Genomic DNA, 72089 nt, shown 5'->3' with positions numbered 1-72089 from the left:
TTTCTGAGTTATATATTTTGTTATCATATTTTACATGGGTATTCAAGTACTGTTGCATTTGCTCGTCATGAAATTCCAGTGAAAAAAAATTTTGATTGGGAAGGACATTGAGGACTTGGGTCGGATGAATGATTTCCACTAAAGCCACTTCCCAATAGGCTTCGTAATCTAATTGGATGGCCTGAGGTAATTTCGCCGTGTAACAGCACAAAGTGTTATTGGGAAACACCTCCATGGAACTGTCACTGGGTAAGGTTCAGTAAAATTGGTTAGAGTGACTCATAATAATTCCAGAGTTTTTTGGTTGTCCGAGGGATTACTGGAAGTCAGAGGAGTGTCTCTGCCCAAAATGGGGTTGTTATTGTTGTTGGAGTGGTGACTGACACTGGCACTAGACACAAGGTTCCCGTTCGAGGAGAATTTCAGGGAGGGATTGGGAAGCAGGTAACCGATGCAACTGCTTAATAAAATGGTCCACAATTGCTTGTTTCCTTGTTGCAAACTCAAATTGGCAATGGCTGCACCGATGACACAATACACCACAAAGATTTGGTAGAAAAAGACGATTTGCTTTTCAGGCACACGTTCTCCACACCACACCCACAAGGGTTGTTTCTGTAAATCTTGCTGAGAAGAACTGGGTGAAGGAGTGGTCGCTGAAGTGGTAGCAGTACCTGAGTCTATGTGAAAGGGCATGATGGTCACTTCTTTTTATAGTCGATGACTTGGGAAGCGTTGATCCAAGAATCAAAACTGGGTGGATATCCTTTCCAACGTACTTTGACTTCTTTGACACGTCGTTTGCCCACTTTACGGGTTCTGCGTTCGAGAATGCTTTCGATGTCGTACATGTCGTCTTCTTTTTTGGTGACACGTTGTAACTCGGGCAAATAAAACGTTCCTTTTAACACTTCTCCGTTCATGTCTTCCAATTTATAGACGGCAGGATCACGACTATGCACTCGTCCAGCGACACGAAACAATTCGGTGGTCCAGTTAGGTAAGTAACCTTTGTCGAAAGTGCGTTTGGTTTTGCCAATGCGCATCCAATCTCCTACGGTCAACACTCCACTTTTCTTGGGGACAGCCCCCGTCGGGGACGTACCAAACATGCGATCAGAAACCAGCACTTCGTTGTCGGGAGTCACCTCTTGTGGGGCACGTCCAACGCTTCGATGGTAAGATTGGTTGTACGCTTGCACCAGGTGCGGTAAGATGTCGATGTACTTCAGAGTGTGGTGATGCGTAAAATAATTCCACATGCGTTCTTTCAAAGAGCGTTGAAAACTTTCCACGATGCTAGCTTTGGTTTCAGGATTCTCAGTGGTAAAAAAATGAATGTCACGTTTCTTTAATTCTTTTTGGAAAGCTTGGTTCAGAAATTCTGTACCTTTGCCCGTTTGCCATCGAAGAGGGTGACGACCACTTTGTTTCAACACCCGTTACAGGGCTCGCACTCGTGGTTGGATTTGGAAGTCAATGGCACGACCCAGGTAAATTTGGAAAAGATGTCGATGACACAAAACAAATATTTGTAGCCACGATTGAAACTGGCCAAATGAGAAACGTCGGCTAAATCAGCTTGCCATTGATGATCGATGCCTTCCACTTGGGTGCGACTTCTGGCAAACTTGCGTCGAATGGGTTTGTGTAAAGTGTAGGTAGCTTGTTCTTGAAACCATCGTTGCACTTGAGGTAAACAGAGACTTTTCAGTCGAGTTTTGGCAGCACGATACAATTTTTGAACTCCTCAGTAACCTGCAGGATGGGACGGATCGTAGTAAATGCTGGCTAACACCTTTTCCATTTTTTTGTTTGTGAATAAGGCACCCACTCTTTGAGGATGCTACTCTTTTTCTCGTGGGGTATTTTCTTGGTTTGTAATCCTTTGTGTGTCCGGCCAGCGATCGGTGTCAAGGAGGATAATGTCTGAGCAGGGGATATCGGTTTTTGTTTCACTTCTGTCTTCATCTTCTTTTTCTCTTGTGATGAAGAAGGGGTGGTCATAATCTTTTAAGTCCATCCAATTCTGGAGGTAGGTGGTGTTGTTAACTTGTGTACTTTTTCTGGTGGAGTTTGAAACCCTTCTTCTTCTTCTTCTCCTTTCTCTGTCTTGGTCACTGGCAGTAGTAGTGGTGGTAGTGGCGATGGTGCTGGACTTTTCATCAATGTCTTAAAATCTTCCAGAGTGGGTAGAGCTGTTTCGTCTGAAGCTTTCTGGTGAAAGAGTTGCAGTCGTTGCAAGAGTTGACCGTACCTTTGCGCTTTTTCTGTTTCGGACAAATCTTGGCGATCCATCAAGGACTGCAATTCGTGTCGTAACTGGGACATCTCGGTCAAATGGGGATTGGGAGGTAAATGCGGGCTTCGCTGTTCTTGCCAACGATGGTATTCCATCCATCGTTTGTAAGGCACTAAAGCTAGTTTTCGTCCTTCCATTGGATGTCAAGGGTCAATTCTGAGATCTAGGGTCTCCAGAGGTCCTTTTTATCTTGCTCCCACGAGTCCTCCCAACATGGTTCCCAAGACTCCTTTCAGCAAAGGGCCTAAAAAGAGGGGTAAAATTCCTCCACGTTGGACCAACATCTTCTTCTTTTGACGAATGGGGATTTTCTTTTGAACCATTTGGCGAAGAACGTGACGATGTTTGCCTAAGCATTGTTTCTGGTGTTTGGACAAAGGGATCGTGCCTTTCAAAACGTTCAAACAACATTCGCACACGGTATCGATGACCTCTTTGGAGGCCGTTTGAATGAGTTTTTTCGCAGTGGTGGAGAAGCTTTGGACAGGACAGATAACATGTCCCCATGTTTGACTAAACGAGGAGGCAGTCCTTTCCTTTTCTTTCCTTGGGGTTTAGAAGAGGCGTGTTTTTTGGAGGGTGACATCTTTGAGTCTTCAGGAGCACAAAAACACTGATACCCCTACTTTGTCACAGACCCTTTTTATACTGGAACGCGTCGCCACTGATTGTCTTTACGTCGTATCAACTTGAGGACAGGCAACACACGTCGTGCAGGGATTCGCAACGGACTAAATCGAGCCAGTTCTTGCTTGGACAAATCCAGTAAACTCTGTAACATGCCCGATCTCTCTTGGACTTTGATTTTGGGAGCAGGTACTTTGTGAGTAGCTGCCACTGCCACTAAAGAGGAGGGTCCCGCCACTTAAGAAGTTCTTGGAGACATGGGCCTCCTTGGGGTCATCAACGGAGAAGTGGATGAACCTGAGGCTACCGGAGACGCAGTCACCGCCGTTGCAGGTCGTGGTTTGCGAGTGTAAGGTTGCGTCCTGGCTGAAGTGCGTCTCTTGCGACTAGTTTTCTGTGGGCTTTTCTTTTTCGGAGGACTTCTCTGTTTCTTTTTCTGTGGGCTTTTCTTTTTCCGGGATGGTGACCTGGTCTTGACTCCGTTGCTCTTTTTCTTCTTGGGGCTTCGTTTGACTTTTTTCTTGGGGAGAACTTTGGGAGCATTAGGATCCCATATTAAGAGGGAGCGAATGATGACACCTCCTAGAGTACCGCTTCCTCCAGGTTTCAAAATGATTTGTTTTTTTGGTTTAAGTGTCGATGCGGGGATCGGCCAGTTGGGTCAAAGCGACTTTGTTTCTATCAAAAAAGCGTTTGGTTTGATGAGGAATCTGAATGATACCTTGCAGTAATTGACGTGCTGTCACCGTAAACCATCGTAAGACTTCTTTGAGACTGGCTTCTAAGACACGAGCACGTATTTGTGGATTTTTCTCGCGACTGATGCCATACAAGGCACGAATCAATTTGACGGGAAGATGAGACTGAAGGGACGTCATGTTGAGACTGTGTGAGAGAGACGAAAAGTGTCCGAGGTTTTTATAGATTTTTTGGAGTAAGTCGAAGACGGAGACGTGTACAGGACAGGCCCTCCGTCTTGACACCAGTGGTGAAACAATTGGGTACGAAATCGCAAATAATCGGGGGTAGTAGGTTTCAGATCGATGAGTAAATAGGCGTGTGGAGTTTGAGTGGCATCGTCGTACGCCTGAGTGAGCCAAGGCGTTCCTAACTGTTTGGCTAAGACTTGCACTTGCGATTTATCTCTAGGACTTTAAAACAAGACCACGTAATGAGCATTGAGACTGATGGTGCGATGGGCTTTACTTTGTTAAAACAAATTTTGAGTGAAGTAAATGACACTGGCATTACGATGATGCCCTTTGCGCGTAAACCAAAGTTTAATTTCTTCTTCATCTTCTCCTAACATGTCGTCGAAAATAACCAAATAGGTTTGACGGGAGTGAGACACGATTCCGTCGTCTTTGCTAGGAATGCCTTCCACAAACACGATGGAATCGCCTTGACTTTCTCGCAAGAGGCTGTACGCCGATTGCCACTCTTTGTGACACCACACGATGCACGACCTAAGTGTTCGTCGATGACTTTGAAAGTGGAGGAAAAGGGAGCAGAGACAGTAGAGGTAGCCATAGTGTGAAGAAAGTCATTTGTGACACGCAAACAGACAATACAAGAGTTTTTATACTTTTTTCAGGACACGTTTATTGATGTTTTAAAAATGAACACGAAAGACAAAAATACATATAAGCCAAAGACTTGAGTACAGCGATAAAATGCACATGAAAACGATCAACGTGGAATAGAAACAAGTTTCTGTACAACATGTTTTGGGTAATGTTCTGACAAGTTCAACAGGGGGTAAGGTCACACAAGTGTCCTCCCGAAAGGGTCTTTCAGGAATGTCCACAACAGTCCTGTCCTGGGTGACGGGTTCTTCTGGTACTGTCACCAACACAGGTTGAAAAGTGACTTTTTTCTTTGGACGTTGAAAGGAAGGATCAGAACTCTCGAGCATACTGGGCCACTTCTTGGGTCCAAGCCCCAAAACCCCATTTTTTCCAGGCACGTACATCTGTCCAATGGGGGTGTAAGTCACAAGCTACACACACATCGTCATACACGTCTTCGGTAGCTAAAAGTTAACGAATCTTTTTTTCCCGTAGAGGTCGAGAAGTATCAAGATGAAAACGCAAGGCTTTGAGCAAAATGAGTCTCTCGTGAACATTTAAGGCCATTCGGGTGGTAAGTACTGTTCGTAAAGAGTCCACAAGGAATCGGCTGGTAAACGAAATCCCAGAAAACAAGTCACTAAGACACACATAACACGTCGACCCAAATTCAACGGAAACAATTCTTGTACTAAGTGATGGTAATCATCCACGGTTTGAATATGGTCATTGAGTTCCTTCCACGGAATCTGTTGAATCTGTTGTGATAAAAGCCTGGCATGGCAGCCTGTTTTTATACTCTTTTTTCGGTTGCAATAAATGTACTTTCTACCTTGAGTTATTCGTTTTCCAGTAGGGAATCTAAATACTCCATGCGCTAACCTACAGTCCAGAGTTCGTTCAGAAGTTTCCTCTTTCACTAAACAGATGTTGCATAAAAGATGTTTCTAATCCTTCAACTCATCTTCCTCAATTCGTTGCAGTAGGTCTATCTCGAAGTAACGAAAAACAAGATCATGTCGATCATTTGCGACCTCAAGGTGTTGAACAATGTCTGACCACTGGAACACTTTCTCATAAATCAGTCCTCTTATTGCACTCAGGTACCAGTGGTTCAAACACCGGTGACGTAACGGATGCAATTGTTCTTTACGTTTGACTTGAATTTTGACCAGTTCTCGTCAAATGCGTTCTCTCAACTCCACAGGCAAACCACGAATGTTCTCTTGTAAAGTATCCATGAATATGTCATACTAAATCCTCTTTTTTCGGAAGCAATAAATGTACTGTCTTCACAGACATGGTTTTACTCCAGTAGCGAATCTAAATGCTTTAGTCACTAATTTGCACATCAGAGTTCGTTCAGAAGTTTCCTCTTTAACTAAGTTGACATTGTGTAAAAGATTTTGGTAAACCTTTAACTCTTCCTCTGGAATTCGATGCAGTAAGTTTACATTGTAAGAAATGGAATCATCAATAACAAACCAATCCTTTGAACCAAGGGGTAGTTGATGAAGGTCTGACCAATGAAACACTTTCTCATGAATCAGTCCTCTTATAGCATTCATGTACCAGTGGTTCAAAGACCGGTGACGTAACGGATGCAATTGTTCTTTATGTTTGACTTGTATTTTGACCAGTTCTCGGTAAAAAATGCGTTCTCTCAACTCCACAGGCAAACCACGAATGTTCTCTTGTAAAGTATCCATTTAGGGATTACTGATATTGTCCTACTAAAGGTAAAGAGTGACAACTGGGAGACCATCGAGCATGTTCCAGGTAGGCTGAATCTTGTGGTTCCCAGTGGTGAAGTGACACACCGCAACTGAAGTACTTGACTTTATCCCCTTCCCCCAAGTAGAAAAATCCGGCTCTGGCTAATTCTTCAGGGGTTGGTCCTCCAAGATACTTAGGCCATTTTCCTTTGAACGATTGAAATCGATTTTCAAAGTTTCAGTATTCAGACAAACGCACAGGGAACGAATATTCGTCTTTCACAGGTTCGTTTCGATGAGGGTAGGGTGACATCGATAGGAGTTTGCTCAGGGCTGGATGACATCCGTAGGGTGGTAAACGTGAAGGTTGACATCCACATTTAAAATGAAACCCAGTAAAGTGTCCAAGAGGACGAGTGGCATCCCTTTCGCATCCATCAGGTTTGACACGTACAGCATCACTTTCCATGATAGGGGTTGTGGTAGTAGTAGTAGTGAGAACAAAGTTCCCATGATGCTTTACTGCATCACTGAGGTCACAGCGTACAGCATCGCTCACATCGCAAGGCTCAGCATCGCATTCCACTTCAGAGTCTCCAGATTTGAATTGTGCCTGTCTGAACTTATTTTGTGTTTCTCTGAAAGTATTCATCTTGTTCGCTTGGTCTTGGTAGTCACAATGAACTATCGATCTTGCCTATGGTCCATTTTTATATACAGGCCAATACCAACCTGTCCATACGGCAAAGTGAAGTGATTGGGAAGTCGCACTCGCTTCTGGTACACAATTTGATAGACTTTTTCCAAAGGTCGACTGACGATTTGGTGAGTGGGTAAACGTACAATCTTGTTAGGTTCACGGGTGGTCACTTTAAAGTTTTCATCTTCTCCAGACTGCAAGGCGTCTTTCTATAAGCCAAAGTTCACCACTCGACTGGTACGATAATTCAGAGCCAATCCTTTCACTTTACATTCCGTGTGCACTTCTACTTGTTTGTCCCGGTATTCGTAGCCGTAAATTTTGGGACCGCCACTCACGAAACTTAAAATATTGTCGTCGGGGTGTTCGTCTGTCCAGGCTCCTAAACGGTCTCCTTCGATGTCAGGGTGATGTTGACCCGGACACTCGATGTAAATGCAACTGTCCGTGTCAAAGTACAGGACGCGTTCCCCTAACAGCTCTAAAGCTTCGTACAATTTTAAGCGAGCATGAGCTGTCACGTAAGCCGCAATGATGATATTTCCAAATGCGTCGGCTTCTAAAAAGTCCAGATCTTCTTCGTAATTGACCAAGATCAAATCCTCACGAACGACGTCCACGTGTTTCATGTATTTGGTTTTGTCGTGAATCATCTGGAAGTAACGGGAAGACTCTGTCAAATATTCCGTCTTGGGTAAACACGGTCGTTGTGCCATTTTACCCCACAAGCAATTTAACATCACTTTGGCAAACGATCACCTGCCTTCGTTTTTCTCGATATGGTCTAAAGGGATGCCTTCTTGTTCCCAGTATTTGTCTTTGAATTTCTTTTGATCTTCGGGAGTGTGACACCAAGAAGGATAGCCACTGGCTTCTTGTTTCAGTTTAAAAAAGGCATCCACGTAGTCTGCGAAAATGCCTTTCTGACTTGGGTCACCCTTGTGGTATTTTTGTGTCTTGGGAAAGTGACAAATTTCGTACACTTCTAACAGTTGGTATCCCATGTCCAGAGCTTTGAACAATTCCACGCTAACCCACGTCCCCGTCAAGGCGCGTTCTTTCTGGGTGTGCTGACACGGTTGGTCTTGGTTACACGTTTCTGCACAAGAACGGCACAAGGGAAACATCAGCTTGCCTTGACAATGGTGAGGTAACACGGGATGGTACAAGTCCGTGGGAGGCAAAACTTTACATTTAATCAAACCTTCATATTGTCGAATGTTTTTCAGGTCGATGTGTTCCGTCAGCAACTGTGGGTGCCCTGCAGGAAAGTGACAATATTTGCTCACGTAGGGATACAGGGAACACACGTCCAAATATTTGATTTATTTTCCTTTCTCTTCGTCGACTTGGTACAACAAACAGGTGGCATTAGTCCTTCCTCCGTACAAACTATCCCTCGGGTTCAGGGGGTCTACCCACTGGTAACTTTCCACAATGCGTTTAAACTCGGGGTCGATTTTCAAACGGTGATCGTACTCGTGTTCCCACATTTCCACCACTTGGTATCCTTGCTGTTCTAACTTTAGGCGTCGCTGACAAGTGTCCTGGTACAAGTCTTCCATGGTTCATTGTAAAAACTGATTTTTAGTGTTACGGTCAGGGTAGCAGACGGGACATCCGTGAAATAAACAACCGTTAAACTGGTACACGATCTTGGGGTTTTCTAAGTCCCAGCCATCTACCGAATGCGTTCCGATGGTCTTTTCACCCCTTCCATTGCGGGCATGCTAATCCATTTGTCTTCCTTGTCGCACAAGTAATGTAACCAACGTAGGGCTTTGACCAAATACTGACGTTTGACAAAAGTTAGTCGTTTGAGGGCTAATGACAGCCAGAGTGTTTTCAGGCATGAAACTTTGCCGGTAGACTAAGGAACACGCTTTGGCAATGGTGCAAGCTTCTTTCAAAGGATCGATCCCTCCGTGTTCCATGAACAGTTCTCGAAATTTTCCACAGCAGCACCGTAAAATGTCCACGTCTGAACGACAATACTTTAACATTTCTTCTTGAAAGTCGAAAGGGTCAGAGACATGGGTCTGGTACCAAGCGTAGAAAGCTTCTCTTTGTTCGGTACGCATGTTGTCGGGGTCGTAGTCTTTAGCCTCAGGTAAATGGGGTAGAACAGCATGTTGATTGGCTTCGGTATTGAAAAAGTGTGGAAAATAACCTTTAGCCATTTCTGTCATTCCGAACGTTTTAGGTATTCGACTCAAAGGCATGGTCAAGCAACTCAATGAATCTTCAAACTGTACTTGTCCCACTTCCATGGAAATGATTTTGGCTGCGTTCAAAGTGACTTTAGGACGCCCGGTGCCTTGTTCCGTATAGTATCTGAGAAAAAACTGTCCATCGTATCCCGAGAATCTGTGGGCTATGACTGTGGCATGGCGATGACAATCTCTGTAACGTTCGATGTCTTCTTGGCTCCATGTTTCGTCGATGGGGTCTAAGATCCATTGGGCAAATTCGGCTAACATGTTCGGTCCCCGAAAGATTTTTTCACGTCCTCCAGGAATCTTGCTGCAGTGATGACAATGACTAGGTTCTTGAATGCACTTTTCGCACGCTCAATGAGCCACGCAGAAATTAGGAATGTGAATGCCGGTCTCTTGCATGCATTCGAAATCGAAAAAGATGAAACTGCCTTTCTTCTTGTGGTCCTCATTTTCCTCTTGTTGGGGTTGGTATTTATGCATGTAGCACTGATGTTCCAAGTTCACGATTTGGTGACAAATGTGACATTTTTTCTTTCCTGGACATACGTGTGCCTTTTCATTATTGGTACGTATGCCTTGTCTACACGTAGGGCACAATCTCAGCAGTTGACAAGCACATTTCTGCTGTGAACCTTGTGTCTTTAGATGTTGTTGGTAACAGGCAGGGCTGACAAACGAGCGCAGACAAGTAGGACAATGCACTCTTTCTTGTCCTTTGTCCAGAGAGGGTTGAGAGGCCAAACATTCTGAGCATTTCGATCCACAATGTTTGTGTTGCTCTCGATTGTTATAGCCATAGTCACATTTCTCACAGAAATAACTGTATCTCAGGAATGCGACGATACTGGTAATGATATCGAAATGTTCATCGTGATGATAGAGATGAATGTATTTTCCGTCCTTAAAGTCTTGGCCTCGAAACAACAGAGGTCCGCGCACTTCTTGAGGGTGCACTTTCAAGGTGTAGCATGGAGCTAGGGTATCTTGCAATTTTTGCATTTCAGGAATGCCACAGGGTGTGTCTTTGGACAGGCCAGCTTGTTGTAACAGGAGATCTGCTTCACTTCGTTGTTTGGCTCGGTCCGATTTTCGAATGTTCTCCCAGGCTCTTTTCCATTCTACCGTGTCGTTCTTGTTGGCATAGGTTCGTCCCACCACGATAGCCCTGGCTAAACACATCCGGTCTTGAGGGTTGTTAATTCCGACAAGGCTTGTTTTGGTGTTGCGAAGGTCATTCACCAATAACACCTTTTGCGTCCGGTCCCTTTGCGAGGAGAAACGTGGGTCATGAAGTGTCGCTTTTCCGTCGGTGATGTCAAATTGGTCATTGGATTGTTGCACGTGTTGTATCTTGTCCATGACTTTGGATGGGGTTAATTCTGCGGGACTGCTTAACTCGATCTAAACAGGGGATATCAAACCGTCGTGTTCTATGGAAAGTTTCAAGCGATCGTCTTCTTTGGCTTGACATTGTTGTTTCAGTGTGGTGAGGAAAGAATCGCACACCTCGGTAATGAAGCCCTCGGCTTTCTCTAACGGTAAGTCAGACTTGAAATCTTTAAACTTCACCCTGTAAGTGTAAGCCGTGGTTCTAAATTTTCTAGAGGAGCGCTTTTCCGTCTCTCGAATGTGATATTACTTTTCAGGGTTGACTAAGGGTGGTGAACTTTGGTTAGATGCAGACTCTCTGGGTCTGAATTCTGGTTCACTCATGTCATCTTCAAAATCACTGGCATAAATTTGTGCCAAGACTTCAGCGATGGTACGGGGCGATAGATCACGTTTCTGCCTCTTACTTTCTTCTTCTTCTTTCTTCTCGAATTGATTCGATCGTTTCATCTTGACTGCAAAAGTCAAATGACTACATGTGAAACACCATAGGTCACTTTATGTCTATGACAGACCAGTGTATATATAAAGGGTGTGTGAGTTGCCTTCCACTATTCATTTCACTCTCAAACTGATCAGAACGATGGAAGAACCTACACAGATCGAACTTTTCATCAGAGCTTTGCGAGGGGTTATCAGATAATTTTCTTCAGACAAGCCGACGGACTACTCACCCTCCTTTCGATATAAAAGTCAAGATACTTGCTATATCTGTAAGAATATAGGGCATTGGTCTTCAGAGTGTCCAGATCGTCAAAAAAAGCAAAACAGGGGTTAGAAGAGATTGGTCTCCAGATTACCCTAAGAAACAACATGAGCAAGAAGAAGAAGAGGGGAGTTATGGAGAGGAAGAAGAGGAAGAAAGCAGACAGGTGAAGAAACATAAACAGGAGAAAAAAAGAAGAAGGGAAGAAAGTGAGGATGAAGAGGAGGAAAAAGCTGTGAAAGTGAAGAAATTTAAAAAACAGAGAGAGAGTGAAGACAGACAAAGAAGAAGCCTATGAACGTTTTAAAGTGCTATGTTGTGAATTGGATTGTACAAATTTATACCAGAATAAACAGTCTATAAAATGTAAGTGTCTCTTGGTTTTGATTTTAAGAATAAAAATCTACACTCAGGCACTCATACTTGTACATACTCTTGACCAGGGTGAAAAAAGTATCATCTTTTCATGAAAACATTGACCGTATTGAGAAATCTGAACGAATAAAGACGTTCTTTTCAAAGTGATCTTATCGTGAAAAAGAAACAACGACAACTTTCTTCTTAAAAACATAAAACACAACTGAAAACCTTTATTCTATCAAACGTACAAATTATTGATATTAATATTACTTTTGTCTTATGAGCTTGCTTGACACTTTCGTCAGTGGGGAACGATAAAAATCCACTTAGATTAAAACACACACACACACACACACACACACACACACACACACAAAAGACGAAGAAAAAAAAAACAACAAAGTTTTATTGACATTAAGATGGATGATATATTAATATAATAAGTCAAATATTGAAACAATATTTCAACCAGTTTTCCATAAGGCAAAACATACAGGCAGTTGTATTAAATTATTTTGTATCACTGGAAGTAGAAGAAGAAAAAGAAGAGAGAGAGAGAGAGAGAGAGAGAGAGAGAGAGAGAGAGATTTAGTAGACCATATTGATTCAATAAGCCAAGGAAGATAAAGTGGTATGTTTTAAAGTCTATATCGTTTAAGTTGCTGTTTGCTGTCAAGTTTGGTTTTGGAAGAGTTTATACTGCCCGCATACGCTGAGTATTTTGTTAAGGTATTCCAATTTTAAACAACTCTTGAACCTCCACCCCACATATTACTAAAGATATCATTTCTTTCGCTTCTTACAATAATTGAAACATATTTGCATTTTTTTTCGTTTTTGGGGTGGTGGGGGGTAGTTAAAACGAAATGCTAGCAAAGTCTGAATCCCCTCTTGGGGCCCCATGCATGTCTTCCGATACGTTAACTTAAACATATATTTCAGATTGTCTATGATTTTCATGAATAGCTGCAGTTATTGTCCATTCTTGTGTCCTAATAAAAAAATTTTATTAAAAAAACATAACAATAGCGATTTTGTTTTTTTCTAAAAAATTTTGTTTGTTTGTTTGTTTGTTTGTTTTGTTTTTGCTCTTTTATTGTTGCTGTTGGAGGCTGACTGAGCCGATACTATTTGCACTACACGTGCGAAGTTCTGAATTTTTGTTCCCGTGAAATGAAATGGATCTCGTCACAACACATTGACGTCTCGGACACTGGATTTGAATTTCAGTGTACTTATATCGCTGGATCGGGTTGGTAGTACAGAAATTGGCCACGTCCAATCATTGTCACGTGACTTTCTCCATCTTGCGTAGCAGCCGAAGGGTTCGTTTCAGTTGCAAACATTTGTTGGAAAGTTAATTTTGACGAATCTAAAGAAGATGGTGTGCGGAGGTTTTGGTTGCTCAAGAAATTCCTTAATAACACTGAACGTGTTATATATTGTAAGTTTATATTAAACCCCGATCTTTATAATAGATGCACACAGGCGCCTGCCATGATGGTTGATGATGTTGTGAATCACCAGACACCAGATGCTGCATGACCAAGCCGGTGTCCCAAGAACAATGGGATGATGGGCTAAAATGTCCACACTAGTTTAGTTTTATAATATTTACAAGTTTTGTTAAGCTATTATTACTTCTTTCAGTTTCACTTCTCCGTGAGGGAGCAAGATATATTGCCATAGAAAACAGGTGCTCGACGCGAGTTTGATGTTGAGAAGAAGAAAAAAGAAAAAAAAAAAACAATAATCTCAAGGAAAAAAATCATACAGAGTGACAGCAGTACCTCAGATTACCCCCATAACTCGTTCTAACATAGGATCCTATCTATCATACTATATAAGAGAGAAGGTAAGTAATTTCCAAATACTTTGTTTCACCCATGACCCTCGATTTCCTTCTGCCATTTCCATCTTTAAAGGCACATGAACATGCTCTGGCTTGTTTTACTCCTGAGATATTTTTATATTCATTAAGCCACTTTTCTGCATTGCACCAGACTGAAGTTACAGGCTCTGAAAAGTGAACATTTTGTGAATTTTGCCTGGTGCACAATGTTGTGCTTATGTGACAACCGGTGAAAAGAGCTACATATACCATGTTTGCGACTCTACGATACATCCATTTTTTAATTACAGAACAGTGGTTGATGCACAAGTAAGTTTTTTACTTATTGTTAACTCGATTCAGCTCTAGGAAACCTGTTCATGGAAGAATTGGACATTGTCTTTTTCACTACATATACATTGCATACAAGCAACTCTAATTTTCGAAACATGTGTACTATGCGGCACACATGTCATTGGCGAAATATGATTGGGTCAAAAGTTATGTAATGTTATTTGTTATTGAAGAATAAATGCAGAAGGCATTCTACACTATTTATTAAATACAAGACATCAATACAGATAGGAAGGGTAGTAAAGACTGCCCTGAGAGTATTTTTCCCATGGAACATAAACCCTAGTGAATGTATAACATAAACCAGCAGTTGGTGTGTATGAGTTCTAATCCAGTGTGGAATATCTGATTAATTTTACTGTCAAGTGATATTACAAAGCTAATTAGATTAAGGCTTACACTACAGGTTATATAATTTTTTTCCTCAGATCGTTGTTTTTTTTCCCCACTTCTCAACGTCAAGCTTGTGTTTAGCACCTGTGCCATCAAAGGGGAAGTTTGTTACACAGGGCATGTAGTCATTTGGTACTGTTTGTTTCAGCAGTAGGTATGATTTTTAAGAATTTGATTATGCACATCTTTATTGACAATTGTTCGCTTTACTTTTGCTTTTCACTGATCAATATTAACTGGAAGAACATGCCTTAAGAAACATGTTGCTTTTTTATATTTAACTTAGCATTAACAGTTTTAGTCATATCACTACAATGTCTGCTGTATGGCAGTTTATAGTGATGGCTAGCACACATGTATTATTATGTCCCACCCAGTCAGATTATCATCACACCAGGCTGACCAGTCCTAACACTAACCTCTTAAAGCTAAGTGCCAATTGAGGTAGCTGATAGTCCCATTTTTGTAAGCCTTTCCTTTGACTTGGCGAGGTTTTGATCCATCACCTCCCACATGTGAGGCGGACGCTGTGACCACTTGCTTCACTGGAGCGGTCCCTTAAGAAAAACAACAAAATCAGTGTTAAGGAGTCAGCATTTTTAGTTGAGGCCAACAAGCAGGTATAATCCATTGAAAACCATTTTGTCATGGTTTGATGTCATATAGAAAGCACTGCATATTTGGGAAAATGTTAACTACCCCCTTTGCATTGTGAATAATTAGATCCTAATTAGACCAATAAGTAGTTCTGCCTTTTTTTCTGACAATACTGATGATGGAGACCAACACTGTTTGTCACTAATTGCATCCATGCCAACATAGCGTAATCATGCTTTTTCTACCAAGTTACGCATTACGCTGACTGCATATGGATTAGGCCAAATAATTTTTTTATAATAAAAACTATATATAAAGCAGTTAAAAGTTGTTTTTCACATTTTTATTATCATCTATTTAGTTCTGCTGATATAAATTTGAGAATATTCTTAAAAGGTGACTGTTGTGTGAGTATAGCATCAAAGTACTATCCTTGTTTCTATTTATAGCTGCTATGTAAGACCCATTGCTAAGAAGACAGATTCATCAAATGTGAACTTTGCCTCACAGATTCATTTTATTGATAAGCTAGGAATGTTGTGAACCAGTCTGTACTTTTAAAGAAAATAGTGACAGATGTTAAGTGAAACACTTTGTGATGTCAGTTGTGGATGTTATATGATGGAAAATGTTAGAACACATGGATCTGTTCAATCTTCAGAACATAGCTCAGAAAAAATGACAGATCAACACCATGATACAAATAAGTATACAAGAGTAACATCAACATCTGAAAGATCATGAACATTATTTAAACCGGTTTCAACAACCTTCACATGTATGCAAAAACATTTGTGTATTATGTCACTGAATTTTGTTGTTGTCAGTTAGTCTGGTTCCCTGCTTATTATGTTAAGCAATTCGAAGCATGGATCTGCATGCAAGCAGAATAAATGTTGATACACCATGAAACAAGAATAATTTTTTTTTTGACAATTAGTGACATTTATTGAGTGTAACAATTGCCCTCATAGAAACTCAATATTTTTTAACCTTTCAGTTAGTAAATTATTGATGCTGTGATTTTATTGTAAATAATAATAAAACTAATTCTCATCCTTGAGGATATCTCTAAGTGCCCATTCTGGATTTTTCTGAAGTACTTTTGTGGGGCAGTGATTCTTATCTGTGAAATAAAGCTCTTTATTTGATGAAGTATTAATTTCACTTGGTTCCCTTACTTTGATCACCTTTGTGATTGAGTAGCTTAATTTAACATTGTCTGATTATATTAAGTACACAATAATATTTATAAAAGTGTTTGATCAATTGAAATGAGTTCACCCGACGCCTGGGGCTGCAAGATCTTAAGTATGTAGGAGTTGCATGCCTTTTAACTTTTCTTTTATATAACATCAATTATTTCATACAACAGATGCAATTAGCGTGACAATACAATGGAGGCTTTTAATTCAGTGCAACCATACAACAAATAGCTATGCATGTCAGGTATCAGACCGTGGTTGGCACTTGATCATGTTTTCAGAAACACTCGCAGACATAGCTTTTACAGTAGAGCGACATATTTTACATTTTGAATACAAGAGGGCACATTACATTTGTGATCATTATACTTAAACCTAACAAAATGATACAAATACAAATTTCGCTTGATAAATAACAGTTTTTATTGGTTTTTATTTATTAAAGTATTTCCGCCAGTATGCATGACATTTATTTTGATCAGTTCCATTGATTGTCGTTTCTTACAGTATACCAAGAATGTCATTTGAAAAGAAAATGTAAGAAATAGTTTTGACATATTATTAAAAGTTGACAATTTCATTGTTGATTAAAATTTGCAGATGACATTTACCATTTTCAATGGTAAAACAAGTGGTTGATCAAAGTTTCAGTTACCAGTTTTGATTTCAATTTTCTTCAACAAATAGGGTCAATTTTTTTGTTAATATTTTTTTTTTTAAAAAAAACATTTTAAGTGGGTTCACGAGTTATCAGGGCATGAGTTATCGAGGGAGTGGTGTAACTTTTCAGTATATTTAGTGTTTGTATTCTGGTTCAAATCCACATGGAGTTTGCCCATTGTGACAAGAATTTTAACCAGCTGCAGAACCAGGTTCGTTAGTAGATGGAATTTCTGTCAAATCGTTTGAAGCTCTTGTCTGACTTGCCATTGTTGAAAATGGCTGTTACTGTTGAAAGACACACTTCAGTAATCTGTGTGAGTTAATCTCCATGTCTCCATGTTTACTGCTTCTTCATCATCATCATCATCATCCAACTGATGCTGTTGAAGTTGTCCATTTTGCTGAAATGTTCTAACCTTGATAAATCCATTGTGAATGGTTATAGCAAGCAGTTAAACCCTTTTGCAGGGGCTCTGAGTGGCCAAGTGGTCTAAAGTGCTTACCTTTCGCATAGCTGCCAACCCTCACGAATTTGGTGTGAATTTCATGACTTTTTCAGCGATTCATGTCGCAGGCCAAAAAGTCACGAATTCTCCAATTCTCAATTATTTTAAATCTTTAATAAAATGACAGATTTCCTGTTACACGCTAGTCGTGATATTCACAGTTGCCAACACAGTCTGGTACTGCTGGTCGCGATATTAGTAGAACTACAGCCAAGTAATACAGTTTGCCCAGTAGCAAGCATTTTAGCCTATTTTAATCTATATGTATAAGAGTAGTTTTACAAATGCCTTTGAGAGAACTGGGGCCTAACCGGAATTTTGCTCCACGCATGCGTCACCAACACTGATTTAAGTTACTGTTCAGCATCGCATGTAAGATCTTGAAAATGTCTTCACAACCAGGGAAGAAGAACTGTATTGCTCAAAAAGTGAAGTTTAATTTGGAATATATCAAAAATTGGCAGTGCATTCTGCCATTAAACATTGATTTACATCATGCATTTTGCACTCAGTGTGCCACAAATTGTAGTATTGGGCACGGTCGCAGAGATGATGTTAGGAAGCACATCGGTTGCAAAAAGACACATAGAAGTTGTGAAAATTAAGAATTCGCAGATTTCAGCTCTGGAATATTTTAAGCCACCGGCGGAAGACCTGCAACCTACCAACGCTGAAGCATTATTTGTGAGTTTTCTTGTCGAACACAATCTACCTTTATCAGCTGGAGACCATGCTAAACATTTGTTCCGACAAATGTTCCCAGACTTCAATATCGCTTCCAAATTTTCCTGTCGAAGAACCAAAAGTGCTGTAGCTCCTGTGTATTCCTTACAGTGACAGCGAAAGAGTATTTTCTCTAGTGAGGAAAAATATGACAGTCTTTAGGGCCTTCTTAGGTGCAGAAAGTTTGTCAGCAATTTTAGTCGCCAAGATCAACCAGCAGGCATGAAGTCTGAACTGTTTAGAAAACAAATTTACGATCAAACAATTCAGGAAGTTCAAGTCTGCCACACTATCATGTCTTGATAAATAAATATTTCTTCATATATGTAGTGTTTTAGTTTTATATTGCGATCTTGATATAGTGTATTATTGACGGTGAGAGTGGATGAAGTTATGGTCATGGTATTTTTCACTAATTCATGTCCAAATTCATGACTTTTTTTCCCTATTTTCACTAATTGTGAGCCTGGAAGGTTGGCAGCTATGCTTTTGGGATGACTGCCATCTCACCTCTGTCTGTGGGGGGTTCGAGTCTCAGGTTTGGCCAATGTGGGTATGTGAGAAAGCTTGCTAGTAGCTTCTCGAGGGTCAGTGGTTCTTTCCAGGGTTTTCCCAGGTTCTTCCTCCACCATTAATACTGGCCGCCATGTGTAGCCTATCTTGTGCTGAAAAATGGCACTAAACCCTACAACAACAAGAAGAAGAACAATAAACCCTATTGCACACTTCTGTGTATATTGCTTCTTGCTGTTGTCCTGATCAGAGATTCCACTAGGATTGCACAGCTATCAGTACTTCATACCGGCAAGGATGGAAAAAGTCGGTACAGGGTTGAATTTTATTGGTAAAATGCTAATCAGCCAGTATCATTTATTTTTATTTGCATAAAGAGACAAAAATTACATGAACAATAATTTGAAGAAAGTAAATGAAAAGAATGCCTTTTTGACCTTTACAGGAGCTGCATTCATACTAGATGTCACAAATCAACACCATGATGGTACTGTAATCCCATGTCTGAGTTTCCTCTGACCTTTCCCATCCCATTTTAAATATTTTTACATTTATGTTAGGGTATGGGTTCAGAGCTATTTGCCTAGTGTAAAGTTGGAATTCATAGACATGATATGGTGGTGGCATTTGGCAGCCGCTTACTAGCGGGCCAGGCAAATACTGCATGAAAGATATTTTCTCAAAAATTGCAATTATAATATTCATTGTGTCTTTAATCTGCTGACAGATGAGACTAAACTACAGCATTGATGAAATTTTGACTATTTTTCATGAATCTGGTCTTTTAAAGTGGGACAAATTTCAATTTATCGATAGCCAATAGGCTCTGACCCCAGACTCCAACATAATTGACAAATATCTAAATTGGCTGGGAAGGGTCAGAGGAAACTTGGATTTTGTAAACCCATTCCAATTTCATCACTCTTAGTCACCAAATTAATCCACACACAGTAACAACTTTGGTCCATAGTTAACTTAGTAAATAGTTAATGTGTTTATATGCACCACATAAAGCCTTCAGCTTTGTCATGGCTTATAAGATCACACAGAATCAAGCAAAATCCAAACCATGCAGTTCATGAGATAAGCTGATGTTTTTTTCAGTTTGTTATGAACAAAAAGAAATAAAAGCTTGGATTAACATCTGTGTAGCATAAAGGGGGTGCATTAATTTTTATTCCTTTATACACAGGCAAGTGATCACACACAAAAGCACTGGAAGGAGTGTTGGCTTATCTCATTGATGGCTTCAGGCTTTGTTTTGATTAAACTGGCCTATAAGCTCTCTCACATGACAAAAAAAAATATGCAGACTCTCCCTCTGCTGTGTTGTAGTTGTCAATCACTGCTCAAAGTCAGCAAGGATATGGGACTCCAATTGCATGAAAAGGATAGATTAGCTTCTGAGATACTTTGATGTTGAGACAATTAACTTTCAAGATTTAAAGCACATTTTACATTTTACGTGAATAGTAACAATCTGATATTTTTCCAGTACGTGGGCAAAAGTGCTTGTAAAAGCTGGTATATACTGGTGTAACAGAATCTTTGCTGATGGCATAAATTGTGCTCGCCACTTGTCATCCATGCATCCCATGGCTGCCAGCAGCATTAAACATGATTTTCACCATGGGATCTTTGTGTGGAGTCATGGAAATAAAAAATCACTAGCAGCATTGGTTTTTAAAAAACCTCACATCAACATCTTCTCTTTATCTGATCTTCGGGGCCCCGAGTGGCCGAGTGGTCTAAAGCGCTCACCGTTACGGATCACTGCCATCTCACCTCTGTCTGCGTGGGTTCGAGTCTCGGATTCGGCCAATGTGGATATGTGAGAAAGCTTGCCAGTAGCTTCTCGAGGGTCGGTGGTTCTTTCCGGGGATTTCCCGGTTTCTTCCTCCACCATTAATACTGGCCGCCAAGTATAGCCTATCGCGTGCTGAAAAATGGCGTTAAACCCTACAACAACAACAATATCTGATCTTCATCACATCTGTATTCATTGATTCTGTCCCTCTTTGTTGAAGTGGACAACAATGCCAGATGGCAGTTTTTCATGGAGCATCATCATTTTTTTTTGTATCACCATAGCATTTAGTTTGATGCAGCTTGCAATACCAGCTGAGACCACAGTAAAACAAGCTCATGCCCTTGTAACAGTAACTCTTTGGCTCCCATTGCTGCCACTGAACATGTAGTCAGTCATACATGTCAAAAGACATGGGTACCTTATACATTTTTATGATGTTTGCGCATGTTGTGCTGAATTCCTTCTGCTGTTAAAGCTCTGAAGTTGGTTATATACACCCTGTCTTCATGTAGACCTTGGCCTGTGGAGGTCTGTGTACATACTGACAGATGGTTCCTTTCCATGAATTTGTGTACCCAGGCAAAGCCTCCTTTGAAATCTGGGATGTATCTCCCCATTGCTAACAGCTTGAATTTCATTTTTATAGCAACCATAGACATAGCTTGGTTGTTTTTATTTTGCCAAGATCCATTTTTTTTTTCAAATCTTCCAGGTGAAGCCATCTTGCTTTTGGTCCATGTCATGTACATTTTCTTGGATTAATCTTCTACGGGTGATCCTTTTTTTTATCTCCATTCTGGAACAGATTTTTCATCCACCAAAAATTTTCAAACAGTAACTCTGTTGCTAGTTTGAAATGCTGAAGCAACAAATTTTAGTTTAGTTTTAAAATCAACATTGTTCTATTTATTTTGCAACAGCTTATATATGAATCTAAATACAATAAATTGAACAAAGCCTATGATTTTTCAAACCAACTATCGAACTTTCACAGAGGTATAGAAGTCTAAATTACATATTAAATAATAATAACAGCCACTTGTGTATATATGTATGTATAAGATTGCATCTTGTGATTTAATATTGAAGTATATTACAACCATGTGTATGCAATCTTTATGGAAAGCAAGCAATTGAACCCTACCAATTAACAAATACCGATGCCATCTGGTCTTCAGGTTTTTGGTGCATCGTGATGTTGGTCTTACATGTGGTTGGTTTATGTTAGGGTTTGGGCAGGTTATACTAAATATTTTTTAAGCAATTAATGAATTTTTGGGGGGTATATGCACAGGCAGGTTAAAAGTATTGGTGGGGTATATGTAAGAAAACACACGTCTAGTTCTTGATGAAGGTATGCACATACATTTATATTTGTTGTGGAATTACTGTACAGAGGCTGTATTTTGGATAGCGCTAATGTTTTTTCACAGTGTATTTCATATTTAGCAAATTAAAAACTGACTGGAGGGAATGGCCCAAAAAATGGCACAGCATTTCTTGCATTATTTTATTTTAATACAGAAATAAATAGTTCATGTGATCATGTTACATATTGCTTTATTGTATTCTTTCTTCTCTGAAAATCTGATCCAAGAAATCATTATTTGACCACTATCCTTTCTGGACAAGTATAATGGTAGTACAAAGTAATGAGGCATTAATTACAATATAGGCTTAGTAATGTACAAGATACTTATACTTATATTTTCCAAGCAATATGGACAGCGTTCAAAATTTGAATCTGCCCATGGACCTGATGCTGATAAAATTTCTTGTCGACTTGGGTAAAATTGAAGTTGCTGGTCCATGTTTCCAGTTCTAAATGTTACAAGCTAATGTGGAGTAGTCACTGTTTCTGAGGATCAGGAACGTTTTGAAAGTGCTTGTCCTTATGGTCAGGGAGAAATTTATGGAAAAGGTAACAGTGTACAGGTCCTTGCTCATAGCTAATCTTTCTCATCATCTTACTGCTTTACATTGTGGGGAGAATGCAGGGAATAAACTGTACTGAAAAAGGCATCCAGCATTTTTAAATGTTGTGGATGTTTTAATACTTCATCTCGTTTCAGTAGATGGATAACAATTAAAGATTGTATTATTTTTAGAAAAGTTGTTCTTTCTTTCAAGGTCCTAAATAATTTAGTGCCAGAGTATCTTAGTGTTTTTAAATTTTGTAAGGAACATTAGTATAAGAAGTGCAAGGTAAGGTGCAAGCAAAAATTTATATATACAAGAAGTTCCGACAGTATTTTTAAAAATTTTGTGCTTATGCTGGTACAGATTTATGGAATACTTTTCACCATGATACAAAACGAGAAACTGATGTTTGCACTTTTAAGAAACTTTATTCTGTATAGATATTAAATAGCAATCCTGATTTTGTGCTTCTTTAACATCTGTAACTGGCAACAGTGATAACAGTCTGTTAACCATGTGTAACTTGTATTATGTTACTTTTGTTATCTTTTTGTGCAGAAATTGCTGACTTTGAAGACCTTAACGGATTGCATGTATGTTTGTTTTACCTGCAGGGTCATAATGTAAAATAGCTACGAGCTATTTATGTCAACCGGTATACACAGTGATGATTATTATTATTATTATTAGTATTATTATTTAGCTTGACTGTTATTTACCCTATTTAATATGAGTAAATTTTTGTGAAAACAGTGATCTGTCAGAAGGTACATATTTAATTATTGCTGCATAATACACGTGTGGAACAGTGACACACACACACACAAGTTCGATATGCAAGTAAGATTTTTGTATGCTATACATTTAGAATGAATTGCCACAAAAAATGTTTTATTGATTGAAACTAATTACAGTAGAAGATGATTTTTTTTCCAAGAAATTTTGATCAGTATTGAACAAACTTGCCATTCAGGTCTGTCTTTCTGGATAAGGGATGTCAATAAATCAATGGATAATGTGGGTTTTGGGGTATTAAAAAAAAGCCTGGGGGTCCATCATAATAGACCATGGAAATAGTTGTAAATCTGTTACAGTAAAGGAACTGTTAAGTGATTGTTAGTTAAATTACAGCGTAAATGATGAAGGTTTCATTTTCAGAGTAGCATTTCATTGTGAAAATCATTTAACAGCTGTTTCTGAGGAGATACACAGCACATAGATGTTATGTATAATGCTGTATTGATTGGAAGGATGGGACAGAAAGTTAATGTTGTTATTGATCCATTGATTGGACTTATTTGTCTAGCTGGAGGGACTAAATCTTAATTTATTAAATTTTGTATCTATTTAAATATCTCTTAGCAGCATTTTGTATCATTATTATGTTTTCGCTGGTAGGGTGTTGGGCTTGTAATCCAATTTGTCATGGGTGCAATCTTGTGTTGGCTTCCTTTGTAAAGGCACTTAAGTCCCTTTTCCTTGGCATGACATATAATGTGTTAAAGAGGGTTGTTAAAACCAGCAAATACACCCCCCCCCCAAACAAAAACAAATAAATATAAATATTACCTGTGAAATACTTCCTTACACACACTTGTGCTTAATATCCCTTGACGTAGACTGTAAGGCTGTTCAAACAGCAAATGTGAACTTTGGTTGGGTTTGTTGCCATATTAGTTTTATTGTTTCTATTGTTATCAAATTACTAATGATCAGATGGTATCTAATGTAGAATGTACATAAAGATATAACTCAGAATAAATCAAAATAATATTTACTACTTCTGATCATCGGTTGGATCAAGGTTTCAGGGTATACTTTCTTAGATTTCTAAAAATTGCTTTGAAGTCAAATGAATGCATGAACATTGTGCATTATAATTTTCAGGTCTACTTTGATTTCGTCCTTAAATATCTCACATACTTTTCAGTTCTAGACTAGACCCTGCATTAAGTGTTTGTATGTTTTATATCCACTATATCAATGATTGGGGCATATAGCATTCCAATTGTCAGTTTGTTAGTATGTTCTTACATCATACCTTGCACAAGGTTTTTGTTCATGTCATTATAGGCATTGTGACGAAGCATTCATGTTCCATGAACAAATGTATAGTTTGTTTTGACCTTGATGTCATACCTGTCTAACTGTAGCTGTGAAACTGGTTTTGTATTTCATTTAGTTTTTCAGAGGTCCATTTCAGTTGTTCTTCAGCTTGGATCAGTCTACCTTCAGTTTTTGAAATATAGAATTTACATGTACATGTGCAACAAATGAACAATTACTGATATGCTACATTGACTATACCATGTATTTTTCAAGTTTAACCTGTTAGTTAAAAAAGATAAATACACAATACAATCCACAAACTACAGATCATTGAGACAGTCATTGATTGTCCCCACCCACCCACCTTGCCCCATTCCCAAGAATATTGATCTACAGAGTTATATGTTTAAAGCTTTACTAATTCTTGCTGATTAGTTAGTTTTGGAACTTTGATCTTTTGGAATCCATAAATAACTCACAAAATGAACTTGCAAAATAATTTTCATGTTTGTCTCAGTGGTTCTATTTACGTGTGTGTAAATCACTAACGTTGCTTACAGTAATTTGTGATTCTCATAGTGATGGTATTCTGTACCTGCCAACATTCTATACAGTTATTTTCTTAGAACTCTACTGGTCATAGAAGAACTTATGGGATGTGTCTTGCATCCTGCTGTTAACACATGTATTGTCATTACTTACTCTTAAACTGCTTGGAGGATTGTCATGAAACTTCACACATTTATCCATGGTCTAGTTGGCCATAGATAAAAATGCTTGGACATCAGGTATAACTTCCACAGCAGCCAGCTTGAAAATATTGTTGTTGCTACATTTACTGAATGGATGGTCATATGAATATGAGGTCTTCACAAAAGCACTTCTTCTGATGTGTAGTTGCCTGTAAATCAAATTGCTGCCAATCTGTTATCCATTATGCCTGACACAGCAATCATGAAAGATGTCTGGTTGGTCTGGATTGAAAATGGTGCTGATCTGTCTAATGTGTATGCTACAAAGGCCATCTTGAAAATCTTGTTTTCACTACTGCATGTGAATGGAGGGGAGCTGTAGTAGCTTAGTGGTAGAGTGCTCAATTCGTAATCTGAGGGTCATGGGTTCAGTACCTGCCCAGGCCTATCTGAATTGGCTACCTTGTTGTGTCCTTTAGAAATATACTTAGCTTCCAGTTCTTTTGCATAATATAGCCAGTGTGTTAACAGTGATGACAAACCAACCAACCCCCTCCCCAAATATACAGTTTGGCTGCATGGTCATCTCAACATGGGGATTTTACATAAGAAAAACTTCTTGTTATGCTTAGTTGGTCTTAAATGAAAATGGTGCCAAAGGCACTACTAGCATGGCCTCCACATTGGCAATATTGAGAATCTTGTTAGTGCTACCCCTCCTGAATAAATTAATGGCCATTATAACAAGGGAGTTTTACTAAAGGCTTCTTATGATGTCTAGTATTTCATAAAAGAAAATTTACTACTGAGACATCCACTATGGCCACCAGTGTCCTTCTTGAAAATTGTGTTACCACTGCTTTTCCTTAATGAATATCTTGATTAAAACAAGATAAAAATGGCGCTTTGTAGAGTACACATTAGCTACCAGACAGAACAAAAATGGTACGAAGTAGAGGACATATTAGGCATTAAAAATGACAAGTATGGTACAATGTAGAAAACATATTAGGCATTAGAAATGACAAGTATGGTACAATGTAGAAAACATATTAGGCATTAGACCTAACAAAAATAGTAATATGAAGAAATCATTAGGCAATAGACTTGACAAAAATGGTACAGTGTTGAGAACAGTAGGCATTAGACCTGACAAAAATGGTACAATGTAGAAAACATATTAGGCATTAGACCTAACAAAAATGGTACAATCTAGAGAACATATTTGGTATTAAACCTGACAAAAATGGTGCAATGTAGAAAACATTTGGTATTAGACCCAACAAAAATGGTAGTGTTGAGAACATATAGGGCAGGAGACCTGACAAAAATGGTACCAATTAGACAAACTAGGTACAAAGTAGAGAACAAAATAGCCATCAGAGAAGACAAAATAATAGAAAGTTAAGATATGTTGGGCATCTGACAAGACAATAATGGTACAAAGCAGAGGGCATATTGGCCATCCAACAAGACAAAAATCTGCACAAAATGGAGAACATATTGGGTATGAGACATGACAACATTGTCAAGACAAAAATTCAACCAACCACAGAACATGTTGGGCACCAGACAAGATAAAAATGGTACATAGCGGAGAATTTATTGACCATCAGACAAGACAAAAATGGTATAAAGTAGAGAAGATATTGGTCATCAGACAAGGCAAAAATGGTAACAAAAGTAGAAAACATATTAGTCCTAATACAAGACAAATATTGTACAAAGTAGGAAACATATTTGTCATAATACAAGACAAAAATGGTACAAAAGTAGAAAACATTTGTCATAATACAAGACAAATATGGTACAAAGTAGAAAATATATTTGTCATAATACAAGACAAATATGCTGCAAAGTAGAAAATATATTTGTCATAATACAAGACAATTATGGTACAAAGTAGAGAACATCTTGGGCATCAGACAAGCCAAACATTTAACAAAGCAGAGAAAATGTTAGCTGTAAGATGACAAATATAGTACAACATAGAGTACATAATACAAATTTGACACAGTAGGGAACATGTCAATGGTCGGACAAGAGAAAAATGGTACAAAGTTAAGGATATATGCTGTCCAATAAGAAAAATGGTACAGTCAAACCCACTTATCTCGACCTCGGTTATCTCGACAACCCGCTTGTGTCGAGCGTTTTGGTCCGGTCCCGAAAAAATTCTTCTTTGTTATGCTATTTTTTACCCGCTTATCTCGACCTCTGTTAAGTCGATAACCCGGTTATGTCGGGCATAAGTTTCGGTCCGAAGTAACATGTGGACCCGCTTAATTCGACGAAATGCAACTTTTTAACGTCAATCTCACAGAAATTGTACAAGAAATAGTCAGCAAAAGCGATCGATTTGTAGAAAATATGAAGTAATATCAGTCTGCTTTTGTTTACTCCGGTGCTGATCCGTAACGAACGATTCAAAAGCACTTACGTTTTCATACATATGCTCGGCACCGTCGACACTTGCCACAAACAATTTCATTTTTTTAATGCATTCAGCCATTTCACTGTAGCTTGGGATAGTGATAGGCTGATCATCATCATCATCATCATCATCTTGCTTGCATGATTGTATCTGCGTCGTTGTCACCGATTGGATTATTTCCTCATCAGTAAGTTCACCATAGGCATTGGCATCATCATCCACGTGAACATAATTAGAAAATTCATCCCGAGCAATGCCTATGGAGTCCGCAATCTCATCAGCCATCGCTTCAAGACCTATTTCTGATTGAGGCTCTTTAATTTCTTGTGCAATTAAACACTGCTGGTGAAATTCTTCATCAGAAATTTCCGGAAAAATACAATGGAACCAGCAGTTTTGAATGGTTTTCGGCGATACACTGTTCCAAGCTGCACGGGCATACATGATGGCGTCTAGCAGAGTTGGTTTATAGGATCGCTTTTCCTCATTTGCACTCACAGTCAATGTACATGTACATGTACATGTATTTTCAAAAACATTTATTGATCTTTATCTGCGAGATACTGTCATATATTAACCTGGATATAATACAATCTTGGTTATTTTGCACCTAACACCGCGTTATGCGTGAATGGCGGGTGCCTGAAAGCAATCGGTGGATGTTTCTCTCTCACTCTCTCGTTTGTGATTTTCTTTGATCCATTTTTCAATCTGATAACATATTCAAACCTCTGAGTACAACCAAACATGATTTGTTTTTCAATATTCACATCAATTATAAAAATGCGTCGTGTGTTATCTGACATAAGTGATGCACACTACAGTAATGGATGCATACGCTACATGTGATATAAGGAGTTCATAGATATATTTTTTCTTTAATAAATTACTTATGATGATAAAAAAGGAATAAATGATAACAACACCAGGTTAGTTCATTTCATTTTATTATCAATTAAGCGTTTTGTTTATTTTATTGTAACATGCAGTGGGAGGGGATTCCAGTAAACACCAGCAAGAGACAGGAGTAATGCTCAAGGACATTTTTAAAATTACCGGTTTTTATGAACCCGGATATCTCGGGACCCGGTTATGTCGACGATTTTTTTACACCCCCGACGTAATCGAGATAACCGGGTTTGACTGTATAAGGCAGAGAATAAGTTGATTTAACAGGACAATACAAAACTGGTGCAAAAGAGAGAACATATTTGGCATAAGACAAAAAAACTTAAGTACTGGCCATCAAAGAGAAGACTTGGTATACAATTTTAAACACATTGGTCACTCGATTTCGCATCTTAAATATTCTGAATAGTTTTGATTTATTCCAGAAAACTCTTTTATGAATATTTCACTGCAAAATTTTCTTTTCAGTTGGTGTCGCTGATCCTGATAACAGTGTCAGCAGTGGGAAAGGCGGCTGCCATGGTAACAGACTTAGGCCTGGTTGGGAGTATCATTGCCTGTGGTGTTTTCCTTTTTATTATAGCTCTGATTGGTTTGATAGGAGCTATAAAACATCATCAAGTTCTGCTTTTCTTTGTATCCTTTCTCATGCATACTTGTACAGAGCTCACTTCTAACTACCTCAGAAACGACCTTATTTTGTCTTTCCCATAATTTATCATCTATACAACAGCATAGTTGTCTTATTAAATAAGACCCTGTTTGAAGAATTATTTTAGACTACCTTTCCACAGACAATGGGTTAGTTCTTCCATAATTGGCAGGGATTGTTTTTGCTTCCTTACTTAATTAATTTTGTCATTCAGGCTTTAATTTATGTATATTTCTGTGTGTATATGCCATTTCACTGACTTTTTATATCTGTTTATATCATTAGGTATATTATTTCTTCTTTAAATACAGTACCTGATCATTGCAACACCAGCCCATCCAGACTAAAGTTTTTTAGCTAAAGTGCTAAAAGTTATCTGCCCACATTGGTGGCTGTTAAATATCAGGATTTTCCTTAATACAGGGATTGGAACCAAATTCTATGAATGCTTCAGTTGCTACCTTCATTTGTTCTTAGTAACAGGCATTCTACAGAAATAGAGGCCTAACAATCCACATGCACATATTGAGTTACTGGTTATTAGTGTGTCCATCTTAAAAATCGACTGCTTCAATGGCCTAGTGGTTAGAGTGTCCACCTTGGATGCGGGAGGTTGTGGGTTCGACCCCCAGTTGAGTCCATCTTAAATATCTGACATAATAGGAAGGACAATTTCTGAGCATATCAGGGTTGGGGGAGACGGGGATACTGAGTCTGTTACCCATGTGGAAATCCTGAAGCTGCACTAGGCATATCAACAGTTTGACAGAGTAAAGAAAGTTTAACTCAACTGATTTTGTAGCAGTTTCATTGCATATTAATAAGTAATTATGATGCTTATATATTGCAGATGTGTGAAAAAATTATTCAAATTATAGAGTATTCTGGTATAATTGTTTTAATGTGGGAGTCCAGTAAGGTTTTGTAATTATGTGAACATTAGTGCTAACATAAAACATCTAGATCAAAAATGAAAAGATTGGCGATAAGTTTTCAGGCATCTGTACCTATACTTATTATGCAGTCTTAGATGTTGTCAAAAATTAAAATGAAGTTTATTAGAGCATGATTCACCTGGATTAGTTAAGAACCACTTCCAACTGGCTTGTTTTATAGTTATTGTATACAGGTTGTACTGTATCCAAATTCATATTAACACATTAACCCATGCCGACAAGTTTACGTGGCAGGAGGTAGCAGCCTACTGCCGAGCTCTGTAGCATCAAGGTCATGTATGATACACTAAAGTGGTTGGTATTATAGAAAGGTAGACAGACGTAACTCTACAATGATACCAAATAATCTGGAAGTTCACTACAAAATACAGAGGGAAAAAAATCATTCTTTTGGGACCCGATTTTTTTTTTTCACCCAAAATTTGCCCGTGGTCGGAATCCAATTTTGTATTCGGATTTTAGACTTTTTGGTCTCAGATCTAAGGCAGACTGTTATGAACTGGAAACAGACAGATGAACCTTTGCAAAAAGTAGGGTAAGATGGGTATTTGGAGTGAAGAGTGGTCTTGATACAAAAATAATGGGTCTGTTAAGCAAAAAAAGCAACAAAAAAACCCTCCAACTTTTACCCTTTTGCTCGTGTGTGAGCCAAATAGCCAATGAAAAACTTTGTTTCTAACACAGCTAGGCATTGGGTTATGTGAAAATCACCTGGAAGTTGATGTATTAGGATGTATTCAGAAATACCTATCAAAATGTGTTTCCTACTCAAATTTCAGGCGAAAACAACAAAACCTCCATGGGTTAATGTGTTAAAATGAAGCCTGTTAGAGCATGATTCCCTTAGATTCATTAAGAACCACTTCCAGTTGGCTTGCTATGTGGTTCTTGTATACAGGTATAACTAACTTGAACATAGTTCTCAGAAGCTGCAAAGAAAATTCCTTAACTTTGCAAGTACATGGTGATACTGTTTCTGTTATTCCTGCTTCAATTTTCCCTGGCATGCGCATGCCTTGCCATGAATGATGCTCAGAAGGAGAGCCTTGCACAACAAGGCTGGAGTATTGCGAGTAACGATTTGAAGAGTAATGTTCAGTACCGTTTTGAATGCTGTGGATTCAGTAAGAGCGAGCTAATAAATGCGTCCGATCCAATGGGACATCCATCATGTAATGGGGTAACTAGGTGCTTTCTATCTGGTATAGCCTGTAGACTATTCCTTTTCAATTAATCAGTTAGGTAGAACATTAGTCACTTGCAGTTAAATAATCCAATACTTGATTATGATTTAAAAATAGCTATTTCTTTTAAAATACTTACCCATCCAATTTTTTGAAAATAAATACCTCATGAAAACAAAAATAATTTCTACATTAGTATAGTTTTACAAGGTCACCCCTTAAGGATAAATTTTTTTAAAAGTAGAAGATAATACCTGTTCTACCCATAATATCTTGCAGAAAATGATACATAATGACTTGCAAAAAGGCCCAATTTGTAGACTAATTCCTGCATCTGGCAGTTACTATAAATTTGATCTCAAACTGAAACTGGCTTCTTTTTTTCTCTCAAAATAATGGGACTTTTATGGTGTCACGATCTGTAGGTATAATTTTTCAGTACCCTCCATAAGGCAAAAGTGAAATGCTGTCAGTCCATCTGTCCTTTTCTAAACTTTGTATATGGCTTGTACCTGGGTTGAGGAAGAACCCGTTTGATTTTAGGGACAAAAGTCATGCATGCTTACTGAAAGGAAAAACAAATGATTGGACATTAATTTTGAGTTTTCTACAGTAACAAAACTATATATATGGATGACTTGCATTTGGGGCAAGGTCACACAGCAAAAAGAAGAAAAACAGTTTCCACAATAACTTGTCTTCTCCATCATCTGTGATCACCAAACTTGGCAGTTGGCTCACACGTTTGGTAAGGAAGGTCCACATCAGTACAAAGGTCAAATGTTAAGCTTGCTTTGACAGAAAGAAAAACAGCCTTCACTTGGGGGTTAGGAAGACGCCTATTGATATTGAGGTCAAAGATCAAAAGGCAGGATAACTGTAACTGAAAGAAAAAACATTCAGTGACTTTAGTTCTGCATCACACATCTGGACCAAGCCTTTAATATGTGTTTCTATATTCCACTAGATGAAATGCTGTCGTGATATTTTAATATGTATTTCTATATTCCACTAGCTGAACTGCAGTAGTGGTATTTTAGTATGTATTTCTCTATTCCACTAGCTGAACTGCAGTAGTGGTATTTTAATATGTATTTCTTTATTCCACTAGCTGAAATGTTGTAGTGTATTTTAATATTTATTTCTGTATTCCACATGCTGAAATGCAGTAGTGGTATTTTAATATGTATTTCTATATTCCACTAGCTGAAATGCTGTCGTGATATTTTAATATGTATTTCTATATTCCACTAGATGAAATGCTGTCATGATATTTTAATACGTATTTCTATATTCCACTAGCTGAAATGCTGTAGTGGTACTTTAATATGTATTTCTATATTCCACTAGATGAAATGCTGTCGTGATATTTTAATATGTATTTCTATATTCCACTAGATGAAATGCAGTAGTGGTATTTTAATATGTATTTCTTTATTCCACTAGCTGAAATGTTGTAGTGTATTTTAATATTTATTTCTATATTCCACTAGCTGAAATGCTGTCGTGATATTTTAATATGTATTTCTGTATTCCACATGCTGAAATGCAGTAGTGGTACTTTAATATGTATTTCTATATTCCACTAGCTGAAATGCAGTAGTGGTATTTTAATATGTATTTCTATATTCCACTAGCTGAAATGTTGTAGTGTATTTTAATATTTATTTCTATATTCCACTAGCTGAAATGCAGTAGTGATATTTTAATATGTATTTCTATATTCCACTAGCTGAAATGCAGTAGTGGTATTTTAATATGTATTTCTATATTCCACTAGCTGAAATGCAGTAGTGGTATTTTAATATGTATTTCTATATTCCACTAGCTGAAATGCTGTAGTGGTACTTTAATATGTATTTCTATATTCCACTAGCTGAAATGCTGTAGTGGTACTTTAATATGTATTTCTATATTCCACTAGCTGAAATGTAGTGTATTTTAATATTTATTTCTTTATTCCACTAGCTGAAATGCTGTAGTGGTATTCTAATATTTATTTCCATATTCCACTAGCTGAAATGCTGTATGGATAACAAAGAACAAGGAGTATGCTGTGGAGGAAATGGGAACAGCAGTGAATGTCCATGCCAGACATGTTTGGAAGTCTTGAAAGACACAATAAAAATGTCACTGACAGTGACTGGTGGCATAGGTCTCTTCTTTAGCTTTACTGAGGTAAGTCTGAAAAAATGTGTCGAGTCTGTCCAAATGGTAAAAAAAATGTTGACACTGTAGCTTCTCCTATCTTATTTAAAGTGTTGCATGCATACTAACCTCACAAATTCAGTGCAGACCATTGCTTATGATTAAATTGGATGGATATCCATATCGCCAGCAAAACATTTGTTCTTAGACTGACTTCAGTTACATGGGCATCTCAAGTAATTGCCATTTCCATCCATCTCTCTGTCCGTCAGTCCATGCACATTTGTTACAAGAGCTTTGCAACTGTTGAACATTATTGTATACCATTTGGTAGGATAATTGTATGTATAAATTCTAAAATTTTGGTCTGTTCAGTCCTTTTTTATATAGTCCTTGTTTGACTGATTTAAATTGCTAGTACAGCAGATCCTTGTAGTGTCGTCATTCAAGAACCATCAAGAATATATTTTGATGCAATTTGTTGTGAACATTATCTCAGAAATAGCGCTAAAGAGTGGTGTATGATTGGCCATGGAGTAAATTCTTAATACTTGAGGTTTGGATAAGTACCTCCTACCATTTTCAGACAAAGTGTATGTACAAGGTTTGGTAAAAAGGTTCTAGAACCAATGCAGCATTATTTTTAGATATGGTGTCATCTACAAGTTTGGTCAAAAAGTTCTGGAACAAGCGCAGCATTTTTGTTTTAGCGAAGGTGTCATGTACATGGTTTGGTCAAAAAGTTCTAGGACACATGTAACATCTTCTATATACAAAGCAACCCAGTGTCATAAAATTTGAAAATAACAGTTTAGGATGCAGTATTGTTTTTAAGTTGGAGAGTTGTTTACACCACATGCTTAGTGATATCATCTATTCCTACGTTAAATATGTAGACATGGTGGTAATAATGGCAGATGAATCCAGTTTCAAACATAGAGTGATTATAAAATTGTATGCAAGGTTCAAGAAAGCCTTAATGCAGATATAATCTAACTGGACCTAAAGCACTTAATTAAATCCAGAATCAGCTGATGAATGAAATATTTTAGTGTCAGTTGGAAGATTGTTAAGGATATTAGACCGAGGATATCTCTTTCAAAAAAAATATCGATTCAGTGGAAGTATATGTGAAGGAAAACACATGTTACTGGCCCTGAGGTGGCAGACAATTTAATATTTCATGCAGAAGTGGAAAAGAAATTCTAACCAAAAGAATTTGGAATGCATAGGGTTCCAAATGGGTGTCCAGATTGCCTGATAAAGAATAGATGGGTTTACAGGTAAAGGTCTGCATGGAATTATTATACAAATACAAATAGAAGGCTCAAATTTCATAAATAATATCTCTACATGTGATGTAACTTGGATACATTAATTTGAATCGCAGTGTAAGAGATAACGCAGTATGTGGAATTGTACAAATTTATCCTCAAAAGCATGTCATTGTAAATCTGCTGGAAAGGGTGTGGGCCTCATGTTCATCAACATACAGGTACAAATTTTGAACCTCATGTTACCAGAGAACAACACAGTGATTTAACAGTATTTTGCCACATGTAATTTACACGAGGTTACCAGCAGAAAGTGTCTAGACATAATGAGATTGGCTTTATTTTATGCCAGGATAACGTACATACATACATTGAAGATCTTGCACAAACTTTGTGTTGAAGCTTTAAATCACCCACCTTACAGCCCAGACCTATTTATGTACAACAAGAGCCTTTTTCAAAAATTGAAAAATGCATTATGGGGAAACAATAAAAAAAAAAAAGGCTAAGGGATACGATGAAGTTGCTATGAGAAAGACTTAAAGAATTATTGTAAAAAGTTAAGGATTATTTTCTTCACAGCTTACGCTAAGGAACTTTTTGATCAACCTTTATATATTTGCTTGTGGTAGGCCGTATGGAACAAAATTTTGTGCAGTAAAACTTTGTGCCTGATGGGTTTGAGTTCTTTGTGGCTGTTTCTTTACCATAACTTGAATTTTTCTCAGTTATCTATGGCCACAGAACTTTGCAGACTGCTTGCATCTTGGATGGGAAACAATCCAGTTGATTTTTTAGTCAAAAGGTCAGCAGTCAAGGCTGCTGGGAGGGAAGGAATAAAAGTGGTTTCTGTACATTTACAGAAGTTCAGCATCATATACTTAAGCCACATGTAGTAAGGAAGAAGCCTGTTTTTTTTTTATGAGAGGTCAAATTATCTGACTTTCTCTTAATTAGTTGCCACAGTTTGACCTTGCTTCAACCGTTTGATGACTATGCTTAGCATACATATAGCAGAAATAACAATATATGTAGTATTTGCAACAAAGACCTCATCCAGCTTTCATTAAATGTCCCAAGATTTTGTAAAAACTTAGCTTAACCATTACAATAAATACAATAAGATAATTGCATTGCACTAAATTGTTCAGCTCAGATAGTTATTTTTGGAGCTCCGTATTAGAGAAGTTTTAAGAAAGCAGGGCTTGACGTGTCTGTTGTATCCAAGAGAAAATATTTTGTACTTGAATCAGTTTATAAATTAACAAGAAACATTTTTTGTTTTCGGATTTTAGCTTAATATACCATGTATGGAGAAATTTTCAGATTGTAAAATGCAAGTTTACAATTTTAGGAAATTCAACTTGTTTAATTTTCTGATTTGGCATAATTTTTGACACAAGTTGTTTGCTTATCTAAATTTCCACAAGTTTGACTTTTTTATTTAAACCCCCCAAAATGTGGAACTTGTGTTATAAATTTACAAAACAAGGCATTTTACTCTAAGGGTCAGAGCTAATTGGATTTTAAAAAAATTAAATGGTGTATTTTGGGAGTACATTAATATACAGATTTACCAATGATACAATTCTCTTCTTAACCAGTATGATATCAAACCATGACTTAATCATGAGGATGGTTATCATTCCTTTGGAATGTGCCAGACATCAAAGTGGTCAAGAATGTGCCAGACATACATGTGGTCAAGACAGATTCAATGTGTATTTGATTAATGCAAGTGTTCTTTGAGTGATGAAGCTCCAGAAATTTATTTCATTTGTGCACAGAGCATCAGAAACTTACCCTGATACCATATTTCAGTATTTGATTGAATGTCCAGTCATTTAGACTGTGCTTACACAGGAATTGTATGTTGGCAGCTATGGACTGCTTGTTTCAAATTTTGTTTTTCATAATTTGGAAACATTTCCGAATTTTTAATGCATTTTTAGTTTTTGTGCTAAATATATGCATATATACTGCTAATCTTAAACTCTGGTTGCAGAAATAAAAACACAAGAAAATTTCCTCATAGACGTATATGATGAAATAAAGACTTTATATGTTGTCAACCCATGCCTTTGAATGGTTGTCTGGTTTTCATCAACCCTTTCGTTTATGTTTATTGATGCTGTGAATCACAGGAATTTCTCTGGGTATCAAATTTCATGGTTTTGTTAGAGAATGCATTTGACATACTTAATTTAGAATATTAGTAATTGAATATATATATATATATATATATATATATATATATATATATATATATATATATATATATAAGGTAATACAGATATTTACTTCCATGTATTTTCAAGGAAATTGGGCTTAATGCCACCAACAGTAATTAGGTTGATTAGGTAAATTATTCACTAATACTTAAGTGCAGAGATCAACTAAAGATACTGATATTATTTTGCATACATATAAAACAAACAAGCCAAATAAAGTTAAGTCCTTTAAATGTTCTTCAAGACTACTATCAAAACAAAAAGCTCTTTACAGCTTGCAAGTAGGCATTAAAACAAAGATAAAACAGCACAGTAAACTATTACTAACAAAACGCTTTCCTTATATAAACAGTTCTTTCTTACTTTCGGTTTCACACAGCTGTTACAAGGTTGCCGATACAGTGCTCAAAATGAGGGAAACTTGAGTAAGATTTCCTACTGTTGTGAGCCTGCCTGATCCTAAGATGTTTGTTGACCTGATTCTGATTTTACGTAAACTCTGTATATATTTTGCTGCCCATTAGTTGGCTATGTTTCAAAGCACATGGCAGGGATAGGCTGCTGTCTCATTTGAGGGAAAACGGCAGCATGCTACTGTTTGCATGCAACCATTGATTTGCATGTCACTGCCCAAGCTGTTAGTTAAATGAATGTGGGGACAGTGGATATGTACTCTCATTCAAGGTCTTGATCAGCCTGAAGAGTCCAGACATTAACCTTTAAGCCATTTTATGCAAAACAGATCATTTCTACACATGACAACATGTCAACCAGGACTTGCATGATTAAAATGGGCCTTGAGAGAGGCAAGCAGGACTAAACTTCTGTTATGTTTATGAAATGTACTTAGTAATCTTAAAGTGCTCATGTGTTCCATTTGCTCCTTATTATCAACAGATTTAATATTGTCCAGTTCAAAAAGATCTTAAAATACATGTTTACATTGTTTTCTCCCAAAAGTTATGTTTAACACAAGTTACCTGTATCTTGCTCACATCTTTCCAGTCTATGAAGCAAATCATAATCAATTTCCATTGTTCCTCGTGTCTCATAAACATATTGTGGTATGTATTTCTCAGCACTATAAATGGTATTAAAACAGGCACACAAATGAGTGATGCTTTACTATCGAATTTGGTGCTTAGTGCTTTGAATTTTGGCTTGGTTCATTTTCCATTGTTAATTTTAAATTCTTGGTCAGGTTTACAAAAAACAGGAAAATTGTGCCCCATAAATTTATAGTGATTCACAGTATTTAAAAATAACTTCGCTAGCAACAATCAGTTCGAAATAAAATTTTCACCAAGGCAGAAATGATTCAAAGATACAAAAACTGAATTGATTCCTGCAAAACAAGCTGAAAGTAAATGAAAACAGTGCTTGCTTGTATATTAATTTTGTTTGCACTTTTAAGTACAGCTGAAGGTAGCATACGTTCGTTATTACCCTTTTATGAGGGAACATAAATTAATTGGTTTTGAATCTTGACTCTAGTTATTTAGCCATGTTGATAAGCTTGGATTTTTATGCTCATTCTTTCTACTAACATATGTTTGCAGATCATTGGTGTGTGGATTACAATTCGTTATCGAAACCAGAAAGATCCAAGCGCAAAGTCAGGCGCATTTTTGTAATCCTAGTGCTCATCGTAGGTCTCATTTTAAACTTTCCAGGTTGTTTATGTCTACATATTTCCATCATCCCCTGTTCCAGCTTTAGCTTTTCTTGATTGATAGAGCAGTGTATTGTGCATATACACCTACCCCCCATCCAAAAAAGGGAACACAGTTTCTTTTACATTTAACCGACATGTTATGAAGTCCAACAATAACTTTTACATTTTAATTGTTTAAAATGTCTTCTCGTTTCTAAATTTCTGGAATTGATGAACAGACACCCTCTTTGTCCCACTCCAGGGCAGATAGAACACCAAATGAGAATGAACAGAGTGTTTTATATATATGTATAAATGTAACAGCTTAATATATGAAGACTATATGTCAGGTTTATTTCAGGAACAGTTAATTAGTGAAAAATATTGATAATATAAAAGGTAGATAATATATTTTAATACATTTTTTAATTCACATTATTGATAATGTACTAGTGATAACTAACATGGGTTATTTTCATTGTATGACCTATCTTGGGTAAAGCAAAGCCATTATATAGGTAGATAAGGGTTCATGGCTGGCTGACTGAAATTGTGCAAGGAGATTTTGCAATAAAAGTTGGATTCACCCTCTCTGTTGTATATGAATATAATTTCTCAGTATTTTATCAGAATGTTGTAAATACCAGTATTCTTATATCTTGGGTTGTTTTTCCTTTTCACATTTGCACAAATAAATCCAAAGACAAGAAAACACGTTCAAAATTGTTGGAAAAAGTGTGGTGGTCTTACTTTCACCCATGTAGACATCACCATATTGAATATCACACTACCGTGCTTGAAAATGGTTACTCACTGTTGATAATTTCACTTTATAGTTCATTTTGTGAATTAAAAAGTTGTTTAATACTTGTTCCTTTGTTTATGGCAGCAACAGTACTACAGGTCATGGATGTCAACACCTTTGTTATTGCTGACTTAAAATTTTCATTGATGTAAGCAACCCTGCATAAATATTTAGTTCAGATCAATGGGATGCTCATTTTATTCGATGATTTTCTCATGCAAGATGATGACAAGCACATGTATTTGTGCTTCTGATAGTACGGTCAGTTGTTTATTAAGCAAGAGGTATTATTTCATCTGATGTGTTTTTGGTTGAATAGGAAGCCTTCTGACGGTACAGTCAGTTGTTTATTAAGCAAGAGGTATTATTTCATCTGATGTATTTTTGGCTGAATAGGAGGCCCAGATGTTGACTAGTGTAGAAAATAGGGATAATTAACTTGTCATACTATTCATTCAGACTAAATAGGGATAATTAACTTGTCATACTATTCATCCAGACTAAATAGGGATAATGAACTTGTCATACTATCCATTCAGACTAAATAGGGATAGTGAACTTGTCATACTATTCATCCAGACTAAATAGGGATAATGAACTTGTCATACTATTCAATCGGACTCTCAGAGTTCACTGAAGAAGCTCACAGAACAAACATGATGGAACTAACATGTCCCAAAACTTGAAATGCATTCACAAATAATAATTTAGAGTATCCCATTGTTTTTGGTGTCCCAGCTTATACACTAAATTCAGTATTGCTCATTGACTACTTTAAATGATAAACATATTGCCTTATGTCACTCAAACTCTAAAACATGCCGATATTGTCTCTGGCAAAAATATGAACATCATGTGATTTACATGTACATTGGCAGCTTGACTGCCAAATCTTTGTCACCTTCCTGGCTACCGCTATATAACATGTACATATTCAAATCATCATAGCTGACACATTTTCCAACCACTTTTCATGAAATTTTCAGTAAGCACCCAAAAAAAATGAAAACTAATTCATGTGGGGTAATTATCAAGATTAATACTTTGATATTTCCATGATGTGTTATGCTAATGAGTAGGGTGTGGTTATGTCTGCCCTGGTAATTGGTCAAGCCCCTTTTGTACACATGCACAATATCTGCAAAGTCAGCAAGAATTAACTTATAGTAAGGGAGTGGTTACCTGCTATATAAATATTAACAGGATTTGGTTTTGGTCTTTTGAATGTTTATTTTATTTTATTAGCTGTACACCGTATGTTAGATCTTGGGAATTGCTGTAATATACTCGCGTACAACTAGGGTCCAGATGCAAACAACATTAGACTCTTATCGGGCATCACATAAATACGTCAGATCAGGGTCTGTGTCATTTGCTGTACTGATTTTAAACTACATAGATTCAGATCTGACAGCATTTTTTGTGATAGAAAATCTGACGCTATGTAGCTTGCACGTTTGTGTGTGACAGAAATCTGTATGTAGTTTGCATGTTGTATCTGACTTGTACAAAAGTATATACATATGTACAGCCTAATTTCATTGTTGCATTCTTACTTTATTTGATTCCAATCAAATTTGCAGTGAATCTTTAGTCCAAGAAGATCAAGAATGAGTTGGAAGATCACCAAACTTTTACTTCATTTACAGAGTTATGTCCCCTGAAAGATTTAGCATAGGCACTCCACTGGGATGGGAACACTCAACATTAGCCCGAATCTTATCATGGTCACAGATTAGTTCACAGTGATAAGCTTTTCATATTTTACAGAGTTGTAGCTTTTAAATGACTTAGACATCTCACTGGCTTCAGCACACTATATCATTCACATTTTTTACTGACTCGCTGCTACATTAATTTACTAGTCCACCAGCCTTCATGTTAATAGCAACATCTTTGTAGTATTGTTGCTCACATGTATCCAATACAACAAAAATAAAATGTTTAGAGAGAGAGAGTAGGTGCAAATCAGGTCCAGTCATAATCATGAACTACACTTAAAGACTTGGACTGTTTGTATCCATCATTTGTAATTTTCACTGTGCCCATGACATCATCTCCCTTCAGATCTTGCATTAGATTGGGAATCCTTTAATTGACTCTAGCATCCTCTCACATTCCTTTGTTATCTTCTTGACAGTGACATGCATACCATGGAAAGTAACATGGCTATACCAAATTTAGTTCAATGTGACCTATTTTTCTTACTTGAATGACTTGCATTGTCAGCCATACAAGGAGAGTAACTCCTGTATACCAAATTAATTTCACTGTAACTTGACAATATGGATACTAGGTCACTGTGACCTAACTTCAGGATTTTTAGGCATTTTTTGTTAAACTATCAATATACTGGACCATGTTTCACCTACAATTATGGAACTCAATATGTGGATGCATCACAAGAAGTGGAACTCATCCATACACAAAGTCACTGCTGCCTAACTGTCATGCTTGAATGACTTTTGTACTTTTAGCCATTTGATTTTTACACTTTCAATATCTTGAGCCCTATTTCACCTATACACGAAATTTAACATGAAGATACAGCTCAACAAGAGTAACATGATATGTCAAAGTGGGAAAAATAAATGAGGGTCACTGTGACTTAATTTTCATTGAAATGTCTTGTGAATTTTAAACCATGCATTAATTACACCTTTTTCCCAATATCTTTACACTGTTTTATCTTCAGTCATGATATTTGGTGTGTGGAGCCATCTTTAGTTAGAGTACGATAGCCACACTAATATTTGGTCACTGTGATCTTCATACATGGGGGATTTTTTAAATCCTGAATATCTTGGATCATATTTCACATTTACTTGCGAACATTTGTTTATTGATACGTCTGCATGGGAGTACCTTGCCATACAACTATCATGGACCCAATTTTACCTCGCTAATGAAAATTGATATTTGGATGCATCTCAGAGTACCTCAGTCATACCAAAAGTAGGTAGCATGGACATGTATATTTTCATCGTGCATTCTTTAGTGTGTATATATTTGACCCTATGAAAATTGATATGTGCATGCATCTCATGTTGTCTGTTTGTTATGAGTGCCTTTTTGAGTAGATTGCCATGATGTCACGTTGTCTCGGCTTGAAAATGAGACCCACTATAAATGCTAGTGAATGTACACCAAGGTCATGCTCATTTCAGTTGATGCAATATGATGTTGAGTCATCAAAGATTAGTGAACCTTTATTGAAAATTGTTTCATTTTGTAAGAGCTTGATTCATTTGACCAAAAATTTGGTTTTCAGTGTAGACATCGCTACACAAGAGTCCTGCTTAAAAGGTGTGACAGTCATGTTTTTGATTAAAGACAGTTAACAGTATTATCTGTATTGGAATTATCGGCCTTGATCCCTCATTTTTCTCATTTAACAATACATGAAATAACAGGACTAAGTATGGATTAGGAAGTTCAATGAAATCTTGAAACAAAACAAAAAATTGTCCATGTTGGCAGTATTATGTACTGTGGATGAAAAAATTTTATTGTTAATTTAGCTTTTTACTTGACAAACAAGTGAATTTTTAAAAAAAGGGAAGAGAAAAAGGTTTGTTTAAGAATCTTAAGATACTAATAACCCTCATAATACTGGTTGTGTGGTATTTAATCATTGCATGTTTGCATACAGCATGCCCCTAAGGAGCCTCTCACTGTTGTTGCTAATGACTGACAGTCATAAATATACTTCTGCTCTTGATAAAGAAAATACCTTTCTGTCCTTAATACCTACTAAATCATTTATAAATGTTGTTTTAATTCTTTTTTTAACAGTGATGAAATTTGAATGCATTTGTAGCACCAAATTTCATGTCACTAATTATGTAGCCCAGGGTGATGGAACATTTCTAACATGGCAGTTTTGCTGAGGGGTACACATAAAGTCATCGCTCTAATACATGAATGGCTGTATTTGCAGGTGGATGGACATACTTTATATAAAATATAACATTAATTACATATATCTTTTACACATAAATAATATTTGCCTTGTTGATAACACAGTATTGTCAGTGTTAATTTTATTGCTGTTGCATTGTTTAACCCCCCACATTTGTTTTTGGATACCAGCTGAAGCAAGTTGATATCATTTTGGAAAGCAAACACAAGTTTTACTGTTTGCAGTTGGAAAACACTGAGAAAATACTGTGTATGTTTATATATCATACTGGGTTTATGGGATTGATATATATTGTCCTGTTTATATAAATATTTTGATTGATTTCGAATCCAGATTTAACAGATGAATGTGTGATGGGTTTCTGCACTTTTTCATGTATCTATAATTTCTTTTATTAGAAGTTATTTGATTTGTAATTTAAACATACACCATGCATGATGAAATTACATCTTGCTTTTCCGTCAAATAATGTTCTTTGATGAATATTATGCCTGATATATTGAATGAAAGAATTTTTTTTACCATTGTATGTGATAAATAACTTCAATCTAAATGAAAATAATGGTAAATATAGCTCCTCAAGATTAATTGCCTGCTTGACAGTATTTAAGTCAGTCATTAAATGCTGAATATACTTGTAAATGGATGCCTTCGGAAAACAGCATAGACCCAGTTGTGCTATGACATAACATGCAGCGAGATCTGGATTTATGTTTGGAGTAATCAGTTGAATAAACAACATACATCCTGATCTGTTGGTTTATTATGTGATGGCAGATCAGGGACTATGTTGTCTGCAGTTGGAATCGATTTCTAAGAAACCATAGATAGCAGGTACTGGTACACTTGTATCTTTCTGTAACGTCTTGAACACATCTTGCATATATGCATACAAGTTTGCCTGATATCTCCAAGACCAAAAAGAATAATATGTGTGTTTCCTATTTTACTGGTTTTAAAATTAAGGTAGGTACATGTGTGTGTGGTGTGTGTGTGTGTGTGTGTGTGTGTATATATATATATATATATATATATATATATATATATATATATGTATGTATGTATGTATGTATGTATGTATATATATATATATATATATATATATATATATATATATATATATATATATAATCTAAGCACTTCAAGTACTAGGCTAAACCAGCTAAATTAGAGCACAGTCAATTTTGGGAATTTGGGGGCGGGGGGGATTTTTTTTAATAAGGTGAGAATGCTAGAATATCTGTTCTATTATTAGTGAAATGGGTACATTTTGTTTAACTAAGACATGGTTAATATTACTGTTGAATGTAATGTCAGGCTTTATGTCGTGAGAAGTTTTCCTTGAGTCAGTTGGAAGGATAATTATTGAATGTAATGTCGGGCTTTACGTCGTGAGAGGTTTTCCTTGAGTCAGTTGGAAGGATAATTATTGAATGTAATGTCGGGCTTTACGTCATGAGAGGTTTTCCTTGAGTCAGTTGGAAGGATAATTATTGAATGTAATGTCAGGCTTTACGTCGTGAGAGGTTTTCCTTGAGTCAGTTGGAAGGATAATTATTGAATGTAAAGTCAAGCTTTACGTCGTGAGAGGTTTTCCTTAAGTCAGTTGGAAGGATAATTATTGAATGTAATGTCAGGCTATACCTGCTGACAAAATAGAGAAGTTTTCTTTGAGTCAGTAAGTAGGTTTAAGACATCTTTGTTCAGTTCTTTATTTATTATTTATGTACAGTACTGTAGTTTTTTTATTGTATTATTTCTTTATTTATTAGCACTACTGGGAAAGATAAGTAAGCTTATGTGATGGCTTGTCTTCTGTCATCCACCAGGCATCTCTGTATGTCTGTTACCCCAAGCATGTTACTACTCCTCATAAACCACTTGGAGGATTTCCATGTTTTATATACACACTCATCTTAGGGTCTAGTTGTTCTTAAACTGAAAATGTCGACCTTTGAACTTGAATCTGGCCATCCTCTTGAAAATTATATCACTGATCTTCCTGAATGGAAAATTATATTGTGACAACATATGGACACTTACATGTAGTTTGTCATTATTAAAAATGTTGATCTGACAGCCATGACCGGGATGTCATCTCAAGTACCAATATGGGGTTTCACTAAAAGACTTTCCAAAATGAAAGCAGTGCCATTCAGTTGTTGGTAGCTGAATGGTGACCATCTTGAAAGTTTGTCATGACCCTTGATGAATGGATGGTCATATCAAAATGAGATTTTCACTAAAAGATTTCTAAAGATGTCAAGCTGGTCTTAAATGAATTTTTTTTCTTTCCGACTGTCAACAACTCCCTCAGTGCAGTCATGAAAATCTTACCATTGCTTCATTGGTCATATTGATGTGGGGTTTTCACTAAAGGATTTTGTATAATATGTTTTATTGTTCCTAAATGAAAATAGTTCCAATCTGACTGACAACATTCCTGCTATGGCAATTCTTTTGAAAATCTTAATCACATATCATGAATGACTGATTACATTGACGTTTTTTCCCCCACTAATTCCCTTTTTCAAATAATTGTGCTGATCTGACCTTACAAAACTGCCATTGTGGCAGCCATCTTGGTTCATCTGAATATGTGATTGTGTTATAGGGTTTCCACTGAAATGTGTTTGATTCGTAGTTTGCCCCAAATAAAAATAGTTTGATTTGACCATACAAAATATTTGCAATTGTAGCCATCCTTAAAATCTTGGTTTTGCTTTGCCTCCTGAGCAGATCATTGTATTTACATGGTGTTATATGCACATGGGTTTTTCTCTAAACTACTTGAGATTGCAGTATGTAGTCTGGCTGTTGTAAAATGATGCCAACCTGTTTTAAAATTATGCCGATCACACCTCCAAACTGGCTGTCTTTGTTAAAAGTGGATGGACTTAAATGCATCAGTTTTCACTAAACCAGGATAGCAGTATATAATTTGTCCAAAATGAAAGGGAACTGGTAGAGTGTTAGACTTGTAACCGAAAGGTCCTGGATTCATTACCTGCCCATGTCAGCCTATGTTGGTGTGTCCTTGTGATAGGCTCCCAGTTCCCCAGCTTGAAACCCAACATGGAGTGAGAGCTGTGTATATAAGTTTTCATTTTAGGACTTGAGCTTTTTTAATTTTTTTTATTTTTTTATTTTAAATACTTGTTACAGGACTTTGGCATCTTATGCTTTAAGAGAAAATATTTACACCACTCCCTTGTTTTAGTGTTCCAGATTAGCTTGCAAACCGACTTATAATATGGGGTCAGATGTGGATCCCATTTTTTTCTTACATGAGATGACAAATTAATAGGTCCCTATTGCTGAACATGAGTAAAATTGATTAAAATTGGTAAATGAAACCTTGTATTGTTGTTGATAATGGCATCATGAAATTCACAACTTTTAATAAGAAGCCATATTTTGTTAAATTTTCTTTTGAAAAAATTCCAACTCAGTGTAAATAACAATACAGTGTAAATAACAATACAGTGTAAATAACAATACAGTGTATACAAATATTGATGAGTGAAAATGTTAACACTTTAAGAAATAAATGTTAATTAAATAATTCTGATCAGATAAAATTAATATTTCAGTTTTATCTTTTCAGTATAATCATCACTAGTGTGATATGTCCACTTGTATTCAGATGTGAAAAGTGTTAATTGACCAAGTGTTAATTGAGAATCTTAATTAGTGCTGATTTGTGTTTTTATATGTGACTTGCAAAAGTGTTTGCTGCATTGTTAAGATCAATTAAAAGTAGAACAGCTTTTTATTATCAATTTTGTTTTGTCTTGTGTATCAAATCAAGTCAAGGGTTGAAGAAAAACAGACTTTCAATCCTACATATGTAAAAGTTGGGTCAGAGTCAGCTGACCAATGTTATTATGTAGACATCATTAATCAGAGCAAATGCTCATCATTTGCATATGTGGTTGATATTAGCAAGGAAGCCAATCGAAAAGGCTTACTCATTTCTCTGTACTCTTTTAGGATTCATTAAGAGAACCAAAATGCATAGTTTGTAGGGAGCTAAAAAATGCCTAAATTGACATTTGAAGGTTTGCTGAAGGATGAGCTGCATTTTTATGATTACTTGCCATGAAATCAAATTCTAAGTGTTTTATTGACAAAACAATAGAAAGTTGCTGATATTCTCAAAATAACTGTTTATTTTTTTAAATAAAAAATATTCTTGTTTGAGTTTTTAAAAATAATAACACTAGATTGTAACCACATTTAGATGCAAGAAGCACATCCTGAACATCCGTTGCCTTTTTCCATCACGTTATTTGACTCACATTAGAAAGAGACGAGGCTCTTAAAAGCTTTTTGCTGGTACACATAATGTGTCTTCAGCCTGTTATAGTAATATCTGAATAATATTTCAAAGATTGTTAACCTTTAAAACAAAGGTAATTTATATAATAAAGCAAACAAATTAATTAGCAAAAGACTATTTATTGAGAAATATTCTCAGTATCATTATGAAACAAGTATTCAACTATTTACAACTGCCTCTTTTCAAGCTGTCGATGTTCACCTCTTTCTTCACCATGGTACCTCACAACCTCATTAATGCTGCAGTCTGGAGTGTATGTTTGGGAACCTCATGTGTGCAAATTGTTGAGGAAGAGGTGTACTTTAATTTAGAAGGGTTTATCTTACTGAAGATTTTAGCAATTTTAACCTTTTTTAAATTACCTTATTCAGTTATTCTACATGTATGTAGGTATGTATTATGTGTGTGTGTATGTAATTTGTATGTATGTACGTATGTATGTATCTTTGTATGTATGTATGTATGTATGTATGATTTTGGAGGATGAAACAAGTATTGAACTATTCTACATGTATGTATGTATGTGTGTATGTATGTGATTTTGGAGGATGAAACAAGTATTCAGCTATTCAACATGTATGTATGTTTTTATGTGATTTTGTGAAATTGTTCCTAAGATAAAGATGCAGTCTTCACGATAAAACTTGAATATCCATGTTGTAGAGTTTTACAACACCACAGTACAAAAGTGGCTACGTAGGGCCAACCAAAAGTAAAGTTAAACAAATGTAATAAATAAATAGTCTTTTGCTAATTAACTTGTTTGCTTTTCTGTATAAATTACCTTTGTTTTTAAGGTAGCCAGGAAAATCTTGGACTCATTAAGGAAATGCAATTTATGCAACAGAATGTTTTTAGCATTATGCATGCGTTACCGTTATCTGTTGTTTTAAATACATTTTGCAGAATTTTAACATCTTTACATTTTATATTTTATATTCTTCCTAATTCACTCATTTATTTGAAAGGGTTTACTTTCCTACATTTTTGTACCGTTTATTTTTACATTTTTTTGAACTTTACTTTTGGTTGGCCCTACATAATCACTTTTGCAAAACATATAACTTTTTATTAAAAGTTTTCAATTTTATGATGTTGATTCATATTTCAGGGTACTAACCAGTAAAATGAGCAATGTATCAAGGTTTCATTTATTAGTTTTGCTTATGATTTTCTTCATGTTCTGTAAACAGATAATTTTGTGTGAATTTTCTCAACTACGATACATGCCTGACCTTGTGTTATAAAAGGATTTGCAAGTTATCCAGGGATGAGTTGTTGAGGGAGTGGTGTATCTGAGGATATCATAGATAATCTATGATATCAGGGTAAAGGTCAGAGGTTATGACAGATTTTTGTACTGTACTTGTGTACATGTTAATTTAAATATATTTGAACATACTTGTTACAATATTTAGTATATTGGAGTTTCTCAAGAAAATATCTGAGGTGGTTTCAGTACTTGACAGTTAAAAAGAAGAGAGGAAGCAGATTTATCAGTTTTCTGTACAGAGTTTATGGCCGTAGAGCCTCAATCCCTTCGAGGACAGATTTATCAGTTTTCTGTACAGAGTTTATGGCCATAGAGCTTCAATTCCTTCGAGGGCAGATTTATCAGTTTTCTGTACAGAGTTTATGGCCGTAGAGCTTCAATCCCTTGGAGGGCAGATTTATCAGTTTTCTGTACAGAGTTTATGGCCGTAGAGCTTCAATTCCTTCGAGGGCAGATTTATCAGTTTTCTGTACAGAGTTTATGGCCGTAGAGCTTCAATATCTTCGAGGACAGATTTATCAGTTTTCTGTACAGAGTTTATGGCCGTAGAGCTTCAGTCCCTTGGAGGGCAGATTTATCAGTTTTTTGTAGACTTTATGGCCGTAGAGCTTCAATCCCTTCGAGGGCAGATTTATCAGTTTTCTGTACAGAGTTTATGGCCGTAGAGCTTCAATCCCTTCGAGAGCAGATTTATCAGTTTTCTGTACAGAGTTTATGGCCGTAGAGCTTCAATCCCTTTGAGTGACTCATGTTTAGTTTTTTTTATGAGGTGAGAAAAGTTGATGGATTTATGAGACTAAACTCTGATCTTAAAATATGGAATTATTGATGGTGTAGATTTGTCATTTCCTGATAGAATCCAAAATATGAAGTTCAATGCATCAATTTCAGCTATTTTGCCTTCATAATTTGAATATTCCTTTATAAGTAAGCTCCCTTAAATTTTCAGTATAATGTATTTAGTGTATAGCTTCTTATAAGTCTTCCTTCTTTGTTGTTTGCAAAACAAAACTGTAAGGTACTTGCATACTCGCAGGTAAGAAATTGACAGTTTTATTTGCTCAGTTTAAGGAAATATATTCCTTTTTTACCCAGTTTTTGCATATGAGAAAAAATAGTTACATTTTGATTATGCCCAAAAACTTCAAAATATTGGGATTTATTGATATATCTTTAATATTTAAACATAGGCTATGAGGCATATTGTTTAGTGACTCGCCAAGGGTTCATATTTTTCAATCTTTATTATTGAAGATATTAAAACTTAGATTAGTGATCAAATAAAGAGATCAAGGTAGAAATACAAGTCACTGATAATGATGAAGAATTCATTTTCATATTGTCTCCTTTTAATTGCAGATCTTAGGAGTATGGCTAGCAATGCGGTATAGAAATCAGAAGGATCCACGTGCAAATCCCAGCGCCTTTTTATAATGCTAGTTGTTTTTTTTTAATCACATCAGATATGACACAGAAGGACTGTCTAACATTCCAAAGAAGTTTTGCTGTTTATTGACATTATATACAGTCAAACCTGCCTTAAAGATCATGTCTATATTGCAATCTACTGCCCAACCATTTTCATTTAAAATAAATTACTTCAGAAATAAACCATTAAGAAGCAGTCACCTGTCTTGAGGGGCCAGTGTTTCACTTCCCAGATGAAAGGTTTGAATTTATATTGATGTCCAAAAATTGATTTCTTGTTCTGAATTCATACTGTATTGGTAATATCCTTGTTATGTTTCATCCATTTTATGCATGCAGGACAGTTTCTGTTGTAAATGTCCATTTATTTGTAATGTATATTTGAACATAAGTAATGAAAAAGCTATTGTATAATATTGTTTATCTGTTTTAAATGTATGTTATTCATTATTTACATGAATTGAGGGACTTGTGTTTGCTTCTTAAAGGGACAAATGTATTGTTATTTTTAATTGTAACGGATGAATGCTGTCCTTGTCTGTGTTCATATTTCAGGAAATCGTTTCCTGCATCTGTTTGTGTGTAACATGTATTGAATTATAGTCACCATCCATCCTAATCTGGCAGAGAACACTTGGAATGTCCTCTTCCTTTTCCATTACATGCTGGAAAAAGACTTCAGATGTAAGTAGTGGCCATTTGAAACTGACCTCATTCCTGTGGTTTTTATTTTGTCATAATGATTTCATTTATGTTAGAATGACTCAATTGTGTATCATCACCAGTAGCAACTTAAGTAGTAGTTTGAAGCTGTTGAAACCAGTTAATTTTATTTTCTTCAAATATTTCATTCACAATTGCAGGAATAACATTAACAATTTTAAGTGCAGATATTTTCATGGATGGTTGAAGTATCACTTCACTTACCTAAGAGTGTCTTTCAGAGAGTCTGAGTGATTTGACTTGCATTTGAAAGAGATAAGGATCATGTGCCAATTTATCTGGCTCCATGTTCCTTGTGCTTTCAATCAGATCCATACCTGCCAGAACATTATATGGTGGGATATACAAGTCCATTTTGTTCCTTTTAGTTCTGAAGAGTAGACCCATATCTGATAGCACATTATGTGATGGGATATCTGGGTATATGCTTCTTACAGTTATATGTATATTATACGCATGTCTGATAGTTATCCCCAACTGTAAAGTATGTCAGTATAACATTCCCTGGTGTAATATGGATACGGATTGCATTCTGCTGGTTGTATTATTTTTATATAATGAACCCCAGTTGAAGGTGACTTTGTCTGTATTGCAACATTCTAGTATGTCTTCCTTGAGAAGCATTATAATGATCATTGCATCGTGTGTTGACTGTTTATTTTCTTTGAATATGTACATAATGAATGTTAGACAGTCCTAGCTATTGCATTTTAATTTTTGTCTATTGTGTTTTTAATTTTAGTAGTTTCTTATGGTCAGCATTGATCTATTTCATTTAAGCCTCACAAGAAAATCATAGAAAGAGATTTGAAAATGTTCTTATCTGCTTATAGATTGAAATAAGGTATGTGATATATCTATATGTAGGATTTTTTCCAAATGGATTTAAATGTGCTGACCAGAGGGCTATTGACTAAACAATGATGAACTTTATATATACATGAACTGTAAATTTGGCCTGACTTAAAAAGGCAGTGGTCATCTTTTTTATCACAGAGAGGGATTTTCCAGCAAGCCTGCCTGTTACTAAGAATAGTTTGTATTTCTGATAAAAAGGCATATTCTATTTTGAACTCTACTGCTTTCTCTGCATTGAGAGGCCATTCAGGATATTTTCAAGGACTTTATTCAAATTCAAGTTCTCAGAGGAAAGGATTAGGCTGAGTGGTACATCCCTTGATTAAGTCTGGCTGCATCTATGTAGCACTTAAAACAAGACAATCCTTTAAATAGAAAATGTTCTTTAATGGTTATTGTTTGAATTCATTGTTAGGAGGTAAAGATAAGATTAGAAACATCTGTAGCTAATATTCCTTTATTTAGAGGGATATTGGTATTATTAATCATAGAAAAGCAACACGATTGTCAGTATCTCACTAGTAATGCTTCTTCCTTTTGATCCTTTTTAATCTAGTATTGTCTGAATCCTCAAAGCTCTCAGTGTTCTCAATAAGTTTGTTAATGTGTCTGTGTAACGGAATTATTAATGTAAATGTACATAGCTTGGACATTGAACTCTCATTCATTCTAATATGGATTATTAAGGAAGAGACTTGAAAAGTCACTAGGGTAAACAGATCTTGCCATTTAAATTTTCCTGGTCCTGAAATTTGACAGCATGCATTTGGACTATCAGATTTTTATCTCAGGTGTGAGGTTTGGTGGTGGACTATAAATCCAAGCAGACAATATCAGCTACTTGTCATAATGCTGGGAATCGCATCTTAGATGCAGTACAGCAAATTACCTACAAAGATGCAAGAGATTTATGAATTGTATATTTACGGATGATAAATCTTTGCCTTTATCATACATTACTAAATGTTTATGTTTTTTGGATGGGTTTTATTTTCATGATGTTTGTTATTGTGCTTTACATTTGTTAAACTTTTGATTGGCACAATATAGCCAGTTTTGTGGTGACATGCCACTGTATTTTGCATACCTGATGAAGCATAATTAAGGGGAATCCTGCTGTAATAGGCTTTGTTATAATATGAATTCCGGTATAGCAAAGTCATGTCATGGCAGACAAGTGTTTTTATAGATACCCTTTATTTGCACAAAACATCAACCGAGTTTGCAGATAAAAATATTCCAGTCAGGTTTCACTAATCTATAGTTTAGCAATTGTAATGTTTTTATACAGCAATTGTTAACTTTCATTGATCGTTGGGCCATGATCGTTCAGATTGGACATTCCGGTTATTCCCACAGTCATTCATGTTCTCATAAAATTGTATACTTGGGTTTGGTACATACAACAAATTTTAAATTGTTGTTTGGTATATAAAATGTACAACAAATTTTAAATTGTTGTTTGGTATATAAAATGTACATCAAATTTTAAATTGTTGTTTGGTATATAAAATGTACATCAAATTTTAAATTGTTGTTTGGTATATAAAATGTACATCAAATTTTATACCATTGTTGTAATAATGTGAGGACCTATTAATCCATGTATATGTACATTGTGAAAATGGAAATGTGTTGTCAGAATTATAATATTAAGGATTTTCAATTTAAAGTTACATGCTTAAGCTGCTTAGTCAGGGAAAATTTGTCTCATTAATTTTAAAATGGCAGGCATGCCCAGTCTAAACAAATTATTGATCACTTAAATATTCAGAAAGCAGGCATGTCCATTCTGAATTTTTTTTTAGTCCTGATGATCACTGAAATATTCAAAAAGTGAAAATAATCAATAGAGACTCAGATGTGGATGTGCACACATTATGTTGGGTTAGCTGGCCTAATTTCTTCAAATTATGATTTTTTGAAATGTATTTGTGTAAACTATTATATTTTAGCTTGACTAATGGTTGTGGGCTATTGCTGTTAGGTTAGATTTAAGAATTTAAGAGTTATCTACAAAATGTCAGCTTGCATTCAGAGTACATGTATGTCCAAATGCTAAACTATTTCTGTATACATACTTGCTAAAATGCATGTCAGATTAGTCTATCAATATTTGAATCTCATACAAACCAAATACTGCACAATTTAATTTGTAAGTGTAGATCTCAGTTGTTGTTTTTTTTTTAAACTGCTAGTCTACTTTTAGTATACATATATGTCAAATGACAGTCTACTTTTAGTATACATATATGTCAAATGACAGTCTACTTTCAATATACATATATGTCAAATGACAGTCTACTTTCAGTATACATATATGTCAAATGACAGTCTACTTTCAATATACATATATGTCAAATGACAGTCTACTTTCAGTATACATATATATCAAATGACAGTCTACTTTCAATATACATATATGTCAAATGACAGTCTACTTTCAGTATACATATATATCAAATGACAGTCTATTTTCAGTATACATATCTGTCAGATGACAGTCTACTTTCAGTATACATATCTGTCAAAATGTGTGCATATATAGAGGATCTCAAATGGGTAACGATTTAATATTAAATTTATGCAGTGAGTTTCATAAATTTAATATTAAATCATTACCTATTTGAGATTCTTTTTTCACATAGTTTTTATTTCAGTGGAAATTATTTAGATAGAAAGAAGAATGAATAATTTCGTTCATTCTGACAGACGATGCACCTTTCATTTGTTGTGCAGAAAATATAGTCCCAAACAAAGTTGAACTAGTAAAAGTAGATTGTACATTTTTACAAACTATAAATCAAAGAAAAAGCTTCCATCCAAATAAACAGATCATTTTATAACGACAAAATCATTTTTCAAAACAGAATTATTAATGCGATGTGATGCCACATTGATACGGTAAACAGTAGACCTAGAGTACATGTTTTAACCTAAAATGTCACTCACAGAACTAAACGTTACATTGTTGCAATTTTTATGTGAAATAGGATTACTGGATGCAGAAATTTCCACATTTACTGCAATGCATTTGTGACCTGATATTTACAGTATTGACTGGAACAATAGACTGTACAGAAGACGTAAACAAATTTCTTGTTGAGTCGAATTTGCACCCCATATATACTGCATAACGTTACTGTGGTTGGATAAAGTTCTGTCAGTTAGGAGACCCATATATGTCCAAATTTTTCTGTGAACAGAGGTGAGTTTATTTACTTCTGTAAGTTAACATTTAAACCAACCTTGTATATATGGTGGATTCTATATCTATGTTACAGATATACTGCTCCCTCTCTCCACCCCGCCATGAAATAAGCAATACCCTTAGTTTTACTTCTTATTGTTGTTCTTGTCTTGTAGTTTTACTCCATGTTTCTCATTATGATATTGTTATACATGACATAACAAACCCCTGTGGGGGTAACATATCCATATTCAGACAGCGGAGGTAATTTTTCCTCAATTTCCTTTCGCAAGTCGAGTTCAGAATAGGCCGCCAAAAATGTTCATTCAAAACCAAACATTCAAGAAGTCAGGGTCAGAAACGTTTTCCCATGATCCCAGCCAATCGGTAAAGAGGATATTGCATAATAATTTTATGGCCTTATTTGGACCAATCAGAATCACATAAAGCGATATTTTAACATGTTATAATATAAAACATCTGAAACTGCACATACTATAGGAAAACTATACCCATTATGTGATATATATAGTATATGTCAGACTACTTTACTACTTTATATATTCATGTATGTCAAAAAATGAAGTTTACTTTCAGCATACATGTCAAATTGCTTGCCAATTTTCAATATATATATATATTTATATATATATATATGTTTGTGTGTGTGTGTCAAAATGCCAACCTTATTTCAGTATTCATACATGTATGTCAAAACACCAGTGATTTCTCTACCAATATTTTATTCTCTTTACATGCCAAATGCTCTATGGTTTAATTTTAATTAAAATCAGATTACTTTTACTTAATGTTGTTCTTCAAGACTGGTTTGGGATATACAAGAAGGAATTGCCAATTTTTATGCCATTCAATCTGACGTTAAGGTTTGAGATGTATAAGAAGGAATAACCAAATTTGATGCCATTCAGTCTGACTTTAAGGTTTGGGATATACAAGAAGGAATAGCCAATTTTTATGCCATTGGCTCTGACTTGAAGGTTTGGGATATACAAGAAGGATTAGCCAATTTGTATGCCATTGATTCCGACTTTAAGGTTTGAGATATATAAGAAGGAATAACCAATTTTTATGGCATTGACTCTCACTTTAAGGTTTGGCATATACAAGAAGGATTAGCCAATTTTTATGCCATTGGCTTTCACTTTAAGATTTAGGATATACAAGTAGGAATAGCCGATTTTTATGCCATTGATTCTGACTTTAAGGTTTTGGATATACAAGAAAGAATAGCCGATATTCAGGGTTTGGGATATACAAGAAGGAATGGCCAGTTATTATGTCATTGGCTCTGACTTTAAGGTTTGGGATAAACAAGAAGGAATAGATGATTTTTATGTAACTTACTCTGACTTAAGGTTTGGGATATATAAGAAGAAATAGCCGATTTTTATGCCATTGACTCTCACTTTAAGGTTTAGGATATACAAGAAGGAATAGCCAAATATTATGCCATTGGCTTTCACTTTAAGGTTTAGGATATACAAGAAGGAATAGCCGATTTTAATGCCATTGGCTTTCACTTGAAGGTTTGGGATATGCTAGAAGGAATAGCCATTTTTTATGCCACTGACTCTGATTTTTGACAATGAACAGACCTCAGAATAGGGTTCTAATAGTTCACTTACATCCCTATCATGTTCTTAGCAAGGCCTGACCTCGCATCTTATAAGTATGATTGGACAATCAAATAGCTATTATGCAGTGGAAAAAATGTAGGTCTCTTCTCATGGTCTGCACAAACTTGAAAGTGCTTGAATTTAGAAACAAACATTTTTTATTCATAAATACAAATTTACTGACATATATATCAGGGACACACAAAAATCCGTTAGAAAAATTACAAAACCTGATCATCCAGACATTTTTGTTCATTGTTGGTCCCTTACATGTTCATGAAGACTTTGAGTTGGTTCACTTAAATTCTTATTAGTATTCGGCCTCATTTGGGATTGTGAGAACCAGATGACGTAAATGAATGGATGCTGTGTTGACTAAGCCATTGGGATTGTGGTCGCCACTTGATGTAAATGAATGGATGCTGTGTTGACTGGGCCACTAGCAAATAAAGTGTCAAGTGCCTTGTGATGAGAAGCACGTTTTCAAATACAAGTCATCATATGCACTATACATGCTGTATATGGGCAGTGATGAGCAATAGATAAAGACCTATGCACTGTGTTTGTCACTAGACTTTAGATCTACAGTAACCTTATGTATACTGATGGTTGTCACTAGACTTAAGATCTACAGTAACCTTATGTATACTGATGGTATTGACTTACATACTGATGATGGTAATCATTAATCACAGATTGCATTGCTTCTGGTTCACTTGCACCTAAAATCACTTTCAGTGGTCAAAAATGTCATGTAGGATGAAGAAATACCATAGGACCCTGTTCAGAAATACCATAGGACCCTGTTCAGAATTGCCAGGATCTGGCAACTCTGCTGGAGATGTAAATCTGAAAATTTCTGCCACAATCCAGACCTGAAAACTGCAAAACTTAAGCATGCAAATTTTTGTTTGGTTAGGTAAAGGAGTGGGAGAAAAGTTCATCTTCTCACTTACGATTTTCTTTATTTTCTTTACATGCAACATTGTACTATCAACGAATACTCACACATCACAATCTCCATGTAATTAAGATCTAACCAACATGATTTAACTTTTGTTGTTTATTGCCAGAAAGCCAAAACATTTTTAAAAATCCTCTTTTCCAGATTTCAGCAAAAATGCATACTTTGTGAAAATTCCACAATTTTTAAAAAATCTGTGGTCTTCCTGATATTGTTAGTTGTACTGGTCATAGACCAGAACAGTTTTTGCAATTGCCTGTCGTCCATTGTCCGTCTTTCCATTAGGATGAGTTTGTTATCGCTACTTCTTCTAAACTGCTTGGAGTATTTCCATGAAACTGGACATGCATATTCATTCTAAGGTCTGGTTGGTCCTAAACAAAAACGGTCCTGGTCAGACGTCCAGTATAGCCACCACCGCAGCAGTCATCTTAAAATTCCTGTTATTGCTGATTGACCTGTTTGGAAGGTCATTTGAGCATAGGGTTTTCACTAAGAGACTTATTTTGATGTCTTGTTGGCTTTCATTGAAAACTTGGGCATCCAGTTCTCCCCCATGACAGTGGTCATTTGAAAACCTTTTAATCACTATTACTCCTGCAAGGATAGTCATATCCAAATGTGGGCTTCACTAAAGACTGTTCTAGTTGGTCCTAAATGAAAATGGGGCTGATTTGATATCCATTATGGTCACTTCTGCAACCAGCTTGATAATCTTATTATAGCTACTACACTAGAATAAAAAGTCAGGATTTTCACTGGAAGACTTGGGCCAGTCTTATATCCAATATGGCTAACATAGTGCCTTGAAAATGTTATTGTTACTTCTTTTAGATGGAAAGTCATACCAACATTCAGTTTTCACCAAGATTTCTTATTGTGTCTTATTGGTACTAAATGAAAATGGTCTTGTACATCCAGTGTGACCATCATGGCAAACATTATGGTGTCTTATTGGTACTAAATGAAAATGGTCTTGTACATCCAGTGTGACCATCATGGCTAACATTGTGGTGTCTTATTGGTACTATATGAAAATGTCTTGTACATCCAGTGTGACCATCATGGCAAACATTATGGTGTCTTATTGGTACTAAATGAAAATGGTCTTGTACATCCAGTGTGACCATCATGGCAAACATTATGATGTCTTATTGGTACTAAATGAAAATGGTGCTGTACATCCAGTGTGACCATCATGGCAGCCATCTTGATTATCTTGCTATTGCTGCTACTTCGAAATGGGGCTTTCACCAGTAGATTAATTAGGATATTTGGTCCTGAATGAAAATATTGCCAATCTTACCTCAGATATAACTGCCACAGTAACACGCTGCAGATTTTTCCTTTAATTCTCCAGAATGGGTGGTCATATCAACATGGGGCTTTCACCAAGCCTTCCAATATTGTCTAGTTTTTCCTAAACAAAAATGGCGCCAATCTTACTTCCAGTATGGCTTTCACATTTGTAAATTTGAAAATCTTATTGCCTAGTGAGAAATGGTTTCAATACTCAGCAGTTAAAAAGAAATGGTTTTGAATTCCTGAGAATTCTTTTTCAGTAGAAGAGTGTCAGTCCCTTCAGGGCATTATAGTTAGTGGAGGCCAAGTAGCACACACATGAATACAGGATATCACTCGACATGCATGGTATTACATGACGTGCAGGATATCACACGATGTTCATAATATCATGCGATGGAGCCAGATGTCTTGTACATGTAGAAACTTGTGCCTTGATTAAGCATCAAAAACATGAAATGGCATGAATATGTGTACAGAAATACATGAATATGTGTACAGAAATACATGCATATAGAATTTTCCAAATTTGATTCGAAACACTTCTATATTACATTGTGTGGGCAAACATTTAGAGTAGTTGTGAATATCTTTGCTGCGTTTTGCTAAATAAAGCACTGACATGTAAAATAAACTTGGAATTTAATAGTACTGAGGGCAATATAAACTTGCTTACAGGTCTGGTCCAGCTGTAGACCTGAGCTGCCTTCACATTATGTGCTGGGCTGTATTATTTGTTCTGCTGACTAATGTATAGACCTAAATCTATGCACACATCTTGCCAGATCTCGGTCTTTGCAGTTTGGACTAAGGCTATAAGCGAGTATATGCAGTAATAGTATTAACATTTATTTAACTTCATGAAAATTTCTTGTTAAAAGCTACAGATATTTATGAATAGTAACAATGAGAAAATGGTTAATCTCAAAATTGTGAATTAAGTAGAAGAAAATGTTTCTTTGATTATGGCAGCGAATTAGTTGTACTTGTTGGAGTAATCACTTTTTCAGTTGTCAGAATAGCTTACACAAAACCAGTGCTGAACTGAAGCCATCAGAATGTAAACTGCATGAATAGATTGCTGTTAAGAAATGATATCATGATTGCAGATAGAATTATGTATTTGATTTTCATTAGTTAGATGTATGGATGATGGTTTATATATTCATCAATATAATGAAATCCAGTCAGTATTCAAGTTTTATTTATGTTTTCAGTTGTTTTTTTCTTCGATGTTAATGGTTTTCTTAGTTTTTAAATATTAAATTTTATTTGTCATTGATATATACATGTATTCATTCATTACTTTGTAAGACCATTTAGTAAGACCCAAATTCATGACAGCATGCATATACAGAATCATTGTTCCATAATATATTCATGGTTTTCGGTGACCATATGGTCTAAAGCACTCACCTTTTCTGGTCAGTGCCATCTCACCTTTGTCTGCATGGTTTGGACTGTTGGGCTCAGCCTCTGGGTATGTGAGAAAGCTTGCCAATAGCTTCCTGTGGGTTGGTGGTTCTTCCTCAGTCCCTGTATTCTTCCGCAACCTCTTATACTGGCTGCCACGTATAGCCTATCATGTGCTGAAAATGGCATTAGGCCCACAACAACAATAATATTTTTCTTAATTGCCACAGGTTTTCAGAAATTCCAGTTGCATATGGAAGTTAAGTTTGACATGGCCAAGGTATGATATGGATAAACCCTTGGGAAAGAAGCTTTCAGATATTACCTATAACAAACATACTTTGGCAGGGGAATGAAGAATTTTAATTAGCAAATGGAAATAGTAAATTAACTTGCCAATATGCAAGTCTATGTAAAAAGAAAATTTTATGGTCTGGAGATTATTTCACAAAGCATAATTAACATATGATTTTGGAGACTTGTGCTTAAATAAATGACCATTTATAATATACATGTGTTCAATGAAATCCTTTGTAAGTGGATCATAAGGTACATATACCTAACCTGAGTGTACACAATGCATATTATTGGAACGTATTGCAAAAAATCTCTAAAGTTTCTTTGAATGATTGTGACTTCGATTTTCTAGCAGAAGGAATTATTTTTGTTTTTATGTCATAGAATGGTACAAATTATAAAGACTTGATTTAATATGTTTAGGTTTATGTCATCACTATTTAACTGAAACTATTCTTTAAGAAAACATGAAATTGATGTGAGGGTCGGTAAAATTAATGCAACTGGCAATCAGAAGTGGTAAAATTAAAAAAAAATTCCTCATCATTTTTACCTGCTTTAAATGGAAGCTACATTAACACCATACCAATGAACATTTTTCCCTTTAATATATTTTTTTGGGGTCAGGATTGAAAAAATACTAAATACTTTATAAATCAGTAGAAAAGTGGGTGTGGGATTTTTTCCAAGATTATATTCTGCCCGGCAAGAATAATAATAAGTTGATGCGTATCTGATCATAATTAATTTCCCATATTCGGAGCATAAATATCTTAGTTACAAATTTTGGCAATATCACATTGCATTCATCAGCAAGTAATGTTGATTATGTGACTTATAATGGTCACATGATATGAGGAGACTGGTGTAGATAGGCAGTAATTCAAGGCACATGCCCCAGTTTAGTGTTGGCCTCTGGTATCATAATTTAATCGCCTCGGTCACCTTCCTTTTCACTGTGTTGTCTTCTGATGTAATGACCTTGGTCTGATTGAAATAATGGAATGACCCATATTGCTGCATTGACTTTCTACTGATGTGTTCCTTAATCCTTGCTTCTAACACTGCCTGTTTTCCCATTGTAGTCATTCTCATAATGACTACATTTGATATAATAAACCAGACCTCATTTTTACAAATTTTTGGCTTTGCCCTTCACATGTGCAAGTTACTGTCTTCCAGAGTTTATGGTTTGTGGTATCTATTCATCCCATGTCTGGATGATATAGGTAAGACTGCAGAAATATGGAATACTGATGTTGGTTTTATTTGAAGCACCACTGGTTTTGTTTGGCATTTTCTTTATTTTTTCAGACATTTTGAAAGTCCACTCTGCATAGCCATTTACCCATAATGCAGCTCTCGCATGCTATACTTCTTCCATTCGATTTGTCTCATTAGTGACTAGCGAGTTAGCTCAATGTATTATAGATCTCACTACAGACCACTTGCATTCCAGATGGTCATTGGAAAAGAAAGTTGCAGTACTGGTCAGTATGGGTTGGTTTTCTATACACAGTGACTTTGGTTGATCATTTATGTGTAGACATGTGTTCAAGAATGGTAGTTTATTAATTTCATCTTGTTTTGAAGTGAATTTGAATATGTGGGTAGTGGAAGTTGAGATGATCAGAGAAGTCCTGAATATTGTACTCATGTAGTTAAGTCAGTATATCGTCCACATATCTGATCCACATGGATGGTGGGTTCTTGGCTGATTCCAAGGCCTTTTTCTAAAAAAAACTCTATCTATAAATTTGTGAACTTTTTGTGAGACAGGGGACCCAATTGCTGATCCCTATTTTTGTTGGTAAAACTGCCCAATGTAGATAAATATATGCAGTCCAGACAGTTTCTATAAAGCGCAGATATATTCATTTGGGAGGTCACATCTAGATTTCAGAGTATTGTCTACGTTTACTTTCTTTCTCATCACACTCATAGCCTTATCCACTGGAATACTGGTAAACAAATGCTGATTTATCATAAGAGACCAGGTTTATACATAGTCGTACCGCTAGGACCCTGACCTTTTAGACAGAATATATGCTGTTGATGATATGGTGTTCCTTTTTGCCCACTAGCGACCCCTTTAACGGAATTATTATGTTGTGTTTTGCCCACTAGGGGCCCCTTTAACAGAAGTTAAAGATGCTATGAGTCACAGTGAGGCATCCTTGTGAATCTAAGGCAACCCATATAGCTTTGGGATGTTTTCATCAGTGGTGTGGAGGTTGTAGTACATTGTGTCAGATATAATTTGGTCTTTCTTCTCTTGTTTTAACATGTTAATCAGTTGATGTTTTATTGATTTTGTATGGTCTCCTTAATTTCTGATACATGTCTTTGACATTAAGCAACAGTTCATTTTATTAATGTTATAGAGAATATCTTAATTTCTGATATGTGTCTTTTTTGTTAATCAGTTCAATTTTATCAAAATAATCAACCCTGTTGAGTAATTCTGTGGTGTGTCCTTTGTTGGCTAGTAGAACCACTTTACTTTTACCATCCATCTCCATCATTCTCATTGTATCATGTGACCATTATAAGTCATGTGATCAACATTAGTCACTGATGAAGGCAGTGTGATACTGCCTAAAATTTCAAACTCGTAAGATATTTATGTCTGTTTTATGGGAAATTACTAATGATCATGAGTTATCCAGAGCTGAGGAAGCAACCTTTTCAGTTATGTCTAATGCGTAGCTGTTAAATATATTGAGAGATACGTGTGTGATTGTTTGACAGTTAAGCTGAGCTAGAGGACTGGGGACTTGTATAATCCCCTTCAACACAATGTTTTTCATGCTAAAGGACTGGGGACTTGTATAATCCCCTTCAACACAATGTTTTTCATGCTAAAGGACTGGGGACTTGTATAATCCCCTTCAACACAATGTTTTTCATGCTAAAGGACTGGGGACTTGTATAATCCCCTTCAACACAATGTTTTTCATGCTAAAGGAACTGAGATCATTATATTTTAATTTCTGTAGGTCAGTTGGACAGGTCATGGGAGGCAACTCGAATTTACGTCATTGATCGGACTTAATAGTTCTTTTCCTTGAATATTTTTCCTTCAGTAATATTTCAGATATTTACATTAATATAAACTCTAATGATATATGAAAGATGAAAAAATGTAGACAAATATTATAGAGATTATTTCAATATGCTTATGTGTACAGTAGTAAAAATTGAAAATAACAAATATCTGTGGTATTATCTTCATCTGTCTAATGTGTAAATTAGCATCACTTTGACCCTTGAAGCCATCATCATTCTCAATGCTTGGATTGGCTAAGAAAACCTTGTTCTCTGATTAAGTCTTCCTTAGTCAGTCAGCTAAATTTAAGAGTAGTCCCCCTTAGACCTGTCATGGGAGAAATAGTTTTTGAATGTGAAATTTATGTTACTGTTGTAAATGAGTTGTTCTGATTAGTTACTCAATGGTTGAAATAAGAACTGCTACTTATTTAGATAAAACGGTTTGTATTATGAATGTCATGTAACTATGGTAGTAGAAAATGGTCCCATCTTGAGTAATCAGATTTCCCATTGTGGACCTCTTCTGGAATCCTTCAACAAATGAACACTCTTTGCAATTCTTTCATGCTACCTGACGAGGAATAATGATATTTCACTTGTCGCTAAGTTTTCTTTGTTAATTATTCTAATTAGTGCAATCTGTAGTAATTCCATCATTATTTTTCTTGTTTTACAGTCTGAAGCCATTTGTTCATGCTCAAAAGTAATGTGTACGGTGCAAGCATTAATAAACATATTTATGAAACGCTATTCTGCTGACTTTTTGTCTTATACCCCAGCCCAACACCTATAGTTAAGTAGATGAGCAAATTTTGCATGGTTTGTTGGATGATCAACAAGTGTGTGATTTGGATTTTTAACGTAGCTTTAAAAAAAAATCAGTCATGTGATATATATGTTTTCACATCATCACATATTTGTACAAAAATTGATTTTATCCATCATAGTCAATGTTACAAGCATTACTTGTCATATAGACTAGTTGAGTTCTGGACTATTAGGACCTAGTCTACTTATAAACAGTTATAGTTTATTAGGACCAAGGTTGCTTGTCATAAAGACTAGTTGACTTCTGACATATTTAAAACCAAGATTACTTATAAAGAATTCCCAAGTTCTGGCTTGTTTAAAACCAAGATTACTTATAAAGAATTCCCAAGTTCTGGCTTGTTAAGGACCTAAGTTACTTGTGAAGACTATCCGAGTTCTGGCCTATTAAAACCTAGGTTACTTATAAAGACTTGCTTAGATCTGGCCTGTTAGTACCTAGGTTACTTATAAAGGCTAGCTGAGTTCTGGCCTGTTAGTACCTGGGTTACTTATAAAGACTAGCTGAGTTCTGGCCTGTTAGTACCTCGATTACTTATAAAGACTAACCAAGTTCTGGCCTGTTAGTACATAGGTTACTTATAAAGACTAGCTGAGTTCTGGCTTATTTTAACCAAGGTTACTGTATATTTTAATGCAGTGTCTTTCCTGTCACTCAACAAATTGAAAGCTATGTTAATTCACTGCAGTGTATGCAGATCATTATAAATGCTGTGGGTAACTTTTACCTGACTCTTCTTTTTCCACAGGACAATTTTGTACTTGTTTACCATTTATGGTTGTGACAGTAATGAAAAATCAGCAAATGGAAATCATCTTTTTCAGCAATGTACGTCAGTTTTCTTAATAGCAACTCGGGTGGTTGCCTGGAAGCTTGAGCTTCCATGTGTTTTTACCATTTTTACACCTTTGTCCACATCATTGAGATGGAATAGAGCATAGTTTATTTGATGACTAGGTCATAGGTTTCCTTGTTTATTACTTGTTCATAATACTGTCAATGCCTTTGACCCAAGTTCACCTGCACTCATAAAATTGGTAGATGAATAAATAACACTTTAAGTAGATCACTGACATTTATATGACCATCATAAGACAGAAGCTATTTTATTACTATGTCCTCCTGTCTGCCTGGCTGGTAAATTTGCAGGCCCAGGTGCTCTTGTATTTTAGCAGTTTCTTTCCTAATGTTGCCAATGTTCACACATAATAAGACTAAATTATATCAAAAGTAGATTGCTGTGACACATATTTAGCTGTACAGGTCTATTATTTTTTGTCCACCATATTCTGTTCAGTGCATAACTGCCACTTGATCACCTAAACTTCGTACACGTGTATATGTCAAGGTCTAGTGGACTAACGTAAAAATAGTGCCACTTGGACATCTGATAGATGGCCAACTTAAAAACATCTTGTTACTACTCCTGAATGGATAAGCATATTTACTCGGGGTTTTCACTACAAAACTTCTTTTGATGTCTAATTGAAACTTAATGAAAATGGTATCAATTTTCTTCTGATACGGTCGCTATGGTGCACATCTTGAAAATCTTATCACCGTTCCTCTTGAATTGATCGTCACGTTTACAAATGGTTTTCACTAAAAGACTTTTGATGTTTTGTTGAAACTAAATGAAGATCTCGATTCCAATATGATCACTAGGTGGCCGTCTTTAAAATTTTATCACTACTGTGTAACGAGTCCTCTTGAATTTATCGTTGTATTGACAAAGGGTTTTCACTAAAAGACTTTTTATGTTATTGGTGAATGAATGCAGTATACCCTGGACATCTAAGATGGCCATCATGGTCCCTACATTATAGATCTCGTTATCACTACTTCTGAATAGATGGTCATATTGACATTGGGTTTCAACTTGAACACTTGTGACAATATCTAGTATATGGATAAAAATAGTGCCCTGCAAACTTCCAGTATTGAAAGTATTAAACAGATGGGATTATCAACATGACAGTTTCACTAAAAGAGTTATGATGATGTTCTTATAATGTCCACTTTGGTCCACAATGAAAAGAATGCCAATCTGACGGGTCAATATGGTCAACGGTGTGGTCATCTTAAACAAATTTTATCACAACCACCCATGAATAGATTTGTCAGAAATACATGTTTTTTTATTATTAAAAGACTTTGTAAGTCGGACCTGAATGGATGTAGTGCTCTTCAAGCATCAAGTATGGCCACCGTGATGGTCGCCTTGAATATCTTGTTATCGCTTTCTCCTGATGGTTTGGTAATGTTACTAAGTTTCACATAAAGACTATATAATGTCTAGTTGGAAATCCAATATGGCTGTCATAGTAACCATCTTGTTATTGCTTTCCCCAGATGGTTTGGTAATGTTACTGAGTCTCACATAAAGACTTTATAATGTCTAGTTGGAAATCCAATATGGCTGTCATAGTAACCATCTTGTTATTGCTTTCCCCTGATGGTTTGGTAATGTTACTGAGTTTCACATAAAGACTTTATAATGTCTAGTTGCTGATTGAAAATAATGTCCTTTGGAAATCCAATACTATATAATGTCTAGTTGGAAATCCAATACTATATAATGTCTAGTTGGAAATCCAATACTATATAATGTCTAGTTGGAAATCCAATACTATATAATGTCTAGTTGGAAATCCAATACTATATAATGTCTAGTTGGAAATCTAGTACTATATAATGTCTAGTTGGAAATCCAATACTATATAATGTCTAGTTGGAAATTCAATATAGCTGTCATAGTAACCATCTTGTTATTGCTTTCCCCTGATGGTTTGGTAATGTAGTTAAATATAAAATGCCTATCATGTTGCAGTATATACAAGTACGAACTGTGACTGACATAGTAGCATTACAATTACATTTTTGTTTAAATCTAAGCAAAGTATAGACTATTTCTTGTAACTGGGACAACTGACAAAGGTTTAACATAACGAAATGGGACTGCATGTAAAAAGACTGTAACTGGTGTGGACTTCACCAACACATTAGCTTACAAGAATTCAGCAATCTGTTTGGCTGAAATTTAAGCGTGACTTAATATTGACAATTTAAGTATCTTAAATTTAGACTTAAACAATTTTTGGGGTGAAATTAGGACACAGACAGATAACCTAACAAGATGGCTCCACCGCTTTTTGTATCGGACAGCAGGTGTTTCATGGTGTTTTTTTTTTCCATTGCAGACGTCTGGAATCTTCATTAACAGTATTTAAATCAAGGTATTGTGCTCTCAGGTGCGACAGTTACAAATTATCACACCTGTCTAAACCTGTCTTCAATAGTTGCATATTCCATTACAGTTTTCCATAAGAATGTTATGTGAAAAGGATACCAATGGTAATCTTAATTGCCTCACACACGTACATATAAATCTATATATAAAGTACAAGTAGGTTGACGACTGAAAACGCACCATATTTTTATTTTTTAATGGACATTAGAATTTCACACTGCACATCTTATTTCTAGATAAATCAAGTGAGTTTTGTAGTTGAAAACTTATAACTCACATAAGTGCTTTACTAAAGCTTGCAACAAGGGAGACATCTCCTGGTGTACCCCTGAATTTAGGATAAACCATTCATTAATCCCTTGACTACCAGTCTTTGAGTACAGCATTTATTTGGTACAACAGTGTGTGTGAGAGAGAGAGAGAGAGAGAGAGAGAGAGAGAGAGTTCTTTTCTAGGTATGAGCTCCTGACTATGTTCTTTCACATATCCTGTTAAAATGGAGATATGACTCTCATAAAACATAACCAGCAAAACAAAGAAGAACAGTGAAAACTGCTGGGTAAATAATGAACACTTCTGAACCCACATTTCTGATTGCTTTCAAAGAATAGATCTTGTAGGAGTACTCATTAATAATAAAAATTATTAAAGAGTTGAAGAACTTCTTCCTTTTTTCAAGCTTTGGCAAGCAATCAATTGAAATTATTCGTTGAGTTTCATAAACTTATTTGAAATTAGCGCATATTAATATTGTGTTTATAGCATGAGGAAAAAGTCTGATTAGCGGTAAATATCAAATGAACCGCTCTCTTAAAGTCTACTTCTGATATGCTATACAGTGCATCAAGTCTTTCCTCAATGACCTGATATGCAATACAGTGCATCAAGTCTTTCCTCAATGACCTGATATGCTATACAGTGCATCAAGTCTTTCCTCAATGACCTGATATGCTATACAGTGCATCAAGTCTTTCCTCAATGACCTGATATGCTATACAGTGCATCAAGTCTTTCCTCAATGACCTGATATGCTATACAGTGCATCAAGTCTTTCCTCAATGACCTGACATGCTATACAGTGCATCAAGTCTTTCCTCAATGACCTGATATGCTATACAGTGCATCAAGTCTTTCCTCAATGACCTGACATTTATGATTGTTTGAATGCAAGAAGAATCCTGCGAACAGCAAGTGGATCGAATGATAAAGGACCCACTCCTCCTGCATAAATAATCACGTTGTCTTTTAGTACAAAGAGTCTCTCTGGGTATGCTCCATATTGGATTCTGGCATCATTTTCCATAGTATCCACTACAACTGGAAACGGGGCAGAATAATCTCTTTCCAACATCATGGCCGCTGTCATTCTCTCCTTTAGGGTTTTATGTTGATAAATGGAATACTTGTTTCCATCAAAGCGCCAGTCATCTTCGGGATGTGCTTCCGAAATGTACACAGTCAAAAAGTCAGCTATATCGGCAAAATCTGACGCTAGCTTAATAAGCTGGTCATATTTTGTCAAATATGGGGGTCAAGTGCAACTGCCGAAGCTAACCACTAGTGGTCTACCCTGATTTACGAAGTCGAGAAGTCGTTTGCTGACGCCTTCTTTCTCGATTAGGAATACAACTGTTGGGTTAGGAGCTAGTTGTCCCTGTTTAATCCCACTTAAACGACCTTCATAGTACATACCCCATGCATACGTAAACGTCCTCCAGCCGATGGGAATTCTGACATATCTGGACCAAACAGGCATATCATCTAAGATGCCAAAGTAGTCGATGATCTTTTTCACCAAGGAAAACTTCTGGTAGGTTTTAAGAACGACAGAGATCAGTGTACTAGCAATGAAGTCCATCACAGCAAAAACCGTTGCTAAACCAGCACAGTAACATTTTATGTAAAATCTGTCCTCCATTTCTCTGTGTTGTCGGGATATGCTGAAAATAAATTGTAAGTAAAGAAATGAATAAAACTAGTGAAAAACGTATGAAATAATATATGTATCCCAAATTTTTTAGTCTTTTAGATTCCTCTCTCTAACGTACATGCAACGCTTGTTTTTTTTTTTTTTTGGAAGAAATGTGATATGACAGAAGTACACACTGACTCGTGTGTGTATAGATACCGATATGCATTAGTGAAAAGTGCTCTTTTAATATTTCAAACCAAAAGGTTACATGCAACAAATACCTTCATAATTTAGTTTTAGTAGGAAATTGTAGTAAACATGGAAAAATGTTAAATTTTCTGAAAATAATAATAACAATAATAATGAGGACTTTGTTAAGCGCCTAATCTTTAGAAGCTCTAAGCGCTTTACAACTTTAGACAACACCTATAAGATAAGACACACAATAATATTATTACTAAAACAAACAACATGAAATTAGAAAAACATTTAAAACAAAAATTATACTAGTATAGCTAGAATTATAACATCATTTATGCAAAGAACTTAAACCACTTACATTTCATCATATATCTATCAATACTAAACAATCTTTTCCATTTCTGAAATGGTTTTTGTAATTGAAGCTTTTCTGATTTCAGAATCAGATTTGAATTTTCAGTCCTACAGTGTGCGCTGCCGTTCCATAACAGGTTTGTTCGGTAATTGACTTTTCATCTGTTTGTTGCTGTTATTAATTCCGCTCTAGGATGTGACAAAATATTAATTACTGCTTGTATATGCTTGCTTCGTGTTCCAGTCTGTTTCTATTTTGTGTGTCCTAAAGAACAGAATTTTCAAAGACTGCTTTTCAATTTACATTTGTACGCTTTCAAAGTTGAGAGTCGTCTTGCTCGAGCGATTCTCGCAAAACACTATTTGAGAGAACAGTAATTTTTCAGGGCTTGTTTAATATCATCCATACGTGTATGTTCAACAACTCTGGACTCTAATTAAATGCCTACCATTCTGGTTGCAGATGGTGAAATATCTATTTTTGGAGTATTTCTGCTGATAGATTTATGAGGTCGCTGATCCACAATTTTTCCCACCGCGTGTATCAATGAGGATAAGGCCATATTCTGATTATCTTATTTAGTATATCACCTTCGGAATCGGAGATGTTGGATGGCATGCGTATGCATCCAAACCGTCCCAATCTATGGAAAGAGCATGGGCCACAAGGGCCTTTGGTTCGGACATAAGTAGGACCAAAGTTGGGAGTTTTGCATTCCTCCTTGTCGCAAATATGTCCACCATTGGTCTATCACAGCGGGTACATATGCAAATGAAAACCGAGGAATGTAGCGACCTTTCTGTGTATAAAATAATTCTACTGGGGCAGCTAGTCCGGTCGTACATTTAATCGGCCTGGAATATGATAAACTTGTAGGTAGATTTGTCACTGCAGACACCACCTTACAAATCTCCAACTAGAATGCAAAGGTCTGGGGGACCTATTTCCACATTTACTTCTGAAATAATTGACCACAGCGGAGTATTTTGAACAGAATAAGAATGTCCCGTTCATGTATCTCCTCCTGCCACCAATGAAATGCTTTAAGTGTGGCTTTCATCTCGAAGATGTTGATATGCAAAGACGATTGTGAGTGGGCCACACTCCGCTAGCTTTCTGGAATAATGGAAGGTGTGCACCAAAACCCTCTATGCTTGCGTCTGGAAGGAGGCTGTACCAGAAAGTATGCACCCAACATGAACTAACTGATGATATCCCATCTTTTGAGATGGTACTTCATATATATGGAGACTCTTATAGGTTAATCCAAGGGGCAAAGTTTTGACCTTCATTGGGATAGCCTAACGATTTGTAATGGTCTGATACAAAGATGATCTATTACAATGAGAGTCAGCTGTCACACTGAGCATGCCTGGTAGGCAAAGAAAGTCTTGGACCGAGAGATTTTCCATGGTATGATCATTGAACTGATTTCGATGCCTGGTACTGAGAAAGATATGCTCAGTTTACCTGTGTTTTGAACCCCATACCTAAATGGGTAAAATGTGGAGTTGGTATGAGCCTTGAATTTTAATTGTTGACAAGGAATCGAAGGATGAGAGTTACAAGATGCCCCATGATATAACTTACCCAGTGTTTTTGAAAAATATCATCCACGTGGTAGAATATCACAGCCCTGGTGGTGGTCTCTAAATGGACCATAACCCTGTCCATAAGTTCTTATGAGATTCAGCGAATGATGGTGTGTCCAAAAGGGAAAACTGTCCTCTTGAAAGCACACCGCCGGAGCTTCCTCAAAGTTTGAACAGTTGTATACTAGCAGCAAAATCGTCCTCCTTAACAGCACTCAAACTCACCTTGTTGTTTTCATTTTGAATGACGGTGTTTAGGTCTATGGTGGAAACGTTCTGTTGACCTTTGGGATCAGAAAAATTAAAACCTAGAAATTCTGCATTGTGAATAATCTCTACCACCCTTTCTCTAGAAACTGCCTTGGACGTTTCTTTGGGTACCTATGTAGCAGAATGCATAATAAAGGAGTGTGATATTGAGACCCTATGAAACCATTCACGGGATCCACTTATCATCATGG

The 72089-nt window shown here is 36.1% G+C and overlaps 2 protein-coding genes across 6 annotated transcripts in view; one reads left to right on the top strand and one right to left on the bottom strand.

Moving 5' to 3' along the window:
• The first annotated feature begins 12883 nt into the window (after positions 1-12883).
• On the top strand, positions 12884-64239 carry LOC149791266 (tetraspanin-31-like). Of its 4 annotated transcripts, none has more exons than XR_016423334.1 (6): positions 12884-13030; positions 28654-28821; positions 30752-30973; positions 32994-33155; positions 49986-55652; positions 55767-64239. XR_016423334.1 is itself a non-coding variant. In XM_089969764.1 (6 exons), exons 1-5 carry the CDS (start codon positions 12968-12970, stop codon positions 38262-38264), a joined length of 690 nt encoding a protein of 229 aa, XP_089825890.1. In that variant the 5' UTR covers positions 12884-12967; the 3' UTR covers positions 38265-38278; positions 49986-64239. The 4 variants fall into 4 exon arrangements, 3 of the variants coding, with proteins under 3 accessions (XP_089825890.1, XP_089825889.1, XP_089825892.1); XM_089969764.1 differs by adding an exon at positions 38190-38278 and having other exon boundaries at positions 49986-64239; XM_089969763.1 differs by having other exon boundaries at positions 49986-64239.
• A 4720-nt stretch (positions 64240-68959) lies between these two features.
• The window catches only part of LOC149791265 (uncharacterized), a 25052-nt gene continuing 21922 nt past the window's right edge, over positions 68960-72089 (bottom strand). For both annotated transcript variants that reach the window (XR_016423333.1, XM_089969762.1), the window contains exon 2: positions 68960-69508. Coding sequence is in view for 1 of the 2 variants with exons in the window: in XM_089969762.1 (XP_089825888.1) it covers positions 69100-69508 (409 nt within the window). In the remaining variant the exon portion in view is untranslated. The remainder of the gene's footprint in view (positions 69509-72089) is intronic.

This window comes from Sinohyriopsis cumingii, chromosome 9 (genome assembly GCF_028554795.1).
Source record: "Sinohyriopsis cumingii isolate HCF-2022 chromosome 9, ASM2855479v2, whole genome shotgun sequence".
Lineage (NCBI taxonomy): Eukaryota > Metazoa > Mollusca > Bivalvia > Unionida > Unionidae > Sinohyriopsis > Sinohyriopsis cumingii.
This window is presented reverse-complemented; position numbering and strand designations above follow the sequence as displayed.

Coding starts and splice junctions, on each gene's coding strand:
- LOC149791266 (XM_089969763.1), top strand. CDS start 12,968: ATGGTGTGCGGAGGTTTTGGTTGCTCAAGAAATTCCTTAATAACACTG. Junction 13,031..28,653: donor CACTGAACGTGTTATATATT/GTAAGTTTATAT, acceptor TTTTCTTTTCAG/TTGGTGTCGCTGATCCTGAT. Junction 33,156..49,985: donor TCTTCTTTAGCTTTACTGAG/GTAAGTCTGAAA, acceptor TTTTAATTGCAG/ATCTTAGGAGTATGGCTAGC.